Raw genomic sequence first — 72,089 nt, forward strand, 5'->3', positions numbered from 1 at the left:
GAATAAGGATAATATCCTTTCTATAATAGGGTGACCAACGCCGGCATCTCCACATCTTGAATAAGGATGACACATTTGTCACTCTCCAATCCTCTGACACCTCCTTTAAGACCATAAAACATAAGAGCAGAAGTAGATCGATCAGCCCGTTGGGTCTTCCCTGTCATTCAATGAGATCATGACTGATCTGATATGATAACCCTCGACTCCACTTTCCCACCTTATCCCCATTACCCTTATTTATTTGCTGATTAAAATATGTCCATCTCAGCCTTCACAGCCCTCTGCAGTAAAGAATTCCACAGATTCACTCCCCTCTGAGAGAAGAAATTCCTCCTCATCTCTGTCTGAGATGGGCGACCCCTTACTCTTAGTACCCTTACTGTGCCCTCCGGTCTCGGACTCTCCCACAAGGGGAAACAACCTTTCAGCATCTACTCTGTCAAGCCCCCTGAGAATCTGATATGTCTCAATAAGGTCACCTCTCATTCTTCTAAATTCCATTGAGTACAAACCCAACCTACTCAACCTCTCCTCATAAGAAAATTTCTCCATATCCGGGATCAACCTAGTGAATCTTCTCTGGACTCCCTCCGATGCCTGTATATCTTTCCTTAGATAAGGGGACCAAAACTCTTCACAGTATTCCAGGTGTGGTCTGACTAGTGCCTTTAATAGCTTTAGCAAAACTTCCTATTTTTATACTCCATTCCCTTTGAAGTAAAGGCCAACTGAAGTTGTATGCTAGCTTTTTGTGATTGATGCACGAGGGTCCCCCAGAGCTGCAGCTTTCTGCAGTCTTTCTCCATTGAAATAATATTCAGCTCCTTTGTTCTTCCTACCAAAGTGCATAACTTCACATTTCCTGCATTATATTTCAAGTTTTTGCCCACCTGTCTGTATCCCTCTGTAGACTGTCATCCTCACCACTTGCCTTCCTACCTATTTTCCTCCATTCACTTCCTTAGTCCAAGTCATGAATGTATATTGTAAATAATTGTGGCCCCAACACTGATCCCTGGAGCACTCCACTAGTTACAGGTTGGCCATCCTGAAAATACTCCTCTTACCCCAACTGTCTGTCTTCCATTAGTTCGCCCATCCTCTATCTATGCTGACATACTACCCTCAACACCAGTGGCTCTAACTTATGAAGTAATATACTTGGAAATCCAAGTATATTACATCTACCGGTTCCCCTTTATCTATCCTGGTCGAAGAATTCTAATAAACTTGCTGGGCATGATTTCCCCTTCATGAATCAATGCTGATTCTGCTTGGTCATGTTATGTATCTCTAAATGCTATGCCATTACATCCTTTATTGTAGACGCTAACATTTTCCCAGTGACAGATGTTAAGCCTATATTTACATGTTTTCTTGTCATCCTTTTTTTGAATAAGGATATTGGCAGTTTTCCAATTCGCTGGGACTTTTCCAAAATTTAAGCATTCTTGGAGGATTATGACAAGTGCATCCACTATCTCTGTGACTATTTCCTTTAATATCCTGGGATACAACCCATCAGGTCCAGGAAACTTATCAGCCTTTAGCCCCATTAGTTTTCGAGTACCTTATTGTATTTATTTCCTGCCCCCCCCCCCCCCCTTCTGCCCCTTAATTATTTAGTATTTTTTAGAATGTTATTAGTATCGTCCACCATAAATACTGACACAAACTATTAATTTAACTCTGCCATTTCCTGGTTCCCCATCTAGAAGATGGGAACACCACCAGCTGCAAGTTCCCCTCCAAGCCACTCACTATTCTGATTGGAAATATATCGCCGTTCCTTCGCAGTCGCTGGGTCAAAATCCTAGAATTCCCTCCCTAACGGCAGTGTGCATCAACCCACGCAGCGTTTCAAGGAGGCAGCTCGCCACCATCTTTTCATGGGCAATAAATGCTGGCCAGCCAGTGACGCTCATGTCCCATGAATAATGAAAAGAAAATGCCACACCCTTCTATCATTAGAATCTACAGTGGAGAAGGAGGCCACTTGGCCCATCAAGCCTGCACTGACCATAATCCCACCCAGACCCTATCCCCGTAGCCCCATATATTCACCCTCCTAATTCCCCTGACACGAAGGGGCAATTTAGCATGGCCAATCCACCTAACCTGGAGGAAACTGGAGCACCCGGAGGAAACCCACGCAGACACAGGGAGAACATGCAGACTCCGCACAGACAGTGACCCAAGCCGGGAATCGAACCCAGGTCCCTGGCGCTGTGAGGCAGCAGTGCTAACCACTGTGCCACCATGCCGTGGCTATCTTCATTTAGGCACTTGGTTTCAAGCTATCTGGACCAGGTGACTTATCCATTGAGAGTATATGCAGATTTTCCAGTACGTTCTCTGCTGATGGATTCTGCAACCCACTCATTAGCGCTATCATTGTGACTGCTACCGAACTTCTGTCAGCATCCCTTAGAAGGTATAAGGTATAAGTGCTGGTGAGGCCACACTTGGAGTACTGTGTACAGTTTTGGTCTCCTTACTTGAGAAAGGATATACTGGCACTGGAGGGGGTGCAGAGGAGCTTCACTAGGTTGATTCCGGAGTTGAGAGGGTTGGCTTATGAGGAGAGACTGAGTAGACTGGGACTATACTCATTGGAATTCAGAAGAATGAGGGGAAATCTTATAGAAACATATAAGATTATGAAGGGAATAGATAAGATAGAAGCAGGGAAGTTGTTTTCCACTGGCAGGTGAAACTAGAACTCGGGGGCATAGCCTCAAAATAAGGGGGAGCAGATTTAGGACTGAGTTGAGGAGGAACTTCTTCACACAAAGGGTTGTGAATCTGTGGAATTCCCTGCCCAGTTGAGGCTACCTCATTGAATGTTTTTAAGGCAAGGATAGAGAAATTTTTGAACAGTAGAGGAATTAAGGGTTATGGTGAGCGGGCGGGCAAGTGGAGCTGAGTCCACGAAAAGATCAGCCATGATCTTATTGAATGGCGGAGCAGGCTCGAGGGGCCAGATGGCCAACTCCTGCTCCTAGTTCTTATGTTCTTTATTAGCAAAATACTCTAACGATTCCAGCCTTGCCTTGTGCATCTAAACATATATTTCCCTCTTTGTCCTTAATAAATCCCAACGGACCTGTTGCCTTTTATCTGCCACACAGTCCGTTTTAACCCTTATACGGTGGACTAATAACCACGAGTAGACGCCTTATTAGTACAACCAATATTTATTTAAACCCACACAATCAATAATCACCCACCCAACCAACGATAAGTTATCTACAGGAAAATACTAAAGTTCAAGTCCAATATAAGACCTTAACTTAACTTTGCGTGACTGGCAAGTACCCAAGCAGATATTGGCCTTTATCTGTGCGCTGGTCTCGGTCGTCCTCTGCGTAGTCTGGTCCTTTGGTCTGGTCTGGCACTCTGGCTCTGGTCTCCCTTCATTCCTTCTCGGGTGTGGTGGCTGTCCTCATGCTGGTCGTCGTTGGCGATGGTCACCGTTGTTGTAGCCCATTCATGGGGTGAGAGAGAGAGATTCCTGGTTGCGCAGCACCCTTTGTACCCCATTGGGTTTCACGCCCCTTTTGGCCATTGCCAATCAATCGATCTGGAGTGGGCAGGGAGGGTGATTGGCTGGCTGGAACCAATGATAGGGCCGATTGATTGTGACCGGCAGGGAGATTGGTTGGTGGGGTGGGTGGAGGCTGGGTGGGGTGGGTGGAGGCTGGGTGGGGTGGGGAGGCTGGGTGGGGTGGGGAGGCTGGATGGGGTACATTATAGGGTGGGTCGTTGGATGGGGTGAGGTGAATGGTGGTAGAGGAGTGAGATAAATAGTAGTTGGATAGGGTGGGGTGGGTGGGGTGGGGGTGCTGGGTGGGGGTGCTGGGTGGGGTGGGGGTGGGGGGGGTGCTGGGTGGGGTGATTGGGGTGGGGTGGGGGTGGGGAGGGTGCTGGGTGGGGTGGGGGCTGGGTGGGGGGGATGGGGTGGGGTGATTGGGGTGGGGGCTGGGTGGGGTGGGGGCTGGGTGGGGTGATTGGGGTGGGGGCTGGGTGGGGTGGGGGGAGCTGGGTGGGGTGGGGGGGTGCTGGGTGGGGTGATTGGGGCGGGTGCTGGGTGGGGCGGGTGCTGGGTGGGGCGGGTGCTGGGTGGGGTGGGGGCTGGGTGGGGTGGGGGGAGCTGGGTGGGGTGGGGGGGTACTGGGTGGGGTGATTGGGGTGGGGGCTGGGTGGAGTGGGGGTGGGGCGGGTGCTGGGTGGGGTGGGTTGGGGGTGCTGGGTGGGGGGGGGGCTGCTGGGTGGGGTGCGTGGTTGGGAGGTGATGCTACATGCTGATTTTGCTGAACTTTGACTTTTTGGTTACTCCACAGCTGGTTGGAATGGACAGATGTTTGGAAGTCATCAATGATATGGTGCAGGAAGCTAAGAAAGCAGCCAAGGCTGATCCTAACATCCCACTCAAATCATTGGTAGGTAAAGCATGATTCTGCATAGAGTTCCAGGCCATCGAACATTAACCCAGCAATACTTCAATCACAAGGAAAATAGCTATTTTCTGTCAGTTGAACTCTCTCCACACTCTGCCCCTCCCCCCCTCCCCCCTCCCCCCCATGTGACGTTTTAATACCGCACCGTCAAAAATTCAAAGCTGCAAAGTTCATTCCTTTTCCTCTCTCCGTTCTTGTTGTGTGGTCCGGCCCACATGTAACTCCAGACCTACAGCAACGTGATTGACTCGAAGTTGCCCTCGGGGGTGGGCAGTAAGTTCTGGCTCCGCCAGCGACGCCCATACCTCAAGAATGATTAAAAATTAATTGTACTTGGATTTGATCTCGACTTGTAATTGTGCCGTTTGATTGTGTAATTACTGGGCTTCACTGATAAGCCATGCAGTGTCTGAGCTTGAGGGTACAAAGAGCACTGAGATCAGAGTAAATAAAATCTATCGGGAGAGATTAGCAGCAGATTCAATGGGAGAGGCTCAGACCATATGCTCTGGTCATGATTTTCTCTGAACCATAACTTCCTGACAATAATGGAAGCCATCCTCCAGAAAGTCGTCCTTGGGGCAGGGGGAGGCGGGGGGGGGGGGTGCGGCACGGTGGGACAGTGGTTGGCACTGCTGCCTCACAAGGTCAGGGACCCGCGTTCAATTCCAGCCTTGGGTGACTGTTTGTGTGGAGTTTGCACTTTCTCCCTGTGTCTGGGTGGATTTAATCCAATTTCATCCCACAGTCCAAAGATGTGCAGGTTAGGTGAATTGGCCGTGCTAAATAGTCCCTTAGTGTCCCAAGATGTGTAGGTTGGGGGGTTTGTGAGGTAAATATGTGGGGCTACGGGGGATAGGGCCTGGGTGGGATGCTCTGTTGGAGAGTCGGTGATGACTCGATGGGCTGAATGGCCTCCTTCTGCACTGTAGGGGTTCAATGAAAGCGGATAAACCTGTATAAAACACTGGTTCCACCTCAACTGGAGTATTGCATCAGTTCTGGGCACCATGGTTTATGAAGGCTGTGGAAACATCAGAGAGGGTGCAGAAGAGATTCACAAGAATGGATGAGGAATTTCAGTTTCTCAGATTGGAGAAGTTGGGATTGATTTCCTTGGAGATGAGAAGGTGGAGAGGCGCTGTTCAAGATGGGCTGGACAGGGCAGATGGGAGAAGCTGTTCCCAGTGATTGAAGGATTGAACATAGAACATAGAAAGCCACAGCACAAACAGGCCCTTCGGCCCACAAGTTGCGCCGATCACATCCCCACCTCTAGGCCTATCTATAGCCCTCAATCCCATTAAATCCCATGTACTCATCCAGAAGTCTCTTAAAAGACCCCAACGAGTTTGCCTCCACCACCACCGACGTCAGCCGATTCCACTCACCCACCACCCTCTGAGTGAAAAACTTACCCCTGACATCTCCTCTGTACCTACCCCCCAGCACCTTAAACCTGTGTCCTCTCGTAGCAACCATTTCAGCCCTTGGAAATAGCCTCTGAGAGTCTACCCTATCCAGACCTCTCAACATCTTGTAAACCTCTATCAGGTCACCTCTCATCCTTCGTCTCTCCAGGGAGAAGAGACCAAGCTCCCTCAACCTATCCTCATAAGGCATGCCCCCCAATCCAGGCAACATCCTTGTAAATCTCCTCTGCACCCTTTCAATGGCTTCAACATCTTTCCTGTAATGAGGTGACCAGAACTGCGCGCAGTACTCCAAGTGGGGTCTAACCAGGGTCCTATAAAGCTGCAGCATTATCTCCCGACTCCTAAACTCAATCCCTCGATTAATGAAGGCCAGTACGCCGTACGCCTTCTTGACCGCATCCTCCACCTGCGAGGCCGATTTAAGAGTCCTATGGACCCGGACCCCAAGGTCCTTCTGATCCTCTACACTGCTAAGAATGGTACCCTTCATATTATACTGCTGCTTCATCCCATTGGATCTGCCAAAATGGATCACCACACACTTATCTGGGTTGAAGTCCATCTGCCACTTCTCCGCCCAGTCTTGCATTCTATCTATGTCTCGCTGCAACTTCTGACATCCCTCCAAACTATCCACAACACCACCTACCTTGGTGTCGTCAGCAAACTTACCAACCCATCCCTCCACTTCCTCATCCAGGTCATTTATGAAAATGACAAACAGCAAGGGTCCCAGAACAGATCCCTGGGGCACTCCACTGGTCACTGACCTCCATGCAGAGAAAGACCCCTCCACAGCCACTCTCTGCCTTCTGCAGGCAAGCCAGTTCTGGATCCACAAGGCAACAGCCCCTTGGATCCCATGCCCTCTCACTTTCTCAAGAAGTCTTGCATGGGGGACCTTATCGAACGCCTTGCTGAAGTCCATATAGACCACATCCACCGCTCTTCCTTCGTCAATGTGTTTGGTCACATTTTCAAAGAACTCAACCAGGCTCGTAAGGCACGACCTGCCCTTGACAAAGCCGTGCTGACTACTTTTGATCATACTAAACTTCTCTAGATGATCATAAATCCTGTCTCTCAGGATCCTCTCCATCAACTTACCAACCACTGAGGTTAGACTCACCGGTCGGTAATTTCCCGGGCTGTCCCTGTTCCCTTTCTTGAATATAGGGACCACATCTGCAATCCTCCAATCCTCCGGAACCTCTCCCGTCTCCATCGACGATGCAAAGATCATCGCCAAAGGCTCCGCAATCTCCTCCCTCGCCTCCCACAGTAACCTGGGGTACATCCCATCCGGTCCCGGCGACTTACCAACCTTGATGCCATTCAATAGTTCCAACACATCCTCTTTCTTTATGTCCACATGCTCGATCCTTTCTGTCCACCGCAAACCAGCAGTACAACCACCCAGATCCCTTTCCACCGTGAATACCGAGGTAAAGTATTCATTAAGCAGCTCCGCCATTTCTAACGGTTCCGCACAAACTTTTCTCCCTTCACCTTTTAAGGGTCCTATGCCTTCACATCTCATCCTTTTACTCTTGACATATTTGTAGAAAGCCTTAGGATTCTCCTTAATCTTACCCGCCAAGGCCTTCTCATGACCCCTTCTCGCTCTCCTAATTTCCTTCTTAAGATCCTTCCTACATCCCGTATACTCCTCTAAATCCTTAACACCTCCTAGCTCTCTGAACCTTCTGTACGCCTCTCTTTTCTTATTCACCAGGTTCATCACAACCTTCGTGCACCACGGTTCCCGTACCCTACCAACACCCCCCTGTCTCATCGGAACGTTGTCATGCAGAGCTCCAGACAAACATTCCTTGAAAATCCTCCACTTTCCTTCGGTACTTTTCCCCAAGAATGCCTCCTTCCAATTTACCCGTCTAATTTCCTCCCTGATGACACTGTATTTCCCTTTACTCCAGAGAAACACTTTCCTAGCCTGCCTGATCCTATCTCTTTCCAATGCTATCGTGAAGGAGATAGAATTATGATCGCTATCCCCAAGATGCTCACCCACCGAGAGATCCTCCACCTGTCCAGGTTCATTAGCCAGCACCAGATCAAGTACAGCCTCTCCTCTAGTAGGCTAATCCACATACTGTGTCAGGAAACTCTCCTGGACACACCTAACAAACTCCTCTCCATCCAAACCCCTAGCCCTAGGGATATTCCAATCTATGTTTGCGAAATTAAAATCTCCCATCATGACAACTCTGTTATTCCTACATCTGCTCCTCAACATCTCTGTTACTATTGGGCGGCCTATAGAAAACACCCAGCAACGTTACCGACCCCTTCCTGTTCCTAACCTCCACCCACAGAGACTCCGTAGTCAATCCCTCCACGGCGTCCACCTTCTCTACAGCCGTGACACTATCCCTGATCAACAGTGCCACTCCCCCCCCTCTCTTGCCTCCCTCCCTGTCCTTCCTGAAACATCTAAAACCCGGCACCTGAAGCACCCAGTCCTGTCCCTGAGACATCCAAGTCTCCGTAATGGCCACCACATCACAATTCGAAGCAGCAATCCACGCTCTAAGCTCATCCACTTTATTCACTACACTCCTGGCATTAAAATAGACACATCTCAGACCTTCAGCCTGAGCACTTCCCTTCTCCATCACTCGTCTAACCTCCCTCTTACCCTGTTTACATACCTTATCTATTTGCGAGCTAACCTCCTCGCTCTCAGTCCCCTCATTTCGATTCCCTCCCCCCAACCTTTCTAGTTTAAAGTCTCTCCAGTAGCCTTAGCCAACCTTCCCGCCAGGATATTGGTCCCCCTGGGATTCAAGTGCCCCCCGTCTTTTTTAAACAGGTCACACCTGCCCCTAAAGAGGTCCCAATGATCCAAGTACCCAAATCCTTGTCCCTTGCTCCAGTCCCTCAGCCACGCATTCATTCTGCTGTTTGTAATATTTATTAATGATCTGGATGAGGGTATAGTTGGGTGGATTAGCAAATTTGCTGATGACACCAAAGTCGGTGGTGTGGTAGACAGTGAGGAAGGGTGTCGTAGTTTGCAGGAAGACTTAGACAGGTTGCAAAGTTGGGCCGAGAGGTGGCGGATGGAGTTTAATGCGGCGAAGTGTGAGGTAATTCACTTTGGTAGGAATAACAGATGTGTTGAGTATAGGGCTAACGGGAGGACTTTGAATAGTGTGGAGGAGCAGAGGGATCTAGGTGTATGTGTGCATAGATCCCTGAAAGTTGGGAATCAAGTAGATAAGGTTGTTAAGAAGGCATATGGTGTCTTGGCGTTTATTGGTAGGGGGATTGAATTTAGGAGTCGTAGCGTTATGTTGCAACTGTACACAACTCTGGTGCGGCCGCACTTGGAGTACTGTGTGCAGTTCTGGTCCCCACATTACAGGAAGGATGTGGAGGCTTTGGAGAGGGTGCAGAGGAGGTTTACCAGGATGTTGCCTGGTATGGAGGGGAGATCCTATGAGGAGAGGCTGAGGGATTTGGGATTGTTTTCGCTGGAAAGGCGGCGGCTAAGAGGGGATCTTATTGAAACATATAAGATGATTAGAGGTTTAGATAGGGTGGATAGTGATAGCCTTTTTCCTCTGATGGAGAAATCCAGCACGAGGGGGCATGGCTTTAAATTGAGGGGGGGTAGTTATAGAACCGATGTCAGGGGTAGGTTCTTTACCCAGAGGGTGGTGAGGGATTGGAATGCCCTGCCAGCATCAGTAGTAAATGCGCCTAGTTTGGGGGCGTTTAAGAGATCCGTAGATAGGTTCATGGACGAAAAGAAATTGGTTTAGGTTGGAGGGTCACAGTTTTTTTTTAACTGGTCGGTGCAACATCGTGGGCCGAAGGGCCTGTTCTGCGCTGTAATGTTCTATGTTCTATGTTCTCCACCGATTCCTGTTCTCACTCTCCCGCGGCACAGGCAGCAATCCCGAGATTATTACCTTTGCATTCCTCTTTCTCAGCTGTCTACCTAACTCCCTATATTCTCTTTTCATGACCCCTTCCCTCTTCCTACCTATGTCAGCAGTACCTATATGCATCACGACCTTCGGCTCCTCTCCCTCCCCCTTCAGGATTTCTGGGACTCGACCAGAGACATCCCGGACCCCTGCACCAGGGAGACAAACCACCATCCGAGAGTCCCGTCTGTGTCCGCAAAAACGCCTATCTGACCCCCTCACCGTAGAGTCCCCAATTAGCACTACCCTCCTTTCCTTACCCTTTTGCACTACTGGGCCAGGCTCAGCTCCAGAGACACTGCCACCGCTGCTTCCCCCAGGTGGGCTGTCCACCCCAGTAGTACTCAGACAGGAGTACTTATTATTAAGGGGCACATCCACCGGGGTGCTCACCATCAACTGAGCTTTCTCCTTCCTCACTGTTACCCAGTTACCCTCCTCCCGTGGTCCCGGTGTGACCACCTGCTGATAGCTCCTGTCAATGACCTCCTCACTATCCCTAACCCGGCGAAGGTCCTCGAGCTGCAATTCCAGTTCCCTAACATGGTCCCTTAGGAACCGCAGCTCAACACACCCAGCACAGATATGGTCGTCCGGGAGGCTAGGAGCCTCCAGGACCTCCCACATCCTACATTGGGAACAACATACTGGCCTCACACTCATAATTGCCCCTTTAAACACACAGGGAAAAAAAAAGTGAATGAAAATTTTAAACTTACCTTTCCTCCTCCTGTTTTCTCCAAAGCCCTGCTCTCACTGGGTCTTTTTTTTTAGGTTAGAGGAGGAGGGAGGGTGGGATACTCTACAAGTGTAGAGTATCGGGATTCCTCTCTGTTCCAATTTATTGGGGAAAAAAAAAAATCTCTCTCTCCCAGACCTCCCTGCGCGACCACTTCCGGGTTTAGATATTTTTAAAGAAAAAACCCGCGAAAAAGTAAGTTAAAAATAACAGCGCTTACCCGCAGCACTCCTCTCGCGAATCTCTCCCTCTCTGCTGCACTTCCAAGACGCAATGAGGAGAACCAGACAGCACAGATTTAAGGTCATTGACAAAACAAAAGTGACATGAATAAAATTGTTTTCACTCAGCGAGTGGTTAGGATCAGGACTGTGCTGTCTGGTGGAGGAGCATTCAGTTGAGGTTTTCAAGAGGAAATTTGATAGTTATCTGAAAATCAGAGGTGGTGGCATAGTGGTATTATCACTTGATTAGCAATCCAGAGACCCCGGGCAAGATCTGGGGACTAGGGTTCGAATCTCACCAAGGCAGATGGTGGTATTTGAATGTAATAAAAATCTGGAATTATGAATCTACTGATGACCGTGAAACCATTGTTGTTTGTTGGAAAGACCCGTCTGGTTCACTAATGGGCGGATCTTTAAAAGAGGACTCCATCCTCAGCACCTCGCCCAGAATGTCAGCCGCCATTTAGTGCTCAACTCTATGGGATGTAGACACACAACATTCTGAATCAGAGGCAAGAATGCGACCCACTTCTTTTACCCCACCATTGGTGGTGTGCTTCGGCCTTCACCACTAGAACTCCCTCCCGAAACCCTCTACTTTCTCAGAAGACGAAGGAAATTTGGCATGCCAGCCAAGATTCTCACCAACTTCTACAGATGCACCATAGAAAGCATTCTTTCTGGTTGTATCACAGCTTGGTATGGTTCCTGCTCTGCCCAAGACTGCAAGGAACTACACAAGGTCATAAATGAAGCCCAGTCCATCATGCAAACCAGCCTCCCATCCATTGACTCTGTCTACACTTCCCACTGCCTCGGTGAAGCAGCCAGCATTATCCAGACCCCATGCACCCCGGACATATTCTCTACATCTTCTTCTGTCGGGGTAAAAATACAAAAGTCTGAGGACACGTACCAATCGACTCAAGAACAGCTTCTTCCCTGCTGCCATCGGACCTTTGAATGGACTTGCCTTGCATTAAGTTGATCTTTCTCTACACCCTAGCTATGACTGTAACGCTACGTTCTGCACTCTCTCCTTTCCTTCTCTCTGAATGGTATGCTTCGTCTGTATAGCGCGCAAGAAACAATACTTTTCATTGTATGCTAATACATGTGATAAATCAAATCAAGCTCCTTTGCCTCTCTATCCATAAAACTCCCTACTTGACAACGCCTTTGGCCTACTGTCTCTTCCTTGGGCCCGGTGTCAGATGATACTCCTTGGAACTGCCTGGGGGATGTTTCCTCCACCTTTAGAAGGTGCTAGAATGATCTCTGCGTTTTCTGCTTTCTCAGGGACTGACTCTGAGCGGAGGGGAGCAGAAGGAAGCTATCAATAAAATGATTCAACAGCTGACGGCGAGGTTCCCGAAACTGAGTGAGAATTACTGCATCACGACAGATGCGATTGGGGGAATATTGACCGCCACAGATACTGGTGAGTTTCAATACAGACAAGTTTACTTTTATTTTTAAGATTGAACTTGTATGTTGGGGTGCTTTTTGTCTCACCCAGTGGTTGCATTTTGAAGCGCTCTTTCTCTCTCTCTCTCTATACTCTGTGTTGTCAATTTACCTCAGTTGGAGCAAGCCAGCATTTATTGACCAGGCTCCATTTTTGTGGAGACACTGGCGTAAGTGGCAGCATCACTGTTCTAGCAATCCAGAGGCCCGGGCTAATACTCTGGAGACATGGGTTCAAATCCCACCAGGACAATGAATCAAATCTGAAATTGAAAGCTACCCTCCGTAATGGTGACCATGAAACTATCATCGATTGTCGTAAAAACCCATCTGGTTCACTAATGTCCTATTAGGGAAGGAAATCTGCCATCCTTACCTGGTCTGGCCTACATGTGACTCCAGAGCCACAACAATGTGGTTGACTCTTAACAGGCCTCTGAAATGGCCGAGCGAGACACTCCACTCAGTGCAAGAGCGATTTCGGGCTGGGCAGCAACTGCTGGCCCGGGCGGCGATGCCCACATCCCATGAAAGAATTTTTAAAAAATCCCTAGTTGTCCTGAGGAGTGGGTGGAGGCCACTTCTTGAGCCGCTGCTAATGGTTTGATACAGCGAGGTGTCTTGTCAGGCCACTTCAGAGGGTCTTGGGACATCAATGAGGGATTGGATCCACATGAAGGCCCCGTCTGAGTAAGGACAGCGGAGTTCCTGCCAAAAGGGACGACTATGAATTTGAGTTTTTAGGCAGTCTGCCAGCTTCACGGTCACTTTTACTGACACCAGCTTTTTATTTTCCAGAATTTTAAGAAGTGAATCCAAGTTCACGAGCTGCCTCGGGATTTGAACTCGGGATTATTAAGTCCCATGTCACTATTTGTCTAGATAGTTGGGAAGGTGCCTCTTTCCAAGGAGAGGCCAGAGCTGCTTGAGATGATGAATAATGTTCAAGCCACACTATTGTGGGGGGAGGCGATGGCCTAGTGGTATTATCGCCTGCCTATTAATCCAGAAACTCAGCTAATGTCCTGGGGACCTGGGTTCGAATCCCACCACAGCAGATGGTGGAATATGAATTCAATTTTAAAAAATCTGGAATTAAGAATCTACTGATGACCATGAACCTGTCAGGCTCCAGAATCCCAGACCTCGTGGTCGGGTACAAGTGTACGAGTTTATGAGGAGTTCCTTCTCTGTCTTACATGATGTTGCCAGTTTCCTCCTATTGTTCGCTCTTACAGTCATTATTATACATTAGTTTAGTTTATTTATTCGTAGGCTTGCATTAACACTGCAATGAAGTTACTGTGAAAGTCCCCTAGTCACCACACTCCGGCGGCGCCTGTTCGGGTACACTGAAGGAGAATTTAGCATGGCCAATGCACCTAACCAGCACGTCATTTGAACCGTCGGAGGAAACCCACGCAGACATGGGGAGAACGTGCAAACTCCACACAGACAGTGACCCAGGCCGGGAATCGAATCCGGGTCCTTGGCGCTGTGTGTCAGCGGTACTAGCCACTGTACCACCGTGTCACCCATTTCTCCAGAGAACGCCAATTTATATTCATTGGTCAATTAAACATATTTGCGGACGCGGCCGACACTAATTGGTTCTGACCTCTGATCATGCACTGTCCACGAGTTAGTGGTCTCTGCCAAGGTTAGATTACGAGCTGTGAATGTACGCAGCACGTCTCAGCATGTTGTAATATGGACCTCAGCATGATTTATCCGGTGAGAAAATGTTGCTACAAATACATTGTGGAAAACGTTATAAAAATTACAAAAAGAAAACGGTTAACTGCCCATAAAACCATTGTGGGAAAAACCCATCTGGTTCACTAATGTCCTTTCGGGAAGGAAGTCTGGCCTACATGTGACTCCAGAGCCACATGTGGTTGACTCTCAACTGTCCTCAAGGGCAACTAGAGATGAGCGATAAATACTGGCTCGCCAGCGATGCCCCATGACCCACGAATAAAAAAAAGTCAAGCAGCCACCTAATTGTACTCCTCCATGCCCCTCTCCACAGCTGAATGCAAGTGTGTTCCTGGCTGTTGATGGTGAATATTGGGTATCTATATCCATCTATGAAATTGCACCAGTTGTTTGGGTGAGGTGAGACTTGCTTCGTGGCTAATCCATACTTTTCCACCTGACCTGCTGCTGGAGCCCCTCGAAACTGACTAGTTCTGGATCAGAAACAAATGCAAGTTTTGTAACCTCTTTACCCTTTAACCCCCCCCCCCTCACCCCCTCCACCCAAACACACGCCAGGTGGAATTGTGTTGATCTCGGGAACTGGTTCCAACTGCAAGCTCGTGAATCCGGACGGATTGGAGATCGGCTGTGGAGGTTGGGGTCACCTGATGGGAGACGAGGGATCAGGTGAGTGAAGAGGAATCCTGTTTTCAGGAAGTGTGGGCTTTGGAGTACATGATGTGGAGATGCCGGCGTTGGACTGGGGTAAACACAGTAAGAAGTTTAACAACACCAGGTTAAAGTCCAACAGGTTTATTTGGTAGCAAAAGCCACACAAGCTTTCGGAGCTGCAAGCCCCTTCTTCAGGTGAGTGGGAATTCTGTTCACAAACAGAGCATATAAAGACAGAGACTCAATTTACATGAATAATGGTTGGAATGCGAATACTTACAACTAATCAAGTCTTTAAGAAACAAAACAATGTGAGTGGAGAGAGCATCAAGACAGGCTAGAAAGATGTGTATTGTCTCCAGACAAGACAGCCAGTGAAACTCTGTGGGAGTTACAAATAGTGTGACATGAACCCAATATCCCGGTTGAGGCCTTCCTCGTGTGTGCGGAACTTGGCTATCAGTTTCTGCTCAGCGACTCTGCGCCGTCGTGTGTCGCGAAGGCCGCCTTGGAGAACGCTTACCCGAATGGGCGGCACGGTAGCACAGTGGTTAGCACTGCTGCTTCACAGCTCCAGGGACCTGGGTTCGATTCCCGGCTTGGGTCACTGTCTGTGTGGAGTTTGCACATTCTCCTCGTGTCTGCGTGGGTTTCCTCCGGGTGCTCCGGTTTCCTCCCACAGTCCAAAGATGTGCGGGTTAGGTTGATTGGCCAGGTTAGAAATTGCCCCTTAGAATCCTGAGATGCGTAGGTTAGAGGGATTAGCGGGGGTAAATATGTGGAGGTAGGGCCTGGGTGGGATTGTGGTCGGTGCAGACTCGATGGGCCGAATGGCCTCCTTCTGCACTGTAGGGTTTCTATGATTCTATGATTTCTATGATATCAGAGGCCGAATGCCCGTGACCGCTGAAGTGCTCCCCAACAGGAAGAGAACAGTCTTGCCTGGTGATTGTCGAGCGGTGTTCATAAAACTGCACCGACCTCCTCAGAAGACAAACACGGGACACGGTGGACAGAGTACCCTTCGTCGTCCAGTTCTTCCCCGGAGCGGAGAAGCTACGGCATCTCCTCCGGAGCCTTCAACATGTCATTGATGAAGACGAACATCTCGCCAAGGCCATCCCCACACCCCCACTTCTTGCCTTCAAACAACCGCACAACCTCAAACAGACCATTGTCCGCAGCAAACTACCCAGCCTTCAGGAGAACAGTGACCATGACACCACACAACCCTGCCACAGCAACCTCTGCAAGACGTGCCGGATCATCGACACAGATGCCATCATCTCACGTGAGAACACCATCCACCAGGTACACGGTACATACTCTTGCAACTCGGCCAACGTTGTCTACCTGATACGCTGCAAGAAAGGATGTCCCGAGGCATGGTACATTGGGGAAACTATGCAGACGCTGCGACAACGGATGAATGAACACCGCTCGACAATCACCAGGCAAGACTGTTTTCTTCCTGTTGGGGAGCACTTCAGCGGTCACGGGCATTCGGCCTCTGATATTCGGGTAAGGGTTCTCCAAGGCGGCCTTCACGACACACGACGGCGCAGAGTCGCTGAGCAGAAACTGATAGCCAAGTTCCGCACACACGTGGACGGCCTCAACCGGGATATTGGGTTCATGTCACACTATTTGTAACTCCCACAGTTGCGTGGACCTGCAGAGTTTCACTGGCTGTCTTGTCTGGAGACAATACACATCTTTTTAGCCTGTCTTGATGCTCTCACCACTCACATTGTTTTGTTTCTTAAAGACTTGATTAGTTGTAAGTATTCGCATTCCAACCATTATTCATGTAAATTGAGTCTCTGTCTTTATAGGCTCTGTTTGTGAACAGAATTCCCACTCACCTGAAGAAGGGGCTTGCAGCTCCGAAAGCTTGTGTGGCTTTTGCTACCAAATAAACCTGTTGGACTTTAACCTGGTGTTGTTAAACTTCTTACTTTGGAGTACAGGCAGTGTGTATGGACAAGACACTGGCCCATCTTTCAGCATGTTGCAAGAGTTCGGGTGCTTTCTGTTTGTTCCGGAGAGTTTGGATTTCACACCATTCTTGCACAACAACATTTCCGCTGGAGACAAGTGCAGGATGGAGTTAAGAGGATACCAGACCTGACGGAACTGATTGAACAGGCTGGGCCTATTTTCTCTCTACCAGGGAAGACTGATCTGACTTAAAAAGTATGAAGGTGATTGATAGGGTAGAGATAGAGAACATGTTTCCACTTGCAGGGAGTCCAAAATTGGCAATTATCAATACACATTAGTCCCAAATATATCCAATAAGGGAATTGGGAGGAACTTCTTTACCGAGGAAGCAGTTAGAATGTGGGCCTGGGTACCATAAGTAGTTGTATAGCAACCTTGGAGAGTCCCAGATTCAATGAAGGATGCCCATTGTATCCACTCTGCAAGGAATCCACTGCGTGCAAGGATGGACTGTGTTCATAGAATCATAGAACCCCTACAGTGCAGAAGGAGGCCATTCAGCCCATCTCGATTCTGCACCGCCACAATCCCACCCAGGCCCTATTCCTGGAACCCCACATATTTATCCTGCTAATCCCCTGAGACTAGGGCCAATTTAGCATGGCCAATCCACCTAACCCGCACGTCTTTGGACTGTGGGAGGAAACTGGAGGAAACCCACGCAGACACGGGGAGAACGTGCAAACTCCACACAGACAGTGACCCAAGTCGGGAATCGAACCCGGGTCCCTAGTGCTGTGAGGCAGCAGTGCTAACCACTCTGCCACCGGGCCACCCGTCGTGTTGATGCAAAGTTTTCCAAACCTAAAATCCAGACTTGATCTGAGCCGCTAGGTCCTTGTCATTCAGCCTCCCAACACTTGCTAGAAGGGCTGTGGGCACCACTAATACTGCTGCCGCCACCCCCTAACCCCCCCCTTCCTCCAGCAATAGATAGTGTCTTTGGTGGGGGCAGTGAAGAAGAGATAATCGCAATGAATATAGCTAAAATACTTTTTATTTGCAGCTTATTGGATATCTCACTTGGCTATGAAGACGGTGTTTGATGCTATTGACAACTACAAGCCCACGTCATTCAGCATCCGCCTGACAGAGGAAGCCATGTACGATTACTTCCAGGTTAGAAGCTGTTACCATAGTGATCTGACAGTGCGAGAGTTATTTGACAAGGGCCTTTTGAGTCTAGAACTAGGGGCATAGTTTGAGGATAAACATTTTAGGACTGGGGTGAGGAGAAATTTCTTCACCAGAGGGTGGTAAATGTGTGGAATTCACTACCACAGAAAGTACTTGAGGCCAAAACGTTGTCTGATTTCAAGAAGAAATTGGATATGGTTCCTGGGTCTAAAGGAGTCAACGGATATACAGTCCAAAGATGTGCGGGTTAGGTGGATTGGCCATGCTAAATTGCCCCTTCGTGTCAGCGGGACTAGCAGGGTAAATACATGGGGTTATGGAGATAGGGCCTGGGTGGGATTGTGGTCGGTGAAGACTTAGGCTGAATGGCCTCCTTCTGCTCTGTAGGATTTTATATGGGGGGAAGGGGGGAAATCAGGATATTGAATTTGATGATCAGCCATGATCAAAAAGTTAAAGTTTATTTACGAGTCACAAGGAGGCTTAAATTGGCACTGCAATGAAGTTGCTGTGAAAATCCCCGAGAAGTGAATGGCAGAGCAGGTTTGAAGGGCCGAACAGCCTACCTCTGCTTCTAGCTTCTCTGTTATCATAGAAACCCTACAGTGCAGGAAGAGGCCATTCGGCCCATCGAGTCTGCACCGACCACAATCCCACCCAGGCCCTACTCCCATACCCCTACATATTCTACCCACTAATCCCTCTAACCTACACATCTCAGGACACTAAGGGGCAATTTTAGTATGGCCAGTCAACCTAACCCGCACATCTTTGGACTGTGGGAAGAAACCGGAGCACCCGGAGGAAACCCACGCAGACACGAGGAGAATGTGCAAACTCCACACAGACAGTGACCCAAGCCGGGAATCGAACCCAGGTCCCGGGAACTGTGAAGCAGCAGTGCTAACCACTGTGCTACCGTGCCTCCGTGTTTGATGACCCCTTAACTTGCTGCTGAAAGGAAGTAAAGTGATGGGATGGTAATTGGCCGGATTGGATTTGTCCTGCCTTTTGTGGACAGGACGCACCTGGGCATCAAAACAGGATTGATAACGTAGTGGTAATTATGGACGAGTGATTCCAGAGGCGTGGAATAATGCCGCAGAGATATTAGTTCAGATCTCACCACAGCAGCTGGGAAATATAAATTCAACTAAAATAAATGTGGAGGAAAATCCAAGTCTCAGTAATGTTGACCGTGAAAAGCTACCAGATTGGAGCAAAGGCTCGACTTGTTCACTTGTGTTCTTTTGGGAAGAAATTCTTTACCTGGTCTGGTCGTGGTAAATTGCCCCTTAGTGTTAGGGGGGATTAGCAGGGTAAATGCATGGGGTTACTGGGATAGGGCCTGGGTGGGATTGATGTTGGTGCAGGCTCGATGGGCCGAATGGCCTCCTTCGGCACTGTAGTGATTCTATGGTACATTTGACTTCAGATCCATAGCAATGCGGTTGACTTCTTAACTGAAATGGCCTGGAAAGCCATTCATTGGGATCAAGCTGCTACCAAAAGACAGTAAAGGAGAGGGAATTCCTGGAATTTGAGGGGGGAAAGCTAGGGAGTCAGTGTAACTGGATTGCTCTTCCAGCGACTGCTGTAAATTCCGCCTGTTCTGTGATTCTATGAACTGACTCTCGGACATTTTCACTCCCTCTCTATGCTACACAGGTATCTCAGCGAATGGGCATTCTCACTCACCTGTATCGTACCTTTGAGAAATCCAAAATAGCTGGATTTTGTCGAGCGTTAGCGGAAGGTAAGCCTAACTTTTCTACCTTTTTTTTTGGGGTGTGATAGTTTTGCGCAGGCTCATAGGTTTCGGCCGTCCTTGGCCTGTTGCAATGTTCCAGTGATGCCCAACGCAAACTGGAGGAACAACACCTCATCTTCCGATTGGGCACTTTACAGCCTACTGGACCGAACATTGTGCTCAATAAATTCGGAGTATGGAAACGTTGAAACAGGAAGCAGGAGGAGGCCATTTGGCCCATCGAGCCTGCACCAACAAAAAATCCACCCAGGTCCTATCCCCATAACCCCACATATGTCCTTTAGGGAAGGAAATCTGCCGTCCTTACCTGGTCTGGCCTACATGTGACTCCAGAGCCACAGCAATGTGGTTGACCTTCAACTGCCTTTGGGCAATTGGGGATGGCAATAAATGCTGGCCCAGCCATGTCCCACGAATGAATAAAAAACATATTTACCCTGCTGATCCCCAGAGACGGTATCTCCGGCCGTGCAGCCTTCCCTCAGTGCTGCACCAGAGGGTCAGCCGAGAGTTTTGTGCTCAGTTCTCTAGGGTTGAATATGAACTCTCAGCCCCTTGACCGAGTCGCGGCAAACACGGCAATTTATGCTAAATTACTGCAGATGCTGGAATCTGAAACCAAAACAGAGAATGCTGGAAAATCTCAGCAGGTCTGACAGTATCTGTGGAGAGAGAATAGAGCCAACGTCTCGAGTCTAGATGACCGTTTGTCAGAGCTGAAGACATTAGAAAATAGGGTGAGATTTATACTATTGGGGGAAGGGGTGGGGGGGAGGAATTGACAAATATATCATACGCAAAAAGACAAAGGGGCGATTTAGCATGGCTAATCCACCTAACCCACACATCTTTGGACTGTGGGAGGAAACCGGAGCACCCGGAGGAAGCCCACGCAGACACGGGGAGAATGTGCAAACTCCACACACGGAGTCACCCAAGCTGGGAATCGAACCCGGGTCTTTGGCGCTGTGAGGCAGCAGTGCTAACCACTGTGCCACGTGCTGGCCTTGTCAGCTGAAACATGATATAAATACATTTCGTAAAGGCACAGTATTGACATATATATTTTTTTCTTTTCTTCCACTTTTTAAAATCTTGCTTTCATCGCCCCACCCCCCTCAACTAGGGACATCTGTGACGTGTCTCAGGCTGTCCTTCGGAAATCTGCTGACCTTAGCCCAGCTATTTGCGCATTCTGATCCTTTAATGTGCCGCTATTAGCACCCTTCTTAGCCATGATTGCGACCATTTGCATTCTCTCTGTCTTTTTTCTGTGACATATTTGTCAATCTCCCCCCGCCCCCCCCCCCCACTCTAACAATATAAATCTCACCCTATTTTCTAATGTCCTCAGCTGTGACAAAGAGTCATCCAGACTCGAGACGTTGGCTCTATTCTCTCTCCATAGATACTGTCAGACCTGCTGAGATTTTCCAGCATTTTCTGATTTTGTGTCAGATTCCAGCATCTGCAGCAATTTAGCATAAATTGCCGTGTTTGCCGCGACTCGATCAACGGGCTGAGAGTTCATATTCAACCCGAGAGAACTGAGCACAAATCTCTGGGCTGACCCTCTGGTGCAGCACTGAGGGAAGGCTGCACGGCTGGATATACCGTCTCTGGGGTGAGACATGAAAAGAAGGCGTCGTGTTGCCCCTTGCAGGAGACATAAGACCCCCATGGCAGTATTTCGAAAACCAGAAATCTGCTGCCCTCTCTGCAGGCCAACATCACTGAGGTACATTGCCTGCTCATTCATCCCAGTACGGCTTGTGGGAGCTTGCTACACACGTAGGGGAGGCGATAGCCTAGTGGTATTATCGCTAGACTATTAATCCAGAAACTCAGCTAATGTTCTGGGGACACAGGTTCGAATCCCGCCACGGCAGATGGTGGGATTTGAATTCAATAAAAAAAAAATCTGGAATTAAGATTACCAGAATGATGGGGAGTGGGATAGCTTGATCTTGGTTTCGGACCAAACTCGGCACAACATCGAGGGCCGAAGGGCCTGTACTGTACTGTTCTAAGAATCTACCATGAAACCATTGTCGATTGTCAGAAAAAACGACCTGGTTCACTAATGTTCTTTAGGGAAGGAAATCTGCCGTCCTTACCCGGTCTGGCCTACATGTGACTCCAGAGCCACAGCAATGTGGTTGAATCTTAACTGCCCTCCAAGGGCAACTAGGGATGGGCAATAAACGCTGGCCAGCCAGTGACGCCCATGTCCCACAAGTGAATTTTTAAAAAGTGCAAATCTGCACGATTTCCTACATTGCGATGGTGACTGCGTCATGTACAGTGTCATTGTAACAGAAAGTTGTTCCATTTGCCTTATTGAGTTCAATCTCACTTCTTGTGATGGAGGATTGACACTTAAACACATTAAAAAAATATCTTTGAACGCTTATTTGCAGTGGCAGTTGCTGGAGACCATTTATCTCGTCACATCTTCACGAGAGCAGGACAGGAGCTAGCCTGGCATGTGGCCGCTGTGCTGCCACAGGCGGACAAGGTAACAACATGAAACGCTGTCTGGAGAAGGTTGGTTCAGAAGTCGAGCTTTCGAGCTCTTAACGGCTTCAGTCTCGATTCTTCCTGCTTCAGGACAAGCTTCTTCACCCAGGGAATGTTGTCACAAGCAGTGATTGAGGGGAATAATGTAGATGCAGTTGAAGGGAGGCACGGTGGGCACAGTGGTTAGCACTGCTGCCTCACAGCGCCAGGGACCTGAGTTCGATTCCCGGCTTGGGTCACTGTCGGTGCGGAGTTTGCACGTTCTCCCCGTGTCTGCGTGGGTTTCCTCCGGGTGCTCCGGTTTCCTCCCACAGTCCAAAGTCGTGCTAGTTAGGTGCATTGACCATGCTAAATTCTCCCTCAGTGTACCCGAACAGGCGCCGGAGTGTGGCAACTAAAGTAAAGTTTGTTTATTAGTGTCACAAGTCGGCTTACATTAACACTGCAATGAAGTTACTGTGAAATTCCCCTAGTCGCCACACTCCGGCACTGTTCAGGTCAATGTACCTAACCAGCACATCTTTCAGACTTGGGGATTTGCACAGTAACTTCATTGCAGTGTTAATGTAAGCCTACTTGTGAGACTAATAAATAAACTTTAAACTTAAACTGAATCTTGGTTCTGCTGCAGCACGGCATTACATGGGGCCGTTCTCATCTCAAAGGTTGCTTTACGCATCGAGTATAAAAGCTGGCAAATTATGTTAACGTTATTTAAACGTTGGTTAGGCCACATTTGGAACGCTGTCCAATTCCGGTCACCACTCTACCAGAAGAACATGGAGGCTTTGGAGGGAGAACAGAAAAGGTTTACCAGGATGTTATGGAGGGTATTAGCTATGAGGAGCGATTGAATAAACTGGGATTGTTCTCCCTGGAAAGACGGAGGCTGAGGGGCGACCTGATAGAAGTTTATAAAATTATGAGAGGTATAGATGGGGTGAACAGTTGGAAGCTTTTTCCCAGGGCAGAAATGACAATTACAAGGGGGGCACAAGTTCAAGATGAGAGGGGAAAGGTTCAGTAGAGATGTGCGGGGGAAGGTTTTTACACAGAGGGTGCCTGGAATGCACTGCCAAGTGAGGTGGCTGAGGTAGACACGTTAGCGACATTTAAGACTTATCTGGATAGACACATGAACGGACAGGGAATAGTGGGATACAGGCGGTTGGTCTAGATAGGACGATGTGATCAGCGCAGGCTTGGAGGGCTGAAGGGCCTGTTCCTGGGCTGTACTGTTCTTTGTTCTTGCTCTTTGTACCCACAAGAAGAAACATGAAGGCAGTCAATAGGGTGGGTGGAAAGAACATCATCTCGTGGTGGAAATCCAGAGTAAAGGGGGATCTACAGCGAAATCATCTAGTTCTAGCTCTGTCAACTGAAATTCTGACGACTCGGATAAATAGATTTTATTGAGTAAGGGAATCGCAGGACCATGACTTAATCAGATTTCTTTTTATTCGTTTGTGGGATGTGGGCGCCAGTGGCTGGCCAATATATATTGTCCATCCCTAGTTCCCCTTGAGAAGGTGGTGGTGAGCTGCCTTCTTGAATCGTGCTGTGGGTTGACCCACAAGGGAATTCCAGGATTTTGACCCAGCGACTGCGAAGGAACGGCGATATATTTCCAAGTCAGGATGGTGAGTGGCTTGGAGGGATGGTGGTGTTCCCATGTATCTACTGCCCTTGTGCTTCTAGATGGAAGTGGTCATGACGGAGCAGGTCTGAGGGGCTGAATGGCCATAACTTCTTATGTAGCAGTGACTCGCCCTCAGATATCTGGACTCTGTTGTAATTGTGGGAGAGAAGGAAAAGCATTATGGGGCTAATCGCAACAACAACTGGCGTTTTGTTTAGCACCTTCAACATAGTAAAATGTCCCATGGCACGGAGCATTATCTAGAAAAATCTACCCCGTGAGATATCGGACAGATGGAAAAGGAATCTTTAAAAGGAGAGGAGAGTTGGAGAGCTTGGGGCCTCGGCAGCTGAAGGCACGGAAACCGTTGACTCAAAAGGCCAGAATTAGTGGGGCGGGGGGTGGGAGGCAGAGATATCTGATGGCTGTGGGGATGAGGAAAACTAGAAAAGATCGATGGAGTCAGCGAGCACAAGGGGTGGGAAGCAAGAGTTTTGAATGAGCACGAGGTTTACAAACTGTGCAGGGTGGGAGCATTGGGAAAGTGTAGGACTAATAACATAATGAGATGAGCTGAGGCAGGGGAGCAGACAGGGGGGATGTTGCAGAGGTGGGTGTAAGCAGTATGAGTGATGGAGTTAATAGGTCAGAATCTCTCAATAGTTATGGTGCAGAAGGAGGCCATTTGGCCCATCGTGTCTGCACCAGCTCCCCGAATAAACATCATGACTTAGTGTCATTCCCCAGTCTTTTCCCCGTGCCCCTGCGCCTTGTCTCTATTCAAATAATCGTCTAATGCCCTCTTGAATACCCTGATTGAACCTGCCTCCCCCACACTTCCAGCCAGTGCACTCCAGACCCCAACCATTCGCTGTGTGGAAAAGCTTTTTTCTCTCATCACAATTGCTTCTTTTGCAAATCACTTCAACTCTGTGCCCTCTCATTCCTGATCCTTTTACGAGTAGGAAAAGTTTCTACCTATCTACTCTGTGCAGCTCCCTCATGATTTTGAACATCTCTATCAAATAAGAACATAAGAACTAGGAGCAGGAGTAGGCCATCTGGCCCCTCGAGCCTGCTCCGCCATTCAATAAGATCATGGCTGATCTTTTCGTGGACTCAGCTCCGCTTACCCGCCCGCTCACCATAACCCTTCATTCCTTTACTGTTCAAAAATTTATCTATCCTTGCCTTAAAAACATTCAATGAGGTAGCCTCAACTGCTTCACTGGGCAGGGAATTCCACAGATTCACAACCCTTTGGGTGAAGAAGTTCTTCCTCAACTCAGTCCTAAATCTGCTGCTCCTTATTTTGAGGCCATGCTCCCTAGTTCTAGTTTCACCTGCCAGTGGAAACAACTTCCCTGCTTCTTTCTTATCTATTCCCCTCATAATCTTATATGTTTCTATAAGATCTCCCGTCATTCTTCTGAATTCCAATGAGTATAGTCCCAGTCTACTCAGTCTCTTCTCATAAGCCAACCCTCTCAACTCCGGAATCAACCTAGTGAATCTCCTCTGCACCCCCTCCAGTGCCAGTATATCCTTTCTCAAGTAAGAAGACCAAAACTGTACACAGTACTCCAGGTGTGGCCTCACCAGCACCTTACACAGCTGCAACATAACCTCGCTGCTTTTAAACTCCATCCCCCAGCAATAAAGGACAAAATTCCATTTGCCTTAATTACCTGCTGCACCTGCAAACCAACTCCTTGAGATTCCTGCACAAGGACACCCAGGTCCCTCTGCACAGCAGCATGCTGCAATTTTTTACCATTTAAATAATAGTCTATTTTGCTGTTATTCCTTCCAAAATGGATGACCTCACATTTACCAACATTGTACTCCATCTGCCAGACCCTCGCCCACTCACTTAGACTATATCCCTTTGCAGACTTTCAGCTGCTTCTGCACGCTTTGCTCTGCCACTCATCTTAGTGTCATCTGCGAATTTTAACACGCCACACTTGGTCCCCAATTCCAAATCATCTATGTAAATCATAAACAATTGCGGTCCCAACACTGATCTCTGAGGCACATCACTAGACACTGATCGCCAACCAAAAAAACATCAATTTACCCCCCACTCTCCACTTTCTGTTAGTTAACCAATTCTCTATCCATGCTAATTCATTACCCGTAACACCGTGCACCTTTATCTTATGTAGCAGTCTTTGGTGCGGCACCTTGTCAAATCTCCCCTCCGCCGCCTTCACTCCAAGGAGAACAGTTCCAACGTCTCCAATCTACCCTCATAACTGAAGTTTCTCATCTCCGGAACAATTCTTGTAAACCTCTTCTGCACTCTCTCCAATATGTTCACATCTTTCCTATAGTCTGACAGCCAGAACTGTACACAATATTCCAGCTGAGGTCTAACTGGTGTCTTGTATTTTTTGTATTAATTCGACATGGGTGTCACTGGCTGGCCAGCATTTATTGCCCATTCCTAGTTGCCCTTGAGAAAGTGGTGGTGAGCTGCCTTCTTGAAACACTGCAGTTAGTCAATGATACAACTGAGTGGCTACTGGGACATTTCAGAGGGCAGTTGAGAGTCAACCCCATTGCTGTGGCCCTGGAGTCACATGTAGGCCAGACCGGGAAGGACAGCAGATTTCCTTCCCTAAAGGGCATTAGTGTTTTTCTGACAATCGACAATGGTTTTATGGTCATCAGTAGATTCTTAATTCCAGATATTTTTATTGAATTGTGTTAGGGGCTGTTACGACAGTTTTTAAATACAACAAGGAAACCATCATTCCCCTCAAGTAGCCAAAGTAACAGAGTGGTTTCAAGATGATTTATTAACCTATAGCTACAAGACCCCAAAGGAAGCCATTCAAGAGTGAAAAATTCAGAAATGCAAAGGCAATTAAAGTCTCGGCTTCGATTACAAGTAATTGGCATATACCAATAAAGGGGTTATCTCTATCCAATCATAGTTAAGGTTGCATCATGCATATGGGTATAATGTCCAATTAAAACTTGTGCATGTTATATTGTCAAGAAATGATAACTATATCTCTGACCAAATGGTATCTCAATCTCCCTTTCCATTGTTCCTTGTTTTAATGGGCAGATATGAACTGCAGCTGGACATCATTCAGTTAGATAGTCCTTGACCCTTATCGGACCTTCCTTTAGTCAAAACCTGCCATTTGCACATCGCTTTCCCTGTGTGACTGAGGTTCAGCTTGCAGCTTGTGTGATTTTTGAACTTGTGTGACTTTTAATCCTTCCAAATTCCACCATCTGCCGTGGCGGGATTTGAACCCAGGTCCCCAGAACATTAGCTGAGTTTCTGGATTAATAGCCTAGCGATAATACCACTAGGCCATCACCTCCCTCCTCCGTGGTGGATGTTAGTTGGAGCTGACTCTGTTTCCCGTGCAAGATTTGGGTGCAGGTTTAACTGCGCTTTCCGTTCCAGAAGCTGCATGAGGGGGAGCTGGGTCTGACTATCGTCTGCGTGGGATCCGTGTGGAACAGCTGGAACCTGTTGAGGGACGGTAAGTTGCAATGTGGGTCCGCAGGAGAGGACCTGGAGTGATTTATATGTAGCTTAAGAGCGCAGTTACTGAGACTGACAGGAATCCCCAGTGCAGTCCACATAGTCTGCCTCATCAGCTGATATCATAGATTAACAATCCCACCCAGGCCAACCCCCCCCCCCCCCCCCCCCCCCCGCCCATCTTTATCCTGCTAATCCCCCTGACACTAAGGGGTAATTTACCATGGAGGAAACTGGAGCACCCAGAGGAAACCCAATCAGACACAGGGAGAAAGACGTGCAAACTCCACACAGACAGTGACCCAAGTGGGAATCGAACCCTGGTCCCTGGCGCTGTGAGGCAGCAGTGCTAACCACCGTGTCACCTTTTGATCATAGAAAAATCTTGTCGCTCAGAAGAATGCCATTCTGCCTGTGCTGGCTCTGGGCCCTGTCTGTGAAAGAGCTACTAGATTTGAAACATAGATGTAGAGAACAGAAGGAAGCCATCCAGCCCATTAGCTCTGTGCTGGATTAGTTCCACTCTCCTGATCTTACCCCAAAGCGCTGCGAATTTTCTCTTGTCAAGTTTTTATCCAATTCCATTTTGAAAGTTGAATCTGCGTCTGCCATCCTTTTTGGGGAGCACATTCCAATTCATCGCTCCTTAAAGAAAAAAAATCTTAAAAGGTTAGCACGCCTTTAGTGGTAGATTTTGTTGGAGCAAACTCGATGGGCCGAAGGGCCTTCACTGCACTGTATGACTCTGACTGTCTTTTGCCAATTACCTTAAATCTGTGGCCTCACAGGTGCCACTGGGAACAGTTTCTCCTTGTTTCCAGCACCAAAACCCCTCATTTTATTTTGATGTTTCTGTTATTTCGAACACCTCCTGGACAAAGTTATTTTTTTTTAAAAAGCTAACAGCATTTGCAGTTTATAAATAGAGATATAAGTACAGCACGATAGGGTGGCACAGTGGTTAGCGCTGCTGTCTCACAGCGTCAGGGACCCGGGTTCGATTCCCGGCTTGGGTCACTGTCTGTGTGGAGTCTGTACATTCTCCCCGTGTCTGCGTGGGTTTCCTCCGGGTGCTCCGGTTTCCTCCCACAGTCTGAAAGACGTGCTGGTTAGGGTGCATTGGCCGTGCTAAATTCTCCCTCAGGAGAACCCGAACTGGCGACGAGGGGATTTTCACAGTAAGTTCATTGCAATGTTAATGTAAGCCTACTTGTGACACTAATAAACTTTAAAAATCTCGCCTTGAGCTTTCCTGCTGGAAAGTGACCAATTCCACTCCCCTCAGTCACCACACAATTGAAATTCCTCATCCCTGGTACTATGTTAATAAATCTCTCCCTCTCCAAAGCAAATGGTATTGTTTTTGGGAGTTTCTCAGACGTGATATTAAACCCAGGACCTATCAGATGGACCTACAAAGGAAAGATAGCACCCATGCAGTGTCATGGCCAACTAATGTCACCAGATCGTCATTGCATCTCTATTTGTGGAATGCCCCATTGATGGGGGTACAGCAAAGGTTCACTAAATTGGTCATAGTTATAGAGCTTTGCAGTATGGAAACAGGCCCTTTGGCCCAACTTGTCCGTGCTGCCCTTTTTTAAACCACTAAGCTAGTCCCAATTGCCTGCATTTGGCCCATATCCCTCTAGACCCATCTTATCCGTATAACCGTCGAAACGCTTTTAAAAAGACAAAATTGTACCCGCCTTTACTACTGCCTCTGGCAGCTCATTCCAGACACTCACCACCCTCCGTGTGAAAAAAATGCTCCTCTGGACCCTTTTGTGTATCTCCCCTCTCACCTTAAGTCTATGCCCTCTAACTGATCTATGCCCCTCCTTATTTTATAGACCTCTGTCGCAGGTAAAGATACCTCTGAGTCTATTCGTAGGTCAAAATACTTTGGTTTATTTGCACAATTGTGGGAGACCGTCCGATGCCTAACATGGCCTCCGAAGTCTCTGCAAATACAGGCTAAACACATACATTTATACCCCACCTTGCACGTACGCAGGCTCTCACAGGTTCCCAGGCTCACACAGGTTCCCAGGCTCACACAGGTTCCCAGGCGATTGCACATCCTCCTGTGTGAACCTTGCTGCCTGGGCGTTTTCTTCACGGTTATCCCAAGGCCGTGAGTGTTGCTCTTCTCTGTGAGCACAGGTGGGGTATCTCACCAACATACAAAGTTACAGTCTTTGCACAAACAAGTTAATTGGCATACAACAATTTATATACGTTCGTAGGTACTTGTATAATGTATATCGGTACAGGTAATATATATGAAGGTACCATTATACGTCACAAAAAGCCTAGATATAGGCACCCATTGTTACACAGCAATACATAATTAAAGAATACAAAATGGCGGATTAGCCACATTCTTGAACAGAAAAACAAAGGACAGCTGTGTTCTTATCTGTTCTGGAAACATCAGCATGAAAACACCCTAACGTAAACATGAGTTCTACAATATTTCTCACACAAGCTCTAAATATCACAGAGGTCACTGTGACACTTCGAGTATTGAAGTTCATTAACCCATTCCCGACTTCACTCCCCCCTGTTGGTCAGGTGCCAGGTGGTCCACACGTGGCCCCATGACCAATTCAGAACCACATGTTATCGGCGAATGGGCCTAGCTCGAGCTCCTTTGTCGGGGGGCCTGCCCCCTCCGCCTGTACACTTGCACCCGGCATAATCCGCGCTGTTACTGTTTTGCAACAGGCGTTCAATAATGCCATACAAACACAGCAAGTAATTACAATTAATACAATCAATCCATGCACCAGGTACGCACCCCACGACCCGAACCATTGCCCCAGCTATCCAAGAAGGTTATAATTGTGATATTGGTTCCCCTCATCCTGTATTGTTTTTGCCACGTGTTTAATATGATCTGCTAAGCGAGTTATATTCTCCGAAGCATCGGGAATATACGTACAGCATTCCGAGCCAACTATGGCACATGTTCCTCCGTGGGAGGCTAGCACATAATTGAGTGCTAATCGGTTCAGTAACGCCACAGTCCGAATAGCTACGACCTCTGCTGACATTTCAGAGACGGCCGTGCTCACCTCCTCGAACCCGTCCTTAGTCTCATTCGCAATTCTCTCTCGGGTCGAGGCCATCCATATAAGTTCCTGTGCTGCCTTTGCCGTCCCATAAAGTGGGTAGGCTATCATGAAGAACCATTCTGTCTCACTAATGGCTCGCTTAGCCCTAAGCAGGTGTATCTCGGGGTGGTCCCATAAGTCAGTGTAATGGTGAATATAAGGCACCACATATGCCAAATAACACGATCCTGCCCAATTCCAGGGAAGCCACAGATAGGCATTGTTTCCACAGACAAAATAGGCACCATTATATGCAGTCATCTCGCTGACGTAAGCGGAGGAGAGGCTAACCGGGACGGTGGCTTTGGGGCACTGGATTGTGACCTATATCATGGCCTCAGCGTCATCAGTGATATCAATCAGCTGTATACAGTAGCTACGGCCAACAGGTATGGTTCCATTTCTTATCAGGCAGATAACTCCCCTTTGTTCATTTTTCACAATGAAGTCGGGTGGGGATCCTGATCTGTTGTAGCTGGGCTGGTAATTCTTCTTAAAGGACGATAAAGTGCACCCTCCGCCCCCTAGCTTTAACACAACGTCACTGTTGCTAATATTAAACGTACCCTGCATAGCGGTACCCAATGGGGTTTTGAGTGTCAGTTGCCTTGACCCTTTCTGGGTTCCATTCTGATTTAAAACCCATTCAATTACATCCGGAGCTGATAAAGGGATAGGGAATAAAGGAATCCCTCCCTTTCCTCCATGCATGGGAATGTGTGAACAGACCCAGCACTTGCTCAGATTCGATTGTGATGCATGCAGATAAGACATATACACAAAGGTGTTCATACAATAGACAGAGTCATCATTACAGAGATGTTCACTGTGTCCCATCCCTAAATTCTCATAACTCCATCTATATTTGCCCGCTATAGCTAACGGGGCCAGGGTTGTGAGAAGCAGCATGAAAAGCATTTTATCACTTACTAATAACCCGCGTGACCGTTGTACAATGGTCCAAAGGCTATACTGCCCACGCGCGACACCGCGAACCCGTTCAGCTTGCTTGGAGGTCAGTCATTGTCTGTATATTCCTGCAATGGGAGTATATCACATAATTTCCCAATTAGTTTCAGCATCTTCTTTCAACTGAGTTCAATGACCTTTCCCCCTTGTGTCTATACAGGCGCAGGTATCTTCACTAATTATAACTTCATACGGCCCATCCCATTTTAGTACAATCCCTGATTTGTCAGGTAGTGTTAACAAAAGGACGTCCCGCTGTTGGGATGTCAGGGAGCCTTTCAAGCTCTCTCTCTGCGTCTCTTATCTACAAATCGTCTTTTACCAATTTTCGCATCCCTTTTAGTCGGGTGTTTAGTTCCAAAACATATCTCCTGATTTTATCTTTCTGCGGACCTACATCGGTCCCACCTGTTATGATGCTTTCTAGTAATTGCATCGCCCGTCCTGTCATTAGCTCATAAGGGGTTAATGGTGCAACCCTTAATCTCATTAGCATGGTGGGCAATACCTTTGGCCACAAAAGCCAGTGCATTATACATTTAACTACATACCCCCCCCTTTCATAGAAAGCTTAGTGTAAATCAAATAACACTTTGCATATCCATTCATTTGGATATAATCTTATCAAAAGCCATCGCTTTCCTTATTTGAATCACATACCACACAGCTCCGATCTTTGTATGATGTATTCTTACATTATATCTAATTTGATCATTTGTTTGAGCAGAAATGATCCCTCTAGAGACAGATTGTCTCATAAGGCAAACAACAATGCTACGTGGTCACAGAGCCAGGCACGAGAGCTCTTTAAAAACACAGATAACCGAATGAACTATCTGTTTTGTTCAGTCGAATGCTGCAAGATTTTTGAGCCTGGTTGTAAGGCCAGTCACCCACTCTTTCTCTCTCTCTCTCTTTCTCAAGTAATCCGGTTTCACTTCCTGTCATGTTAATGTTAATTGTGCAAGTTATTGCAAATTATGGCAAAGAATGGTTAAATGTCTGGAATAAATAGCCTTTTCTCCCAAAAATTATGTTTTATCAAGACACAATATATATCAATATATAAAATTGGTTAAGGCTCTCCAGGATTCGATTCTCTCGGGTATATCCAAACCCTCTTAATTTAAGTCGTTTTTATCTTTAAACTGCTCCAGAGCAGAATCCCTGCATTTTAGAACAATAACAAGCACAATACATACAACAATAACAATTGTTACTTGATTAGGAATGTTTTGGTTTGATTCCTAGCTGGCTAGGTTTTAAGCTTTGCAGTGTTTTTACATCTGGAAAACCTTGAACAATAGATGGCACATACAATTCCAATGGCAGTATATAATTTTACACAACTATCATCAATGTGAGATGATTTAAATGATGTAATTTGTTGCATATGATCAGAACATCACACAAGTCTTGAATTCCATATTATTATCATTTTATTGAAAAATAACTAACTGGTAACACAAATTCCAACAATTCGTGGTGTTTAAAAATACTCAAGGACAACATCTTTATTTGTATTAACAACTGAGGTTAATCTCCTGCTGTAACTTCATTAACCCATTCCCGACTTCACCTCTATAAGATCGCCCCTCAACCTCCTGCGCTCCAGGGGAAAAAGTCCCAGTCTATCCAGCCTTGCCTTATAACTCAATAGTCCCTGGAATGAAGGGGTTATCCCAATATGAGGGGTTGAGTGAATTGTGTTTATATGCTCTGGAGTTCAGAAGAAATAGAGGTGATCTCATTGAAACCTACTAAATCCTGAAGGAGTTTAATTGGGCGGAGATTGTTTCCGCTGGTCGGGGAATCTAAAACACACAGGCACGGTCTCGGGGTGAGGGGCTGATCATTTAGGATTGAGATGTGGAGAAATTACTTCATTCAAAGGGTTGTGGAATTCCCTACCCCCGAGGGTTGTGGATGCTCCATCGTTGAACATGTTTAAGGCTGGGATAGATTCCAGGTGTCTCAGGGAATTGTGAGGAGCAAGTGGAAAGATGGAGTTGGAGCCCAAGATCAACCATCATCCTATTGGATGTTGGAGCAGCCTCGATGGGTTGTGTGGTCTGCTCCTCCCATTTTTTAATGTTCTTATGGAATCTTGCTCTGCACAAATTGGTAAAATGTAAACCTAATTTACAGAAACAAGAGGAGGAGGAGGCCATTCTGCCCATCAAACCTGCTCTGCCATTCATTGATCTTGGCTGATCATTCAACTCAATAGCCTGACCCTGCCTCCCCCCGCCCCCCCCTCCATATCCTTCGATCCCCTTCGCCCCAAGTGCTATATTTAACTCTGCCTTGAAAACATGATGTGGAGATGCTGGCGTTGGACTGGGGTGAACACAGTAAGAAGTCTCACAACACCAGGTTAAAGTCCAACAGGTTTATTTAGCAGCATGAGCTTTCGGAGCACTGCCCCTCCTCCTTCATCCTGATGAAGTGGCAGCGCTCTGAAAGCTCGTGACTCCAAACGAACCTGTTGGACTTTAACCTGGTGTTGTGAGACTTCTTACTTCTTGGGAACATACAATTTTTTGACTTCAACTATTTTGTGTGGTAGCGAATGCCACAGGCGCACCACTCTCTGGGTGAAGAAATTTCCCCTCATCTCTGCCCTAAAGGTCTACCCTGTATCCTCAGACTGTGACCCCCCCCCCCCCCCCCCCCCGATCCTGGACACTCCTGCCATCGGGAACATCCTTCCTGCATCTCCCCTGTCTAGTCCTGTTAGAATTTTATTGGGCCCAATGAGATTCCCCCCTCGTTGTTCTTGCTGTGGATGCTCTGACGTTGTTACAAATGCAAGTTTTTTCTTTTCTCTTAGGATTTGTGGAGGTCTTGCAGGAAGCCACACAAAAGCCAATGGGAAGGGATCTGAAGAAAGTGACGATGATGAAACTGAAACACTCTTCAGCGCTGGGTGCGGCCAAACTTGGCGCCAGACATGTCGGTTACGAGTTACCAATGAACTATGCAGACAATGTAGACATCTTCTTCGAGCACTGCTTCAGTCCCTAGAGGCACTTAGATTGTTTTGATAACAGTATTGATTGATTGTGGCCAATGAGGTCGAGGTCTTTTAAATCAGAGAGGATTCAAAATGCTTTTTTTTTAATTGAACGGTTTTGTATTTTTTCCATGAAAAAGATAATCAGTTAATTCAAGTTGCATTACACTTGCTTCCTAATCAGAGACGCTTTGTATTCAATGATATTACTGAACAATCTCACTGAGGATGGTATCTGTTCGCTGACTGGTGCATCTCGAGTCTTTCTCTCCCTCTTGGATAGACAGTCGCTCTTGCTTTCCCTAAGGGAGATAGTGGGTGGAATTCTCCCAAAAAAGTTCTAAGTGTCGAATTCTCAGGAAAGCTGGAGTAATTCATGTGTTTTTTTTTCAGTGGGAGTTCACACTAGGATCTCCCACACTCAGTGCAATGCAGAGGCCACAAGTTTGAATATCATTAGACAGAACATAGAACATTACAGCGGCAGTACAGGCCCTTCGGCCCTCGATGTTGCGCCGACCAGTGGAACCAATCTAAAGCCCCTCTAATCTACACTATTCCAATATCATCCATATGTTTATCCAATAACCATTTGAATGCTCTTAATGTTGACGAGTCCACTACTGCTGCAGGCAGGGCATTCCACGCCCTTACCACTCTAGAAACTACCTCTAACATCTGTCCTATATCTCTCACCCCTCAATTTAAAGCCATGTCCCCTCGTGCTAGCCAACACCATCCGAGGAAAAAGGCTCTCACTATCCACCCTCTCTAATCCTCTGATCATCTTTTATGCCTCTATTAAGTCACCTCTTAACCACCTCTCTAACGAAAACGACCTCAAGCCCCTCAGCCTTTCCTCATACGATTTTCCCACCATACCAGGCAACATCCTGGTAAATCTCCTCTGCACCCTTTCCAATACTTCCACATCTTTCCGATAATGCAGCGACCAGAACTGTACGCAATACTCCAAATGCGGCCGCACCAGAGTTTTGTACAGTTGCAGCATGACCTCCTGGCTCCGAAACTCAATCCCTCTACCAATAAAAGCTAACACACTGTACACCTTCTTAACAACCTATCAACCTGGGTGCCAACTTTCAGGGATCTATGCACATGGACACCCAGATCCCTCTGTTCATCCACACTACCAAGTATCTTACCATTAGCCCAGTACTCTGTATTCCTGTTACTCCTTCCAAAGTGAATCACCTCACACTTTTCCACATTAAACTCCATTTGCCACCTCTCAGCCCAGCACTGCAGCTTATCTATGTCCCTCTGTAACCTGCCACTTCCCTCCGCACTGTCTACAACTCCACCGACTTTAGTGTCATCCGCAAATTTACTAATCCATCCTTCCACGCCCTCATCCAGGTCATTAATAAAAATGACAAACAGCAGTGGCCCCAAAACAGATCCTTGTGGTACACCACTAGTAACTGAACTCCAGGATGAACATTTCCCATCAACCACCACCCTCAGGGGACCTGGAGATTCACACCCAGGAGGCTGAAAGCAGCGGAACTCTGCGCGTGCACAGTGGCCTCGAACTGTCAGCCTCCCATTTGCTGGCCAGCCCGGGATCCCCGCAGTGCTCCCCCAACCTCCCCCCCCACCCCCCCAATGGCCCAATCGCAGCCCTCCCCTGACCATTCCCGGCCCCTCCCCACCCCCGTCCTGCCCCGATCTCTGGCGCTAGGAGATGTTAGCAGGGCGCAAACGCTCATAGGAATCCTGCGAATCATTCACCTGCGGAGAATCACTCCCGGTATCTCGCTCCTCGATTGTTTCTTGATGCTTGCCTTGGGAAAGAGGAGGTTAGAGGGTTGGGGGTTGGCAGAAAGGGGCCGACCTGTGTATAATTCTCTCAGATGCCAAGCGGCCAAAGCACAAGTTGCAGGCTCTCCTCACTGTTCCAACACTGCATCTAATCAAAAAGAAGTGTTGGGGAGTTAAACAGGAGTTGAGGGAAACATTAACTGATGACCCAAGTTTATAGTTAATGTGGACGGTTTGGTCTGATTGGTATGTTTCCCTGTAACTATTAGCAACTGAGTTCACTGCTCACAATGCAATCTCCTTTACATTGAGACAAATGCAAATTGGGGCGCCTGCTTTGCATAACACCTCCACTCAGTCACTGCACGTAACCCTGACCTTCCAGTTGCTGGCCATTTTCATTCACTACCTCGCTCTCATACTCACATTTCTGACAACCTGTTGCAGTGTTGCATACAGGTTTTTCCCCCCTGTTTTTTGGGCGAGCTAAGTTGAATGAATTTACAGCGCTCTGCACCACAGAGTCTCTCAGGGGATTTATGCAGGCGGGGCCTAATCCCGAGAGACTCGCATTGGGCTGCAGAGGGTGCTACTGCACGTGCGCCACTCTGTGTATTGGTTGACAAGGGCTCCCCCCCCCCCCCCCTTGTCAATCAAGAATCTCATCAAATTCAACCTTAAAGATATTCAATGGCACAGCCGCCACCACTCTGGGGAAGAGTTCCAGAGACTCGGAACCCTTTGAGAGAAAAATAATCTCTCCATTTTAAATGGACCTCCGAGTCTTAACCACGCCACCATTGTACTGCACTGCCAGGGTGCCAGGCTGGCAATGCCCAAGGGGCAACTCTACCTCCCGGGAGGCCTGAATGGCCTTTGGTCCCACCAGCGATTGCAGCAAGCCTGGTACCCTTTGAAGGGCACCATACCTGATACCCACTTTGTGTGGACCTCCATCGGCTGGGGCAGAAACTTTAGCAAGCCTGGGCAATTGAGTCTGCATACGGTAATTAGCCTTACACTGCTCTCCGGTGCGAGGCTGATTACGCTGTAAAAAATGGACCAGAATATCACGACCGGCCGGTTGCGAATCCTGTTTTTTCCCTCCTGCTGACATTTCCTGGCCCGCTGCCAGGTGGCACGGTGGCACAGTGGTTAGCACTGCTGCCTCACAGCACCAGGGACCCGGGTTCGATTCCCGGCTTGGGTCACTGTGTGGAGTCTGCGCGTTCTCCCCGTGTCTGCGTGGGTTTCCTCCGGGTGCTCCGGTTTCCTCCCACAGTGCGAAAGATGTGCTGGTTAGGCTGCATTGACCCGAACAGGCACCGGAGTGTGGCGACTAGAGGAATTTCACAGTAACTTCATTGCAGTGTTAATATAAGCCTTACTTGTGACTAATGAATAAACTTTAAGAAAAAGCTACGCGAGCAGCACAGCGAGCTGGGAAAATTGCACCCTGGATTTTTAAACTGTACCCCCTAGTTCCAGTTCTAGCCCCTTCTATACTGGATTATACAATGTGCCCAACTGTCCAACCTTTCCTCATAGGATAACCCCTTTGTTCCGGGAATCTGTCAGAGCTCAAGGTGAGTTTGAAGAACAGCTCCTTACCTTCCGATTGGGCACTTTACAGCCTTAACATTGAGTTCAAAACATGAACTCTGTCCTCCATTTTGATGTTTTTGCGAAGTGCCAGTCTATCTTGTTTGTATTTTTCGCTTTCATACCGAGCTGTCCTTCATTCCCCCATTGGCACTCACTCTGGACAATGCTTTACTACAACAACTACCACTCCCTTTGCCTTTTGTTTCAGGACATCTTTGCTATTTAATCTCTCCCACCCTTTACCCATATCTCAGACCTCCCCTTTTGTTTGTCTCTCTTTCCAGCCTTTCACCAACATCAAACCCATCTTATTTCTCCCTCCCTTCCATTCTTGAAACATTGGACTTGAAACATTAACTCTGCTTCTCTCCACAGATGCTGCCAGACCTGCTGAGTATTTCCAATACTAGTTCTTTACTCTGGGATGGAGATTAATAGGCCCTGGGGATTTTTCAGCCCTCATTCAATCACCCCAATACCCTCAGCATCATTTCTCTGCAACACTGGGTATCATTCTAGCGAATCTACACCACTCTTCTTCAAGCTTTAGCCCTCAAAGTGAGAGGATTTGAGTACAGGAGCAGGGATGGTTTGCTGCAATTACAGTAAGAAGTCTCACAACACCAGGTTAAAGTCCAACAGGTTTATTTGGTAGCACAAACCACTAGCTTTCGGAGCGCTGCCCCTTCATCAGGGGCAGAAACCTGTTGGAATTTAACCTGGTGTTGTGAGACTTCTTACTGTGTTTACCCCAGTCCAATGCCGGCATCTCCACATCATCTGCTGCAATTATACAGGGCCTTGGTGAGGCCACACCTGGAATATTGTGTGCAGTTTTGGTCTCGTTATCTGAGGAAAGATGTTCTTGCTACAGAGGGAATGCAGTGAAGGTTTATCAGATGGTGGTACTGATGTATGAGGAGAGATTGAGTTGGTTAGGATTATATTCACTGGAGTTTAGAAGAATGAGGAGGTATCTCATAGAAACCTATAAAATTCTAACATGACTCGACAGGGTAGATGCAGGGATGATGTTCCTGATGGTCGGAGTGTCCAGAACCAGAGGTCACAGGCAGATTTCTTCACCAGAGATTGGTAAACCTCCAACACTTCCCACTGCCTCGGCAAAGCAGCCAGCATAATTAAGGACCCCACGCACCCCGGACATTCTCTCTTCCATTTTCTTCCATCAGGAAAAAGATACAAAAGTTTGAGTTCACGTACCAACCGACTCGAGAACAGCTTCTTCCCTGCTGCTGTCAGACTTTTGAATGGACCTACCTCGCATTAAGTTGATCTTTCTCTACGCTCTAGCTATGACTGTAACACTACATTCTGCACTCTCTCCTTTCCTTCTTTATGAATGGTATGCTTTGTATAGAGTGCAAGAAACAATACTTTTCACTGTATACTAATACATGTGACAATAATAAATCAAATCAAATCAAAAATAGCATTTGCAGACGAAAGGGGAGTTAATGGATGGGGGGGTGGGGAGGAAGGTGGGGCGATCAAAATGAATGGTGGACCAGATGTGAAGGGCCAAATGGCCTGCTCCTATTTTCTGTATGACAATTAATTTAGTCCATTCCGGGTCCTTAAAACAATGCCAAACCACTACAATTACCCGTCAACTGACAACATCCCACACAATTCCTCACTTTTTCTCCTGACAAATGCCCTTCAACAAGTGTCCTGTGATAACTGCGTTCCTGTGGCATGTGTGCAGTTATAGAAACCATAGAAAATTACAGCTCAGAAACAGGCCTTTTGGCCCTTCTTGTCTGTGCCGAACCATTTTATGCCTAGTCCCACTGACCTGCACTTGGACCATATCCCTCCACACCCCTCTCATCCATGAACCCGTCCAAGTTTTTCTTAAATGTTAAAAGTGACCCCGCATTTACCACTTTATCCGGCAGCTCATTCCACACTCCCACCACTCTCTGCGTGAAGAAGCCCCCCCTAATATTCCCTTTAAACTTTTCTCCTTTCACCCTTAACCCATGCCCTCTGGTTTTTTTCTCCCCTAGCCTCAGCGGAAAAAGCCTGCTTGCATTCACTCTATCTATACCCATCAAAATCTTATACACCTCTATCAAATCTCCCCTCAATCTTCTACGCTCCAGGGAATAAAGTCCCAACCTGTTCAATCTCTCTCTGTAACTCAGCTTCTCAAGTCCCGGCAACATCCTTGTGAACCTTCTCTGCACTCTTTCAATCTTATTTACATCCTTCCTGTAACTAGGTGACCAAAACTGTATACAATACTCCAAATTCAGCCTCACCAATGCCTTATATAACCTTACCATAACACTCCAACTTTTATACTCGATACTCCGATTTATAAAGGCCAATGTACCAAAGGCACTCTTTACGACCCTATCCACCTGTGACGTCACTTTTAGGGAACTCTGTACCTGTATTCCCAGATCCCTCTGTTCAACTGCACTCTTCAGAGTCCTACCATTTACCCTGTACGTTCTTCTTTGGTTTGTCCTTCCAAAGTGCAATATCTTACACTTGTCTGCGTTAAATTCCATTTGCCATTTTTCAGCCCATTTTTCTAGTTGGTCCAAATCCCTCTGCAAGCTTTGAAAACCTTCCTCACTGTCCACTACACCTCCAATCTTTGTATCATCAGCAAACTTGCTGATCCAATTGGCCACATTATCATCCAGATCATTGATATAGTTCTCAGTAATGCATTCCTATTTTATACCCTTTAACGAGATGAGGATGAATTTCTATTTGATTTGATTTATTATTGTCACAAGAATCATAGAATCCCTACAGTGCAGAAGGAGGCCATTCAGCCCATTGAGTCTGCACCTACCACAATCCCACCCAGGCCCTATCTCTGTCACCCAACAAAGAACAAAGAACAGTACAGCACAGGAAACAGGCCCTTCGGCCCTCCAGGCCTGTGCCTCTCCTTGGTCCAACTGGACCAATCGTTTGTAGCCCTCCATTCCCAGGCTGCTCATGTGACTATCCAGGTTAGTCTTAAATGATGTCAGTGTGCCTGCCTCCACCACCCTACTTGGCAGCGCATTCCAGGCCCCCACCACCCTCTGTGTAAAAAACATCCCTCTAATATCTGAGTTATACTTCGCCCCTCTCACCTTGAGCCCGTTACCCCTCGTGAACGTCACTTCTGCTCTGGGAAAAAGCTTCCCACCGTTCACCCTATCTATCCCCTTCATAATCTTGTACACCTCTATTAGACCTTCACTCATTCTCCGTCTTTCCAGGGAGAACAACCCCAGTTTACCCATCTCTCCTCATAGCTAAGACTCTCCATACCAGGCAACATCCTGGTAAACCTTCTCTGCACTCTAACGCCTCCACGTCCTTCTGGTAGTGCGGCGACCAGAACTGGACGCAGTACTCCAAATGTGGCCTAACCAGCATTCTATACAGCTGCATCATCAGACTCCAGCTTTTATACTCTATACCCCGTCCTATAAAGGCAAGCATACCATATGCCTTCTTCACCACCTTCTCCACCTGTGTTGCCACCTTCAAGGATTTGTGGACTTGCACACCTAGGTCCCTCTGTGTTTCTATACTCCTGATGACTCTGCCATTTATTGTATAACTCCTCCCTACATTATTTCTTCCAAAATGCATCACTTCGCATTTATCCGGATTAAACTCCATCTGCCACCTCTCCGCCCAATTTTCCAGCCTATCTATATCCTGCTGTATTGCCCGACAATGCTCTTCGCTATCCGCAAGTCCAGCCATCTTCGTGTCATCCGCAAACTTGCTGATTACACCAGTTACACCTTCTTCCAAATCATTTATATATATCACAAATAGCAGAGGTCCCAGTACAGAGCCCTGCGGAACACCACTGGTCACAGACCTCCAGCCGGAAAAAGACCCTTCGATCACTACCCTCTGTCTCCTATGGCCAAGCCAGTTCTCCACCCATCTAGCCACTTCTCCTTGTATCCCATGAGCCTTAACCTTCTTAACCAACCTGCCATGTGGGACTTTGTCAAATGCCTTACTGAAATCCATATAGACGACATCCACGGCCCTTCCTTCATCAACCGTTTTTGTCACTTCCTCAAAAAACTCCACCAAATTTGTAAGGCACGACCTCCCTCTTACAAAACTATGCTGTCTGTCACTGATGAGATTGTTCCGTTCTAAATGCACATACATCCTGTCTCTAAGAATCCTCTCCAACAACTTCCCTACCACGGACGTCAAGCTCACCGGCCTATAATTTCCTGGGTTATCCCTGCTACCCTTCTTAAACAAGGGGACCACATTCGCTATCCTCCAATCCTCCGGGACCTCACCCATGTCCAAAGAAGCGACAAAGATTTCCGTCAGAGGCCCAGCAATTTCATCTCTCGTCTCCCTGAGCAGCCGAGGATAGATGCCATCAGGCCCTGGGGCTTTGTCAGTTTTAATGTTCCCTAAAAAACCTAACACTTCCTCTCTTGTAATGGAGATTTTCTCTAACAGGTCAACACCTCCCTCCGAGACACTCCCGGTTAACACGCCCCTCTCCTTCGTGAATAGCGATGCAAAGTATTCATTTAGGATCTCCCCTATTCCCTTGGGTTCTAAGCATAATTCCCCTCCTTTGTCCCTGAGAGGTCCGATTTTCTCCCTGACAACTCTTTTGTTCCTAACGTATGAATAGAATGCCTTAGGATTCTCCTTAATCCTGCCTGCCAAGAACATCTCGTGACCTCTTTTTGCCCTTCTAACTCCCTGTTTGAGTTCTTTCCTACTCTCTCTCTATTCCTCCAGAGCTCCATCTGTTTTCTGTTGCCTGGACTTAACGTACGCCTCCCTTTTCATTTTAATCAGATCCTCAATTTCTCTGGTTATCCACGGCTCTCGAATCCTACCTTTCCTATCTTTCCTTTTTACAGGCGCACCCTTCCTGTTTCTGAGTTCCACCCACAGCGACTCAGTACATGACCCCTCTAAGTTGTCTACCCTCTGCACCGCGGTAATATGCTCCTTAACTAATATCGCTACTCCCCCACCTTTTTTAGTCCCTCCTCTGTCTCGCCTAAAACACTTATACCCCGGAATATTCAGCTGCCAGTCCTGTCCTTCTTTTAACCAAGTTTCCGTCACCGCAACCACATCCAAATTCCGCATAAGCATTAAGGCCCTAAGTTCGTCTGTTTTACCCGTTACGCTCCTCACATTGAAGCAGATGCACTCCAGACCTCCAGGCCCACTCAGGTCATCCTCCTCCAGAGTGCTCCTCTTCTTAGCTAGCCTTGCCCTGGCCTCCAGCTCAACCCCAGCCTCAGTATTTACTGACCTACTGTTTTGTTCCCCACCCCCCTGCCACACTAGTTTAAATCCTGCCGAAACACTCTAGCAAAACTCCCAGCCAGGATATTTGCTCCCTTCCAGTTAAGGTGTAACCCATCCTTTCTGTACAGTTGCCATCCTGACTTGAAGATTTCCCAGTTATCTATGAATTTAAAACCTTCCCTCTTGCACCAGTCCTTTAGTCACGCGTTCAACTGTAGAATCTCCCTGTTCCGAGCCTCACTTGCACTAGACACCGGGAGCAGTCCAGAGATTGCTACCCTGGAGGCCTTACTTTTTAGCCTAGCACCCAACTCCCTGAATTTCTCTCATATGACCCCCCTGCTCTTCCTACCTACATCATTTTCACCAATGTGTATAATCACATCCGTTTGAATACCTTCCTTTTTAAATATGCTTCCTACCCTCTCGGAGACATCCAGTACCCCGGCACCAGGGAGGCAGACTACCATCCTGGATTCTCATTCACTCCCACAGAACCGCCTGTCCGTGCCTCTAACCATTGCATCCCCCACAACTATCGCTCTCCCCACATATTTACCCTGCTAATCCCTCTACACTACACATTGTGGGACACTAAGGGGCAATCAACCAAACCTGCACATATTTGGATGTTGGAAGAGAGTATGTCCAGCGTGTGTGGGGTCCTTGATTATGTTTTTCTAACGCAGCGGGAAATGTAGACAGAGTTCATGGATGGGAGGTTGGTTTGCATAATGGACTGGGCTACGTTCACAATCCTTTGTAGTTTCTTGCGGGCTTGGACAGAGCAGGAGCCATACCAAGCTGTGATGCAACCAGAAAGAATGCTTTCTATGGTATATCTGTAAAAGTTGCTGAGAGTTGTAGCTGACATGCCAAATTTCCTTGGCCTTCATACATAATGAATGCCCATCTAGTCATGGAACAGGCGGTGTCTGGAGTTCAGCCCCAGCCAGAAATGGCAGCCCCCAGAGTGGTGAAAATTGGTCAGACAAGTTGCTGTGGGGAACGATGTCACAGGAGTTGGCGTTGACATCATAATGAGTTAACCAAATTTCTTCTTGTAAAATAAAATGTAACAGCACAGTTCATCTCCAAACGCACCCTCAAATGCACATAAATACTCATAGACTCATGATACCATTTGGAAGAAAGCATATTGTAAATCCTTGAAGAAGGAGGACCGAGAGAATCGCGAAGTTGCGAGGACAATTTAAAAGGAGGTAATTAATGAACTCCGGAGAGATGCCTGAGACTAACTTTGACCCATAGCTCTGACGAAGGGTCATCCAGACTCAAAACGTTGGCTCTATTCTCTCTCCACACTTGCTGAATTAAACCTATGCCCTCCAGTTTTAGACTCCCCTACCTTTGGGAAAAGATATTGACGATCAAGCTGATCTATGCCCCTCATTATTTTATAGACCTCTAAAAGATCATCCCTCAGCCTCCTATGCTCCAGGGAAAAGAGTCCCAGTCTATTCAGCCTCTCCTTATAACTCAATCCATCAAGTCCCGGTATCATCTTAGTAAATATTTTCTTCACTCATTCTAGTTTAATAATATCCTTTCTATAATAGGGTGACCAGAACTGTACAATTATAATAGGGTGACCAGAACTGTACAATTATAATAGGGTGACCAGAACTGTACAATTATAATAGGGTGACCAGAACTGTACACAGAATTAGGGCACATTAGTGTAAGTGAGTATTAGTGTAGTGGGGAGATGGTGGTAATGTGATTGGACCCCAGGCTGATGCTCTGGTCAAATTTGACTTTAGTAAATAAATCTGGCACTGAAAAAAATCAGTCTCAGTAATAGGGACCATGAAATTATCATCAATTGTCGTAAACCCATCTGGTTCACTAGTGTCCTTTAGGGAAGGAAATCTGCCGTCCTTACCCGGTTTGGCCTACATGTGACTCCAGAGCCACAGCAATGTGGTTGACTCTCAACTGCCCTCTGAAATGGCCGAGCAAGCCGTTGCATTCAAGGACATAGAATCATAGAATCCCTACAATGCAGAAGGAGGCCATTCGGCCCATCGAGTCTGCACCGACCACAATCCCACCCAGGCCCTACCCCAGTTAGGGATGGGCAACAAATGCTGGCCTAGCCAGCGAAGCTTACATCCCATGAAAGAATAAAGAACAAAAAATGTGGTTGCGTTACTGTAGTATCCAATCAGAACAAGTTCAACTTCCACCAGGGCAATTTAAATACAAACCCCGTGTTAGTAAAAGTGACTCTGAAGCTGGCACAATGCCATGAAAGTCCAACCACTGATGCTCTTAAGGGAAATAAACCCATCATCGTTAGCGAGTGTGATCTATATGTGACTCCAGTTCCAGGCCAGATTGATGGCCCTCGCAAGCATCAAACCAGAGCACAGTGGTTAGCACTGCTGCCTCACAGTGCCAGGGACCCGGCTTCGATTCTGGCCTCGGGTAACTCTATGTGGAGTCTGCACATTCTCCCCGTGTCCGCGTGGGTCTCCTCCAGTGCTTCAGTTTCCTCCCACAGTCTGAAGATGTGCAGGTCAGGGGTCCTACAGTACAGAAGGAGGCCATTTGGCCCATCGCATCTGCACTGACCACAATCAGACCCAGGCCCTATCCCCATATCCCCATGCATGTAACTCTAGCTAGTCCCCCTGACACTGAGGGACAAGTTAGCATGGCCAATCCACCTAAAACCCGCATATCTTTAGACTGTGGGAGAAAACCAGACCACCCGGAGGAAACCCACGCAGACACGAGGAGAACGTGCAGACTCCGCACTGGCAGTGACCCAAGCCGGTTAGGTGGATTGGCCATACTAAATTGCCCCTTAGTGTCTGAAGATGTGTAGGTTAGGTGGATTAGTCATGGTAAATGTGAGGGGTTCTGGGGATAGGTTGTGAGGTGGGCCTGGCTAAGATGCTCTTTCGGAGAGTTGGTGCAGACTTGATGGGCCGAATGGCCTCCTGCTGCACTGGAGGGAATCTATTCTATTCTCTGATCCTAAACTAGGGATGGGCAATAAATGCCAAACTTGCCAGTGGTGCCCGCCTCCTGGAAAGGAGTGAAATTTACCATCACTGACAATCTATTGTTTTGAATTTTAAATTCACTTTTGCACCTTGAGATGATATGATTTTAATTATGTTTTTCTTTTTTTCTCCTTCTGTGGCTGGCCTCTGAATCTCTCCAACAAGTTGAGACTTCCTAGTCGGCAGCATGGTAAGATCCAAAAACTCATCTGGGATTTCTTTCTCACTCAGTCTAATTTTCTCCCAAAAGTGGGGTTCAGGCTTTGGGGGAAAGCTTTGGTTTACCTGATACTGACAGCAGTCTGCTTATAGGTTCACCGCCGAGTCCTGCAGCACAGGAAGAGGCCCTTTGACCCACATGTCTCTGCCAATCATCTATTCTCATCCCATTTTCCAGCACTTGGTCTACAGCCTTGTATGCCTTATATGTTTCAAACCTCATATGTTTCAAGTGTTCATCTAAATGCTTCTTAAATGTTGCAAGGATTCCCGCCTCTACCACCTTTCAGGCAGTGAGTTCCAGATTCCCACAACCCTCTGGGTGAAAAAGGTTTTCCTCAAATCCTCTAAATTTCCTGCCCCTTATCTTAAATCTCTGCCCCCTGGTTATTGACCCCTCTGCTAAGGGGAAACATTCCTTCCTATCTACCCTACTATCTACATCCTTCATAATTTTGTACACCTCATCAGGTTCCCCTCAGCCCTCTCTGCTCTAAGGAAAACAGCCCCAGCCTCACCATCCTCTCTCCATAGCTGATCTCACCTCAAGGTAAGCAAGGTAGGTCCATTCAAAAGTCTGATGGCAGCAGGGAAGAAGCTGTTCTTGAGTCGGTTAGTACATGACCTCAGACATTTGTATCTTTTTCCTGACAGAAGGTGGATGAGAGTATGTCTGGGGTGCGTGGGGTCCTTAATTACGCTAGCGGCTTATCCGAGGTAGTGGGAAGAGGAGACAAAGTCAATGGATGGGAGGCTGGTTTGCATCTTGGAATAGTCTACATCCACAACCTTTTGTATTTCCTTGAGGTCTTGGGCAGAGCAGAAAACATACCAAGCGATGATAAAACCAGAAAGAATGCTTTCTTTCTGCTTAGGTGGAAGGGATAAAATTCCTTGCCGTTTCTCCCGCTGTCCTTTGTGCTGGTGGATCAGTGGGAAATTCCCTGGCTCTATGAGAACCTTAGGGAGATAGCTGGCTTTGGAGGGAGTTTGGTGTAGATTTATTAGATTTACCAAAGGCAAGGACAGATTACACAAACTGCAGTTAGATTCTCCAGAACCGAGAATGTTAAGGAGTAACCTGAGGAGAGATGATGGTGTTGTGGTAATGTCATTGGACTAATAATCCAGAGGTCCAGGTTAATGCTCTGAGGCCATGGGTTCAAATCCCACCACAGCAGCTGGTAGGAATTTAAATTCAATTAATAAATCTGGAATATAAAGCTAGACTCAGAAATGGTGACCATGAAATTATCATTGATTGTGGCTAAAAACCCATCTCACAAATGTCCTTATCTGTTCTGACTTCAGACCCACAGCAATGTGATTGACTTTTAATGTCCCCTGAAATGGGCATTACGGGGAGGTGATGGCCTAGTGGTATTATCGCTAGACTATTAATCCAGAAACTCAGCTAATGTTCTGGGGACCCGGGTTCGAATCCTGCCACGGCAGGTGGTGGAATTTGAATTCCAAAAAAAATCTGGAATTAAGAATCTACTGATGACCATGAAACCATTGTCGATTGTCAGAAAAACCGTTCTGGTTCACTAATGTCCTTTAAGGAAGGAAATCTGCCGTCCTTACCCGGTCTGGCCTACATGTGACTCCAGAGCCACAGCAATGTGGTTGATTCTCAACTGCCCTCGGGCAACTAGGGATGGGCAATAAATGGTGGCCAGCCAGCGACGCCCATGTCCCACGAATGAGTAATAAAAAAAAGAAGTAGCCTAGCAAGTCATTCAGGTAAGGGCAATTAGGGCTGGGCAACAAAAGCTGACCTTGCCAGTGACACTCACATCCAATCATAGAAATCATAGAAACCCTACAGTGCAGAAGGAGGCCATTCGGCCCATCGAGTCTGCACCGACCACAATCCCACCCAGGCCCTACCCCCACATATTTACCCGCTAATCCCTCTAACCTATGCATCTCAGGGGCAATTTTAACTTGGCCAATCAACCTAACCCGCACATCTTTGGACGGTGGGAGGAAACCGGAGCACCCGGAGGAAACCCACGCAAATATGAGGAGAATGTGCAAACTCCACACAGACAGTGACCCAAGCCGGGAATTGAACCCGGGACCCTGGAGCTGTGAAGCAGCAGTGCTAACCACTGTGCTACCGTGCCACCCTGAAAGAATACATTTTAAAAGTATTTGATTGAAGGTTTTCAAGATATTTCGGAATTCAGAAGAATGAGGGGAGATCCTATAGAAACATATAAGATTATGAAGGGAATAGATAAGATAGAAGCAGGGAAGTTGTTTCCACTGGCGGGTGAAACTAGAACTAGGGGGGCATAGCCTCAAAATAAGGGGGAGCAGATTTAGGACTGAGTTGAGGAGGAACTTCCTCACCCAAAGGATTGTGAATCTGTGGAATTCCCTGCCCAGTGAAGCAGTTGAGGCTACCTCATTAAATGTTTTTAAGGCAAGGATAGAGAAATTTTTGAACAGTAAAGGAATTAAGGATTATGGTGAGCGGGGCGGGTAAGTGGAGCTGAGTCCACAAAAAGATCAGCCATGGTCTTATTGAATGGCGGAGCAGGCTCGAGGGGCCAGATGGCCTACTCCTGCTCCTAGTTCTTGTGTTTTTATATTGAGGGGAACTGACAGGGTAGGTGGAGCAAAAGTAGTTTGAGAATCTAAAAATTGAGACACAGCCTAAAGACTGGAGCCAGAGCCTTCAGGAGTGAAGCCTGCATGCAAAGGGAGGAAGACGCTTCAATTCTGTTCTGCAAATGGTAATCGATACTGGGTCAATAGTGTATGAAACAAGGATGGTGGCTTCATGGAATTGGTATCCAGATCAGAGGAATGGAAAAGGTTTGAAGGGTTGAATGGCCTTCTAGTATCCCTGTGTTCCTTGGGGATTAAGCGGGTTGAATCTCACATATGATATTAAGGACAATGAGTTGCCTACTCTACGATTCTGCTTTAGATATTTTGGCTGGGATTTTCTGTGCAGAGCCAAGAAGTGGCAGCCAGGAGCCCAAGGTGATGGTGTTGGCGCCCCCTAGTGATCCTCTATTGCAACACCATCCCATTATTCTGGCCAATAAACTGCCGTCAGAAGTTTAACAACACCAGGTTAAAGTCCAACAGGTTTATTTGGTAGCAAAAGCCACAAGCTTTCAGAGAGCCTTAAGCTCCTTCTTCAGGTGAGTGGGAATTCTGTTCACAAACAGGGCATATAAAGACACAAACTCAATTTACAGAATAATGGTTGGAATGCGAATACTTACAGCTCATCAAGTCTTAAATCAAGTCTTACCTTAGATCAAGTCTTACCTTTAAGACTTGATTAGCTGTAAGTATTCGCATTCCAACCATTATTCTGTAAATTGAGTTTGTGTCTTTATATACCCTGTTTGTGAACAGAATTCCCACTCACCTGAAGAAGGGGCTTGGGGCTCCGAAAGCTTGTGGCTTTTGCTACCAAATAAACCTGTTGGACTTTAACCTGGTGTTGTTAGACTTCTTACTGTGTTTACCCCAGTCCAATGCCGGCATCTCCACATCAATAAACTGCCAACAGGGGAGGTGATGGCCTAGTGGTATTATCACTAGACTATTAATCAGAAACTCAGCTAATGTTCTGGGAACCTGGGTTCGAATCCCGCCACGGCAGATTGTGGGGTTTGAATTTAATAAAAGAAATCTGGAATTAAGAATCTACTGATGACCATGAAACCATTGCCGATTGTCGGAAACACCCTAATGCCCTTTAACGAAGGAAATCTGCCGTCCTTAACCGGTCTGGCCTACATGTGACTCCAGAGCCACAGCAATATGGTTGACTCTCAACTGCCCTCAGGCAACTAGGGATGGGCAATAAATGCTGGGCAACAACGCCCATGTCCCATGAATGACTAAAAAACCAGCTGGAGGGGAGGGGAGGGCAAACATTCTGGGTTCCGGGGATGGAGGCTGGCATTGAGCTGACTGATGTGGAGATGCCGGCGTTGGACTGGGGTGAACACAGTAAGAAGTCTCACAACGCCAGGTTAAAGTCCAACAGGTTTATTTGGTAGCAAATACCATAAGCTTTTGGAGCACTGCTCCTTCATCAATGAGCTGACTGCCAGATATTTATCTGATGCCAATGGATGTGTCAGCACCACCTTTAAAGGGTTGCCAAGCACCCAGAATTCAGCTGAAGACATCCTTCACCGAAAGCTTCCCTGAACAGCAGTTCCTGCCAGTGGGAGAAGGCCAAGAGTTCAGCGAAGCAGCATTCTGAAGCCTGAGGACTAAGGCCCTGTCAGCATAGCGGAGGAGGATCAGTCACCACTCCTGGCAGGTTCTGCTCCAGGTGACTTGGGAAAGGTGGGTGGTCTTCTTCCCAGGGCCAGAAAGAGGGGACCTCCCCGTCCAACCGAGCAAGACCAGGTGGAGATTACCAAGGGGGTCAGCAGCCATGGAGTTACGGTGAACCTAGTGCAGTGAACCTGAAGCACCACAAGCGGATCAAGAACGTTCTTCATTCTGCCAAAGCGAATACCACACCTCGTTCCTTTTGGGGGGTTGACAAACAATATGTTAGTGTGATTTACATAGAAAGATAGAAAATAGGTGCAGGAGTAGGCCATTCGGCCCTTCGAGCCTGCACCACCATTCAATATGATCATGGCTGATCATGCGCTTTCAGTATCCCACTCCCGCTTTCTCTCCATTCTCCTTGGTTTCTTTAGCCACAAGGCCACGTCCAACTCCCTCTTGAACATATCTAATGAACTGGCCCCGAGACAGCTTTCTGTGGTAGCGAATTCCACAGGTTCACAACTCTCTGACTGGAGAAGTTCCTCCTCATCTCAGTCCCGAATGACTTACCCCTTATTCTTAGACTGTGACCCCTAGTTCTGCACTTCCCCAACATCGGGAACATTCTTCCAACATCTAGTCTGTCCAGTCCCATCAGGATTTTATATGTTTCTATGAGATCCCCTCTCATTCTTCCAAATTCCAGTAAGTACAAGCCCAGTCGATCCAGTCTCTCTTCATATGTCAGTCCTGCCATTCCAGGAATCAGTCTGGTGAACCTTCGCTGGACTCCCTTGATCACGAGAATGTCCTTCCTCAGACTAGGAGATCAAAACTGCACACAATCCTCAAGGTGTGGCCTCACCAAGGCCCTGTATAGCTGCAGCAAGGCTTGCTGGGGAGGGACAGCTCAGCTAGTTGATGGCAATGGGGTCAGGGCACATCTGCTGTTATAATTGGAATGGAAGTAGCTCGGTCACTTGTCTGTCAGTAACGACCCTCACAAGATTACTCCAGGATGACTGAATGTCAAACGCATTCAAGTGCCCCCCCCTCGCCCACCCCAGCCAAGCTGCCCTCTGTCTAGGCATTATTGCAGAGCAACTAACATTCCTTAGCTTTCTTTCTGAAGGGAAAGAGGGCCCTCATGCCAAAGGAAGGAGGCCAGACCAGCAACGGACTCCCATTCCTTTGCTTAAGAAAGCATCTAATTGCATTAGAGGCAGTTCAGAGCAAATTCACGCGACTGATTCTTGTGTTGGAGGGGTGTTATAAGGAAGATTGTGGAGAGGTTGGGCCTGTCTCCATTGGAGTTTAGAAGAATGAGAGGTGATCTTATTAAAACATATAATAAATATCCTGAGGGGAGTTGACAGGGTGAATGTTGAAAGGATGTTTTCCTGTATTGGGAGAGGGGAGAGGGGAAGTCTAGAACAAAGTGACAGTTTAAATAATAGGGTTTTCCCATTCAAGATGGGCCTGAGGAGAGTTTGTTACTGTCAGAGGATAGTTGGTCTGTGGAATCCTCCCCCTCAGAGAGCAGTGGAGGCTGGGTCGTTGAATATATCAAGACTGAGTTAGACAGATTCTTGATTGACGAGGGTTAAGGGGGGGGGGGGGGGGGGGGGGGGCAGGGGTCAGGCAGGAAAGTAGAGTTGAGACCACAATCAGATCAGCCATGGCGGGCAGGCCAGTCATGAGGGGCCAAATGGCCTCCCCCTGCTCCTAATTCTTGGGTTCTTGGAATTCTTGCTATTCTAACAGCCATGGAAGAGGCGGCTCAGGAGCTGCCAAAGTTCCCATCCTGGAGTGCAGGAGCAGCCTTGCAACTGGGCATCAGGGAGCCTTAGACAAGCATGAGGGATGGTGTTCCCGAGCCCTCCACTGCACATACCCCACACTGAACACCAACCAACTCCAGAGGCCTGTGTTTGGAAGGGAAAAATCCTTTGATCTTTCTCTTCCCTCGTTCAGGTCATGTACAAAAACAGAAAGCTGCTGTTGTCAGGGAGACGGTCATCCACCCTCTGAGTGAGAGGAGGGAGTTTCAGAATGTGCAACGTCACATCATTCCCCCACACTCCACCCCAGCGCAGATTCTCTCTCATCACTGGGCATTCATGCTTAGATTTGAGAGTCACAAACTGGTGAGAGCACAACACACACACATGTACACGCACTCATGCACACAAACACATACACACGCACACGTGACAGTCAGAGAGAGGACTATGGAATATCAAGCCAATACTGAACTGTAGGTTGAGACTTTGGAGTCTTCAGTAGGCCGAAGCTAGAAGTACAACACGAGGTTCCTCAAGACCTGTCCGAGATTGCTGAGCGTCAGAGAAGGAGTAAATCCTTGCCGCCATTTTCCTCTTATCTGTGTGGTTGGCCTCCTCCATCAAGAGATTGGCAATTCTCACGGAGATCCAGGTCCAGCAAAGCAATCAGTAGATGGTGAGGTGCGTGCAGACCTGCAAGCCGTCTCCGTATAGCTCAATGGAGAAGTGGCAGGAGGGCAAGGCTACTGAAGACTCCACCAGCTCCTCGTCCATCTCGGATCAGCAGGGATTAGCAAGGGGGGTGGGGGGGGGGGGCGAGGGGGAGAGTGGCTGCCTTCCATATCAGGGGCCACCTCTCAGGATGCTCTGTACTGGACAGCCCCTTGCCAACAAGACCAGCCCCTCAGGTGCTGCAATGGTAGAAGAGGCTCCTGTTCAGGACCAGGCCTCCATGGGAAGGGAGGTCCGCAGTGGGCATTTAACAGCCTTCTGGATGGATGATTGAGTTCAACAACTTCAGAGCGAGAAGTGTCCCCACCACCTTCACCCCATTCCCATCCATTTTCATTTCATTGTCACTTCCATTTTTCCACTTCTCCTTTCTTGCTCTCTTTCTTGTCTCCAACCACCACCACCATTCCACCCCCCCCCCCCACCCCCACCCCCCTTTTCAGAGCAGCAGCCACATTCCTCAGGCAATCCCTTAACAATCTGTACCTCTATTCTGCCATTCACACATTCTGATCACTTAATGGACACTTGTTAGCACCTTTCTCAGCCTTCTTCATCCTCATTTACATTCCCTTTGTCCAATTACAGCCCCCCCCCCTCCTCTCCCCATGGTATAAATCTCTTCTGATTCTCTTTGCTCTTAGCTCTGATGAAGTGTCATCCAGACTCGAAACGTTGGATCTATTCTCTCTCCTGAGATGCTGTCAGACCTGCTGAGATTTTCCAGCATTTGCTGTTTTTGCCTCCAGAATACGGCCACAAAGGTCATCCCAGGGCACGGGACATTAAGGTCAAGAGCTTTCTTCCACTGCAGCCGGTAGCAAAGAGGGAGCATCACCTCGATGCACTCATAAAGGAATGAAGAAATTTGCCATTCAATTGCGAGGCAGTTACTGCTGGCGACTTCTTATGGTTTTGATAAAGTTGTGCATCATGTTGACATTCATCTATTACTGGTTGGAAGTGCGTGGCTCTCTGAAAGGCCTTTGAGAGAGTCAATCGTGCCGGTGGCCATACAGAAGGACCAGGTGACACTGCGTGCAGGAGCCTGGGCTTGAGGTAAATGGCAACAGTGCAGGGTGAGAACATAGAACATAGAACATAGAACATAGAACATAGAACATTACAGCGCAGAACAGGCCCTTCGGCCCACGATGTTGCACCGACCAGTTAAAAAAAAACTGTGACCCTCCAACCTAAACCAATTTCTTTTCGTCCATGAACCTATCTACGGATCTCTTAAACGCCCCCAAACTAGGCGCATTTACTACTGATGCTGGCAGGGCATTCCAATCCCTCACCACCCTCTGGGTAAAGAACCTACCCCTGACATCGGTTCTATAACTACCCCCCCTCAATTTAAAGCCATGCCCCCTCGTGCTGGATTTCTCCATCAGAGGAAAAAGGCTATCACTATCCACCCTATCTAAACCTCTAATCATCTTATATGTTTCAATAAGATCCCCTCTTAGCCGCCGCCTTTCCAGCGAAAACAATCCCAAATCCCTCAGCCTCTCCTCATAGGATCTCCCCTCCATACCAGGCAACATCCTGGTAAACCTCCTCTGCACCCTCTCCAAAGCCTCCACATCCTTCCTGTAATGTGGGGACCAGAACTGCACACAGTACTCCAAGTGCGGCCGCACCAGAGTTGTGTACAGTTGCAACATAACGCTACGACTCCTAAATTCAATCCCCCTACCAATAAACGCCAAGACACCATATGCCTTCTTAACAACCTTATCTACTTGATTCCCAACTTTCAGGGATCTATGCACACATACACCTAGATCCCTCTGCTCCTCCACACTATTCAAAGTCCTCCCGTTAGCCCTATACTCAACACATCTGTTATTCCTACCAAAGTGAATTACCTCACACTTCTCCGCATTAAACTCCATCCGCCACCTCTCGGCCCAACTTTGCAACCTGTCTAAGTCTTCCTGCAAACTACGACACCCTTCCTCACTGTCTACCACACCACCGACTTTGGTGTCATCAGCAAATTTGCTAATCCACCCAACTATACCCTCATCCAGATCATTAATAAATATTACAAACAGCAGTGGCCCCAAAACAGATCCCTGAGGTACACCACTTGTAACCGCACTCCATGATGAATATTTACTATCAACCACCACCCTCTGTTTCCTATCCGCTAGCCAATTCCTGATCCAATTTCCTAGATCACCCCCAATCCCATACATCTGCATTTTCTGCAGAAGCCTACCATGGTGAACCTTATCAAACGCCTTACTAAAATCCATATATACCACGTCCACTGCCTTGCCCCCATCCACCTCCTTGGTCACTTTCTCAAAAAACTCAATAAGGTTAGTAAGGCACGACCTACCTGCCACAAAACCATGCTGACTATCACCTATCAATTCATTACTCTCCAAATAACTATAAATCCTATCCCTTATAATTTTTTCCAACATCTTGCCGACAACAGAAGTGAGACTCACCGGTCTATAATTCCCGGGGAAGTCTCTGTTCCCCTTCTTAAACAATGGGACAACATTCGCTAACCTCCAATCTTCTGGTACTATACCAGAGGCCAACGACGACCTGAAGATCAGAGCCAGAGGCTCTGCAATCACTTCTCTTGCCTCCCAGAGAATCCTTGGATAAATCCCATCCGGACCAGGGGATTTATCTATTTTCAGACCCTCCAGAATATCCTGCACATCCTCCTTATCAACTGTAATACTGTCTATTCTACTCCCCTGCAACCCAGTGTCCTCCTCAGCTATATTCATGTCCCCTTGCGTGAACACCGAAGAGAAATATTGGTTCAATGCTTCACCAATCTCCTCCGGTTCCACACATAACTTCCCTCTGCCATCTATAACTGGCCCTAAACTTGCCCTAACCAACCTTCTGTTCTTGACATACCTATAGAACGCCTTAGGATTCTCTTTAACCCTATCCGCCAAAGTCTTCTCATGTCCCCTTTTAGCCCTTCTAAGCTCGCTCTTCAACTCCCTCTTAGCCAATCTAAAGCTTTCTAGTGCACTACCCGAGTGCTCACGTCTCATCCGAACATAAGCCTCCTTTTTCTTTTTAACCAACAAAGAAACTTTTTTGGTGCACCACGGTTCCCTAGCCCTACTAATTCCTCCTTGCCTGACAGGGACATACCTATCACAGACTCGCAGTAGCTGCTCCTTGAAAAAACTCCACATGTCGGACGTTCCCAGTCCCTGTAATCTCCTAGTCCAACCTATGTTTCCTAATTCTCTCCTAATAGCCTCATAATTACCCTTCCCCCAGCTTATGAACTTATTTATAAGTTCATAAGTTCATAAGGTACAGGAGCAGAATTAGGCCATTTGGCCCATCGAGTCTGCCCCGCCATTCGATCATGGCTGATATGCTGCCTTCTCTCCATAACCCTTCAACCCATTACCAATTAAAAATCTGTCTAACTCCTCCTTAAATTTACTCACTGTCCCAGCATCCACCGTACTTTGGGGCAGCGAATTCCACAGATTCACAACCCTTTGGGAGAAGTAGTTTCTCCTCAACTCTTTTAAATTTGCGACCCCTTATCCTCAGACTATGACCTCTCGTTCCAGAATGCCCCACAAGAGGAAGCATCCGCTCCGCGTCTACTTTATCCATACCTTTTATCATCTTGTATACCTCAATTTGATCTCCCCTCATTCTTCTAAATTCCAGAGAGTATCGGTCTAAACTGTTCAATCTCTCTTCATACAACAAACCCCTCATCTCTAGAATCAATCTAGTGAACCTCCTCTGAACTGCCTCCAATGCCATTACATTTTTCCTCAAATAAGGGGACCAGAACTGTGATCTGTGATTGGAGTTGATGTAAGAAGTGTCACCTGAACTGTGTATGTATGAGCATCTCCTGAGACACCCTTGCCCCTAGGTCACTGCACCATCCATGTGGCCCCTTCATGTCTTTCAGGGTGCTGTGGCTAGTCACCAGCTTTCTTTTCATCATCTGCCTCATCTGAGGATGCCTCATTCCACCATATCCTCTGCTATTGTGTTCCTCCTCTGCTTCTGTCCCAGGCCTCCTCACTGAAGTCAGCAGTCACCTCTTTCATGGATATCCCACCTTGAAGGTGCTTGGCAGGAATGCGAAGCTCTGGGAGTGCCAGGGTATGTCAGCGTTATGGTTCCTCCCAGGGTTGTTGATGCTGGTCACAGACCAGATGCAGATTGGCGGAATGGAACCTCTTCCCGCGAGCGAAGACAGCGGGCAGGCCTGTGGGAGCCTTGATGACAATTCAATCACATCCTACACCTGGGGGAATCCAGTGATGGCATCAAATCCTCCGGCTCACTCAGACCAACTGTCCCGACCAGTGCAATAATGGGTGCATTTCCTGGCCCTTCTGAAGAGGGCATGGCCACCATCTTGATATGCCACCAATTGCCAGGTGTTGCAAATATCTTGACTGGTCCCCTGGATTGAACCAGAGGTGTAGAAGTTAAGGGCCATGGTGATCTTTGCCCGCATTCAGATGACCATAGAATCATAGAATCAAAGAATCAAAGAATCTTACAGTACAGAAGGAGGCCATTCGGCCCATCAGGTATGCACTGACCTTAATCCACCCAGCCCCTATCCCCATAACCCCATGCATTTACCCTGCTAATCCTCCTGACACTAGGGTCAATTTAGCATGGACAATCCGCCTAACCCACACATCTTCAGACTGTGGGAGGAAACCGGAGCAGTCGGAGGAAACCCACGCAGACACGGGGAGAACGTGCAAACTCCACGCAGACAGTGACCCAAGCCAGGAATCGAACTCGGGCCCCTGGCGTCGTGAGGCAGCAGTGCTAACCACCGTGCCACCATCAAGTCTGCACAGACGCATGAAAGGCCCTGACCTGCCCACCTAATCCCACTTGCCAGCACTTGGCCCATAGCCTTGAATGTTATGGCGTGCCAAGTACTCATCCAGGTACTGTTTAAAGGATGTGAGGCATCCCTCCTCCACCACCCTCCCAGGCAGCGCATTCCAGACCATCACCACCCTCTGGGTAAAAACATTTTTCCTCAAATCCCCCCTGAGCCTCCCACCCCTCACTTTTAACTTGTGTCCCCTCATAACTGACCCTTTAACGAAGGGAACAGGTGCTCCCTATCCACCCTGTCCATGTCTCTCATAATCTTGAACACCTCAATCAGGTTGCCCCTCAGTCTTCTCTGCTCCAGAGAAAACAACCCTATGGAAACTCCACTCCAATGCCCTAGCACTGGAAGTCCCCCCTCCCCACTGCAATGTGATATGGCCACCTGGTGAAGGCACGTCACCTTACCCAATGACTGCCAAATTCATCACTGATATGACTGCCTCCTGCTGGCCTCTGTATTATACCCACCAGGGTTCTGACGCCCACAGCCCCTGTGTACTTTGTATGAGGTTGGAACTCATAAAATCCAGGTCAGTTGGCACTTTAATTGCCCTCAGTACCTCGCTTTCAGATCCATGCATTATTTCCACGAGACATGACATTCTCCCGTGTGACTGCGCTAGCTGGTGTGGTGGTGTCGTTGGAATAGGACCGAGACGATTCTACGCTCCTCCCAACCCCGCCATTTACAAAGGGGGCCAGAAACAATCCCTTCTTTCATTGGTTTTGTTATTTATTTGTTTATTTAATTAATCAATGACGTTTGTGTTTTTTAAATAAAGGAGGCGGAGCCAGAATCAACGTACATGCACGATTATAAGAAATATTCCGTATCTGCTGCCAAACTGGCCAAAGATGAACCTGCCAGACCCAAGGCTGACAACTTGATGATTCCGACGGTAATGGAGAGTAAATAGTGGACAGGGACTGCGGCAAAGGCCCATGTGGAGTATAAACACCCAGGCATAGACTGGTTAGAATCCTACAGTGCAGAAGGAGGCCATTCGGCCCATCGAGTCTGCACTGACCACAATCCCACCCAGGCCCTATCCCCATCACCCTGTGTATTTACTCTAGCTAGCCCCCCTGACACTAAGGGGCAATTTAGCATGGCCAATCTACCTAACCCGCACATCTTTGGACTGTGGGAGGAAACCGGAGCACCCGGAGGAAACCCACGCAGACATGGGGAGAATGTGCAGAGTCCGCACAGTGACCTGAGACCGGAATTAAACCCAGGGCCCTGGCGCTGTGAGGCAGCAGCGCTAACCACTCTGCCACCCCTGCGCTGCAGGTTATTGTATTGTTATCAGGGAATTGTAGCACAGAAGAAGGATATAACTGCACTTTACATTCATTGAAGAACATTATGCTCAAACCACAGAATACTACAGTGCGGAAGAGGCCCTTTGGCCCATCGAGTCTGCACCGATGCGTGAAAGACCCTGACCTGCCCCCCTAATCCTACTTGCCAGCATTTGGCCCATAGCCTTGAATGTTATGGGGCGCCAAGTACTCATCCAGGTACTTTTTAAAGGATGTGGGTCATCCCGCCTCCACCACCCCCTCCCAGGCAGCGCATTCCAGACTGTCACCACCCTCTGGGTTAAAAAGTTTTTCCTCAAATCCCCCCTAAACCTCCCACCCCTCACTTTTAACTTGTGTCCCGTCGTAACCGACCCTTCAACTAAGGGGAACAGCTGCTCCCTATCCACCCTGTCCATGCCCCTCATAACCTTGAACACCTCGATCAGGTCGCCTTTGCTTCTGTCATTCGCCTGGAATCTGTGCTCTCTGGTAATTAACCCGTCAGCCACTGGAACCAGATTCTCTCTCCCGACTCTCTCTAAACCCTCACGATATGGAACGTTGCTGTCAAATCTCCTTTTCCCCTTCTGTGCCGGTGAGGAGTGCTGTTTAGCTGAACCCTTATAATCCCTTTCCTATGAATCTAATTGTTTGTGTGTTTCTGGGATTCTGCTCAGGATGACTACAGGGAACCCTATCCCACAACTTACTTGGATGATTACAAACCTTTGAACGAACGCAGGAGGCAGCAACTATACAAACTTCCAGTCGGAAAAATCAAGGAGCACCTCAATCCTGAGGTAATTAGGAACAAACTCTAGCCGGCCAACAAATCCTCATTGTTAGCGCACGGCTTAATTTGTGCAATTGAGCCGGACAAGGCCATAGGTTTTGATTTGATTTGATTTATTATTGTCACGTGTATTAACATACAGTGAAAAGTATTGTTTCTTGCGCGCTATACAGACAAAACATACCGCTCATAGAGAAGAAAATGAGAGAGTGCAGAATGTAGTGTTACAGCCATAGCTAGGGTGTAGAGAAAGATCAACTTAATGCAAGGTAGGTTCATTCAAGTTTATTTATTAGCCACAAGTAAGGCTTACATTAACACTGCAATGAAGTTACTGTGAAATTACTCTAGCTGCCACAGTCCGGCGCCTGTTCGGGTCAATCCACCTAACCAGCACGTCTTTCAGCTAGGGTGTAGAGAAAGATCAACTTAAATAAGGTAGGTCTATTCAAAAGTCTGACAGCAGCAGGGAAGAAGCTGTTCTTGAGTCGGTTGGTATGTGTCCTCAGACTTTTGTATCTTTTTCCCGACGGAAGAAGATGGAAGAGAGAATGTCCGGGGTGCGTGGGGTCCTTAATTATGCTGGCTGCTTTGCCGAGGCAGCAGGAAGTGTAGACAGAGTCAAAGGATAGGAGGTTGGTTTGAGTGATAGACCCCCCAGTTCTGTGCAACAAATGTAATATAAGTGTAAATGTAATATTTATAAACAAATCTAATATCTCAAAATTTGCAGATGACACAAAACTGGGTGGGAGGGTGAGCTGTGAGGAGGGTGCAGAGATGCTTCAGTGTGATTCGGACAAGTTGAGTGAGTGGGCAAATGAATGGCAGATGGGGCATAATGTGGATAAATGTGAGGTTATCCACTTTGGTAACAAAAACGGGAAGGCAGATTACTGTGTGAATGGCCATAAATTAGGAGAGGGGAATGTGCAACGAGACTGGAAGGTCCTTGAACACCAGTCGCTGAAGATAAGCATGCAGGTGGGGGGAAGGAGGGATCAGGTTATTGAGTTGGACGATCAGCCATGATCATAATGAATGGTGGAGTTGGCTTGAAAAGCTGAATAGCCGACACCTGATCCTATTTTCTACGCTATGATGGGTGTGTGTTGGTGAGTGTGTGGGTTGGCGAGTCTGGGTTGGTGAGTGTGCATTGGTGAGTGTGCGTTGGTGAGTGTGCATTGGTGAGTGTGCGTTGGTGAGTGTGTGGGTTGGTGAGTGTGTGGGTCGGTGAGTGTGTGGGTCGGTGAGTGTGTGGGTCGGTGAGTGTGTGGGTCGGTGAGTGTGTGGGTTGGTGAGTGTGCATTGGTGAGTGTGCGTTGGCGAGTCTGGGTTGGTGAGTGTGCGTTGGTGAGTGTGTGGGGTGGTGAGTGTGTGGGTTGGTGAGTGTGTGGGTTGGTGAGTGTGCGTTGGTGAGTGTGTGGGTTGGTGAGTGTGTGGGTCGGTGAGTGTGTGGGTTGGTGAGTGTGTGGGTTGGTGAGTGTGCGTTGGTGAGTGTGTGGGTTGGTGAGTGTGTGGGTCGGTGAGTGTGTGGGTCGGTGAGTGTGTGGGTCGGTGAGTGTGTGGGTCGGTGAGTGTGTGGGTCGGTGAGTGTGTGGGTCGGTGAGTGTGTGGGTTGGTGAGTGTGCGTTGGTGAGTGTGTGGGTTGGTGAGTGTGTGGGTCGGTGAGTGTGTGGGTCGGTGAGTGTGTGGGTCGGTGAGTGTGTGGGTCGGTGAGTGTGTGGGTCGGTGAGTGTGTGGGTCGGTGAGTGTGTGGGTCGGTGAGTGTGTGGGTCGGTGAGTGTGTGGGTCGGTGAGTGTGTGGGTCGGTGAGTGTGTGGGTCGGTGAGTGTGTGGGTCGGTGAGTGTGTGGGTCGGTGAGTGTGTGGGTCGGTGAGTGTGTGGGTCGGTGAGTGTGTGGGTCGGTGAGTGTGTGGGTCGGTGAGTGTGTGGGTCGGTGAGTGTGTGGGTCGGTGAGTGTGTGGGTCGGTGAGTGTGTGGGTCGGTGAGTGTGTGGGTCGGTGAGTGTGTGGGTCGGTGAGTGTGTGGGTCGGTGAGTGTGTGGGTCGGTGAGTGTGTGGGTCGGTGAGTGTGTGGGTCGGTGAGTGTGTGGGTCGGTGAGTGTGTGGGTCGGTGAGTGTGTGGGTCGGTGAGTGTGTGGGTCGGTGAGTGTGTGGGTTGGTGAGTGTGTGGGTCGGTGAGTGTGTGGGTCGGTGAGTGTGTGGGTCGGTGAGTGTGTGGGTCGGTGAGTGTGTGGGTTGGTGAGTGTGAGTTGTAAAGTGATAGCAGTGGTGGTGGTGGGTGTTTATACTTTTTTAATTGGCTAAACGCTTTCTATCTATTCTCTCTAACTTCCTCTGGCCCCTACAACCGTTCCACCTCTTCACTGCACTAATCCTGTGAATAGAAACATAGAAAATAGAAGCAGGAGTAGGCACTATGGCAAATGGAATTAAAAATCTACTGATGACCACGAAACCATTGTCGATTGTCGGAAAAACCCATCTGGTTCACTAATGTCCTTTAGGGAAGGAAATCTGCCGTCCTTACCTGGTCTGGCCTACATGTGACTCCAGAGCCACAGCAATGTGGTTGACTCTCAACTGCCCTCCAAGTGCAACTAGGGATGGGCAATAAATGCTGGCCCAGCCAGTGATGCCCATGTCCCACGAATGAATAAAAAAAAGCTATGATCATGGCTGATCATTGAATTCAATATCCTCATGTTCACTTTCTCTTCATTCGTCATTGACAGCCATGCATTTAGCCATCCAGGACCCAAATTCTAGAATAGTCTGCCTGCCTCTGTCTTCACCTGGAATCTGAGAGCACAGGAGGCCTTCCACCCATCGCTCCTGGCGCTAGCTCCTCGGAAGAAAGAAGAGGAAATTACGGCCATGATTCACCCAGCCCACTGCGCAGCAGGCCAGGAGACAACAGCGGGGATCCTTTCACGAGATTCATGACCGGCATCCGGCTGATCGAAGTTTCTGAGGTGCTTTTTTATAAACGCAATCAGCTCTGAACCGGAACTCGGCCCCTTTTGGGCAGTGCCAGCCTGGCAAGGTGGGGGTCAGAATGGGTGGGGACATACAGGGGGCAAGGCCTATTGGGGGCACGATTGGTGGTGGGGGGAACCCGCTGCCACTCTCTAAGTGGGATTGGTGAGGGATGGAGTGATCGGGGCTGGTCATTGAGGGAGGATGTACATTGGGGCTGGCTTGAGGGGAGATCAAGGCTGGCCCAGCGGAGATCGGGGCTGGTCGGGGTGGGGGGAGGGGGGCGGGAGGAGGGTTGCGGGGTTGAGGGGGGAGTATGGCAGGGGGGTCCAATAAGTTAGCATCAATGGGTGGGGGGGGGAGGTCGGGGAGGTCAGCAATTGGGAGGCCAGCAATGGTGGGGGGTGGGGGAGGGGGGGGGGGTGGGGCAGTGCGCATATGCCAATCTTGGCGTGACAGATCGGCGCATGCGCAGTGGCCCGCTCAGCGCTCTGCTGCCGGCCTCTCCAGTGGGAATGGGCCACGTCCCCTGATTTTCAGCGTGAATCCTCCAAGGCACTCTGCACTGCTCAGAGTGTTGGAGAATCATTCAGGTTGGAAATTCTCCCGGTTTCCCGCCCGTTAGGCATTGAGTTTTGTTTTGGGAGAATCATGGCCTATGTTTATGAAATCGCAGGGTGCCCAATGTGCTTCGTAACCGATGAAAGATTTTTGAACTGAGAGTCATTGTTACGTAAATACAGGAGCAACCCATTTTCACACAGCCAGATCCAGCATTGAGATAATTGCTGGAATTTTACCGGCACGCTCGCCCGGGGCTCGTAAAATCGCGCCCGAGGCCAACGGAGAATTCTATTCTGCGAGCCGCGTCCGGGCGTGGCAGTAAAATTACGGCCAATGTCTTGATAATCTGGTAATAGTCTGGTAAGTGAGAGGCTTTCAAAAGTGTGTCAACCAGGGTTCAGGGTAAGTACATTTTTTTTAGAGTGAAGGGCAAGGCTGGTAGAAGTAGGGAACCCTCGATGACTCGGGATACTGAGGCCCTGGTCAAAAAGAAGAAGGAGGCACATGACATGCATAGGCAGCTGGGATCAAGTGGATCCCTTGAAGAGTATAGGGGGTGTAGGAGTAGAGTTAAGGGAGCAATCAGGAGGGCAAAAAAGGGGACATGAGATTGCATTGGCAGATAAGACAAAGAAGAATTCAAAGAGCTTCTACAAACACATAAAGGACAAAAGAGTAACCAGGGAGAGAGTAGGGCCTGTTAAGGATGAACAAGGTCATTTATGTGTGAATCCACAAGAGATGGGTCAGATCCTAAATGAATATTTCTCATCAGTATTTACTGTTGAGAAAAGCATGGATGTTAGGGAACTTGGGGAAATAAATAGTGATGTCTTGAGGAGTGTACATATTACAGAGAAGGAGGTGCTGGAAGTGGAAAAGCGCATCAAGTAGATAAATCCCGGGACCTGATGAAGTGTATCCCAGAATGTTGTGGGAGGCTAGGGAGGAAATTGAGAGTCCCCTTGCAGAGATACATGTCTACATGGATTTTAGCAAGGCCTTTGACAAGGTACCGCATGGTAGGTTGTTGCATAAGGTTAAATCTCACGGGATCCAGGGTGAAGTAGCCAATTGGATACAAAATTGGCTTGATGACAGAAGCCATAGGGTGGTTGCAGAGGGTTGTTTTTCAAACTGGAGGCCTGTGACCAGCGGTATGCCTCAGGGATCAGTGCTGGGTCCATGTTTATTTGTCATTTATATTAATGATTTGGATGAGAATTTAGGAGGCATGGTTAGTAAGTTTGCAGATGACACCAAGATTGGTGGTATAGTGGGCAGTGTAGAAGATTAACTAGGATTGCAACAGGATCTTGATCAATTGGGCCAGTGGGCTGATGAATGGCAGATGGAGTTTAATTTACATAAATGCGAGGTGATGCATTTTGGTAGATCGAACCAGGGCAGGACTTACTCAATTAATGGTAGGGCGTTGGGGAGAGTTATAGAAAAAAGAGATCTAGGGGTACAAGTTCATAGCTCCTTGAAAGTGGAGTCACAGGTGGACAGAGTGGTGAAGAAGGCATTTGGCATGTTTGGTTTCATCGGTCAAAACATTGAATCAGGAGTTGGGACGTCTTGTTGAAGTTGCACAAGACATTGGTAAGGACACACTTGGAATACTGTGTGCAATTCTGGTCACCCTATTATAGAAAGGATATTATTAAACTAGAAAGAGTGAACAAAAAGATTTACTAGGATGCTACCGGGACTTGATGGTTTGAGTTGTAAGGAGAGGCTGGATAGACTGGGACTTTTTTCTCTGGAGCGTAGGAGGCTGAGGGGTGATCTTATAGAGGTCTATAAAATGAGGGCCATAGATCAGCTAGTCAACATCTTTTCCCAAAGGTAGGGGAGTTTAAAGCTCGAGAGCATACGTTTGAGGTGAGAGGGGAGAATGTCTGGAACAAGCTGCCTGAGGCAGTAATAGAGGCAGGTGCAATTTTGTCTTTGGAAAAACATTTAGACAGTTACACGGGTGAGATTTCTATAGAAGGATATGGGCCAAACGCGGGGATTGGGAATAGCTTAGAGATTTAAAAAAAGGGCGGCAAGGACAAGTTGGGCCAAAGGGCCTGGTTTCATGCTGTGAACCTCTATGGGCCTGATTTAACCATCGCGTTGTGCCCGTTTTCGGGCGCGAAAACTTGGTAAAGTCAGGTATGAGGCAAGTTGCCCGTTCCATGCCCGCCTCCACGCCGGTTTCCCCTTTACGAAGGCCCGAAAATGGCCGCGATCGGGACCACGCCTGAAACGGGCGCGACGGCCATTTAAATGCATTTGCATGCATTTAAATTGACTTATTGGGCTGCACACCCAACTTTACCAGCACTTCCCCCTTTACCACCGCGTTCGCCCATCCAGAATCGGCGTGAAAAAGACATGCTCCATAAAAGTCCGATTCAGGCGCTCCAGTAACTGAGGAGGTAAGTGTCTAGAGTCCAATGGCTCTCTGCTTGAGATCGGTGGGGGCGGGGTAAAGGTGGGTCCGCTGCCACTCTTCCTGAGATCAGTGGGGGGGGGGAGGGGGGTCCGCTGCCACTCTGCCTGAGATCAGTGGGGGGGGGGAGGGGGGTCCGCTGCCACTCTGCCTGAGATCAGTGGAGGGGGAAGGGGCAGGGGCCCTCGATCGGTCTGTGTGGCGAGGGGATGGGGGGGATAAGGGGGTCAGTAATGTTGTGGGATTGGGGCAATATCTGTGGGGGCCAGGGGGAGGCATTATCCGGGAGGGATGTGGCAGGGGAGCAGCATTTTATCATTTTTTTCTGCGCATGCGCAGTTGGAGGCGCCGATCGGAGCTGCAGGGTTTCGGGTGGGTTAAGCCCCACCCACTGGCTTGTGCAGCGCGATTCGGAATTGCTGATATTTTTTCAGGCAGAGTGTGTATGGGGGCGCCTGAGAACGGGTCTGAAAGTCGGATCTGAAACACTCCCAGTTTCAAGTCCGCTCAGCACTTAGAATCAAAATGGTAAAATAGGGCCCAGTGACTCTATTATAGTGATGTTGGTACAAGAATAATTATCAGCCGGAGCTAAGCTCTGCTGACATTTGTATTCCAATTGTAGACAATGGGAAAGGAAGAACTTGCATTTATATAGCACCTTTCTGGACCTCAGGATGTCTCAAAGTGCTTTGCAGTGAACAGAAAGCTTTTCAAGAGTTGGAGGAAACATTGGCAGCTAATTTTGCACATTAACACTTCAGTTGGTTTGGGAGCTGTAATTCTTCACATTTTCACTACCCACCACTCATACATCAAGATTTGTGAAAAGGTCTCCCATATTATTAAACTAGAAAGAGTGCAGAAGAGATTTACGAGGATGTTACCGGGACTTGATGGTTTGAATTATAAGGAGAGGCTGGATGGACTGGGACTTCTTTCTCTGGAGCGTAGGAGGCTGAGGGATGATCTTATCGAGGTCTATAAAATAATGAGGGGCACAGATCAGCTGGATAGTTAATATCTTTTCCCAAAGGTAGGGGGGTCTAAAACTAGAGGGCATAGGTTTAAGGTGAGAGGGACACAAGGGTTCAGAGGGGCAACTTTTTCACACAGAGGGTGGTGAGTGTCTGGAACAAGCTGCCAGGGGTAGTCGTAGAGGCGGGTACAATTTTGTCTTTTAAAAAGCGTTTAGACAGTTACATGGGTAAGATGGGTATAGAGGGATATGGGTCAAACGCGGGCAATTGGGACTAGCTTAGGGGTTTTTAAAAAAAAGGCGGCATGGACAAGTTGGGCCGAAGGGCCTGTTTCCATGCTGTAAACCTCTATGACTCTATGAGTCCGAAAGATGTGCTGGTTAGGTGCATTGGCCATGCTAAATTCTCCCTCAGTGTATCTGATCAGGCGCCAGAGTGTGGTGACTAGGGGATTTTCACCGTAACTTCATTGCAATGTTAATGTAAGCCTACTTGTGACACTAATAAATAAACTTTAAAAACTTCATTTGAAAGTCCACAGATGCCAACATAAACATTGTGCCAAAGTCTCTGGAGAAGCACTTGGACCCACAGCCCACTGGTTCTGCCACTGAGCCATAGTTGACACATGGTCCCTCATGGTAAAAATCTCCTGGATAACCGCATGGCCCGGTACTCTTTATGGGGCTGACTAATATTTCAGCTGAGGGGAGGGAGGGGGTGGGGACGGGGGAAGTGATGTCACAATTGGCTGTAGGCTGCACAGCTGATGTGATGGGGAAACAACAGATCAGCGTTCGCCAAGGCTGAGAAAGAGCAAAGATCGTCTGAGGCATGATCGAGTCACACAAGATCTAAAAGTACAACCCAAAAGACCTGCCTTCCCAGGGTAATGTACAGCAAACCTATAGATACTGTGACCGGACACTCATAGACAAGTGGGACAATATGTCAAAGGTTTGGGAAGCAAGCATAGAAGCGTAAAATTTGACTAGGTGCTCCACGCAGAGAAGGTCAGGCTTAATGGAGCTAATGGAGAATCCATGGTTAGTGCGCTGAGTTAGACCCACTGACCTTTCATCTCTTGGCTGCAACAGTCCAAAGTTTGTTGCACTCTCTACAAAAGTGCTCAGGGCACAAAATAATTTCCCCAACTTGAGCAACATGTCCCTCAGCTCACTGGATGGTTTGTGTGAGAAGCAGAAATTCTGGTGATGTTGGGTAGTGAAGGAGTGCTGCATTGTCGGAGGTGCTGTCTTACAGGTGACCAAAGCCCCATTTGTCCTCTCTGATGGATGTATGAGATCCCATCGCACTATTCAAATGAAGGGTGGGGTGGGATGGTGGTAGGGGTTAGGGTGTGGTTGTGGTGGGGGAAGGGCGCTCTTTCCAGTGTCCTGGTCAATATTTCTCCCTCAAGCAATAGCAATAATTTTGATTTGATTTATTATTGTCACATGTATTAGCATACAGTGAAAAGTAATGTTTTTTGCGCGCTATACAGACAAAGCATACCATTCATAGAGAAGAAAAGGAGAGGGTGCAGAATGTAGTGTTACAGTCATAGCTAGGGTGAATAAAACAGATGATCCGATCATTACTTCATTGTGGCACCTTGCTGTGCGCAAATTCCCTCCAATATTACAGGAACTAAATTCCGAAAGTACCTCATTGGCTGTGAAGCATCCTGAAATTGTAAAAGATGCCGCCTAGGCACAGGCTCCATCCCTCAGTTAGTGGGAGGTTCGGGAAGATAGTTGGAGAAAGCAGCAGAGACTACAGTGCGCCTTAGCTTGTGCCCCGGTCAAATTTAGAAATACTTTTGCTGGTACTGGAATCAAGCAGTGGACAAGTATCCCCTTTCCTGGGAATGATGTCTCTCTTCCAAAAATGCCCCTAAAACAATGGTTACGAGAAGGTTACGGAGACCTTACTCCCAAGAGAATTACTATCTGATTATTCACCGTATTTTAATGTCGCTGTATACTTTTCCAGAGAAGGGGATAAGAATATGACTTCAGTTTTCAGTTGGCCCATATCACAAAAGGGCAAAGGTCACTAGGTGACCCTAGTGAGGTCACTGGACATCCACATGCATCATGAGAGTAACACTGCAACAATATTATGAGATTGAGATGATGATGTATGCAAGTTATGCCAAGTGATAAAATAGCCTGGTCAAGAATAAGAGATAGAAATGAAATTTATTCTGTTATCACCTTGTGTTTTATTAGAAATGGGAAATTCAGAACTGCTGACAGGAACAATGTCTTCAAACAAAGGGTGGTTTAAATCTGGAACTTGCTCCCTCCAAGAAATGTGTTGAGGTTGGGGATTGGGGAGTGAATAAAAAATGTAAAAATCTAAGATCAACAGGATTTAATTTGGCAAAGATATTAAGATGTATGTAACCAAGATGGGTAGATGGAGTTTTTTTTATATTCATTCATGGGACATGAGCATCGCTGGCGAGGCCAGCATTTATTGCCCATCTCTAACGTCCTTCAGAAAGTGGTGGTGAGCTGCCTTCTTGAATTGTTGTAGTCTCTATGCTGTAGGTATACCCACAGTGCTATTAGGAGGGGAATTTCAGGATTTTGACCCAGTGACAGTGAAGGAACGGTGATGTATTTCCAAGTTAGGATGCTGTGGGACTTGGAGGGGAACCTGGCGGTGTCCCAATGCATCTGCTGCTCTTGTCCTGCCAGATGGTAGAGGTCACTGGTTTGGAAGGTGCTGTCGAAGGGGCCTTGTCGAGTTGTTGCGCTGCATGTTGTCGATGGTACAAACTGCTGCCACTGTGTGTCGCTGGTGGAGAGAGAGAGAGAATGTTTAAGGTAGTGGATGGGTGCCAATCTAGCAGGCTGCTTTTTCCTTGATGGTTCTTGAGTGTTGTTGGAGGTGCACTCATCTAGGCAGGTGTAAAGTATTGCATCACACTCCTGACCTATACCATGGGAGGCTTTGGGGAGTTAGGAGACAAGCTCATCTCCACAGATGAAGATGATCTATGAAATAATTTATAGGATAGACCTGTTCCCATTCCCAAAAGCTCAACTGGTTCATTCATTCAAGGGGCTGTTCTTGTTTGTTCTTTAAATTTGAGAGGCACAAGGCAGCATTTACAGCTCACCCCCAGCTGCCCTGAATGCAGTGAGGTAGGCTCAACCCAACAGAGCTAGCCAGTGCAGAGTCACAAAAAGGCCAGGCAGAGTAAAGGCAACAAGTTCCTTTTCCTGAAGGACTTTTGTGAACTAATTTGGTTTTTAACGAATGTTTGTTATGGATTTCATGGTCATTCTCTGGGGTAAGCCCACACATTACCAGATTCTTATATTCTCATCTTGAAGTATGCAGAATTTGAACATACAAACTCTGGGTTGACTGGCCGACAAGACGACTCCTATTTCTATTGCCTACAATCTGAAGATTGGTTCCCATATCAGTATTGAATCAGTGGAGTTAATATGTTCGAGTGCAGGCGGGTACACAGGTTTACTTAATCAGAGTCAGGTGTGCAAACCGATCTCAAGCTGAGAATTTAAGAAATTGAGCTTCTTGTTGGCAAATAATTCATTTATTTGTTGCTGGGATGTGAGCATTGCTGACAAGGTCAGTGTATATTGTCCACCCCTAATTGTCCTGGAGAAGGTGCTGGTGAAACACCTTCTTCACCTTAGGGCCATGGATTTCTACAGTGCAGAAAGAGGCCCTTTGGCCCATCGTGTCTGCCCCAAGCATCCTGGTGAATCTCTTCTGAGCCTTCTCTAATGCAATCCCATCCTTCCTACAGTGTGACGACCAGAATTACACACAGTACTCTAGCTGTGGCAATTTACACAGCTCCATCATAACCTCCCTGCTCTGAAATTCTATGCCTCGGCTAATAAAGTAAGAAGTTTAACAACACCAGGTTAAAGTCCAACAGGTTTATTTGGTAGCAAAAGCCACACAAGCTTTCGGAGCTCCAAGCTTGGAGCTCCGAAAGCTTGTGTGGCTTTTGCTACCAAATAAACCTGTTGGACTTTAATCTGGTGTTGTTAAACTTCTTACTGTGTTTACCCCAGTCCAACGTCGGCTAATAAAGGCAGTTATACTTTCTGAACCACCTCATCTACCTGTCCTGCTACCTTCAGGGATCTATGGACATGCACCCCAACATTCATCTGGTCCTTTGTACTTCCTAGCGTCCAACCATTCATTGTTTATTCCCTTGCCTTATTATTCCTCCCAAAATGCATCACCTCACACTTTTCCAAGTTAAATTCCATTTTCCACCGTTCTGCGTATCTGATCAGCCTGTCTATATCATCCTGTCATCTTGGGCTTCCCACTTTGCTGTTTACCACACCACCAATTTTCATGACATCTTAAAACTTACTGATCATAGTCTGCCCCCCATCCCTCCCACAACCCTTCCCCCCCCCTCCAACCCCCCCCCCCCCCCCCCCCCCCCCCGCACCACCACCACCACCGCTTTCACATCTAGCTCATTAATCAGAAGGGAGCCTGTGGTGAACCATCGTTGGTTCCCACTGGATAGTACTGAGCCAGGGGCTGGCCAGTACTACAAGGATGTACATATGTTACTGTTGGATTGTGCTATTGTTGCTGTTGGGGTTAGGGTGGGGTTGTTACACCTTCGTACTGTAGTGTTGTGGCACATCCCAGTCGGGCTCCGCCTCCTGGGAGAGGTATAAGAGTCCCTGCTCTGGCCGGGACCCCTTCAGTCTGGGATAGTGTATATAAGTTCTGGTAGCTTCGTTAACAGTAAATAAAAGCCTTTCATTTACTGAGCTTCAAGCCTCGTATCTGAATGGCGCATCAGAGCCAGCAGCGATCCTTGCCGTACACCACTGGCACAAGGTTCCAGTCACAAAAACAACCTTTGATCATCACCCTGTCTGCTGCCACTAAGCCGATTTTGGATTAAATTTGCTAAATTGCTCTGGCTCCCACGTGCTCTTACCTGTTTCATCAGCCTCCCATGTGGGACCTTGTCAGAAACCTCATCTTAGGGCGGCACGGTGGCACAGTGGTTAGCACT

At 47.8% G+C, this 72,089-nt stretch overlaps 1 protein-coding gene across 1 annotated transcript; it reads left to right on the plus strand.

Annotated features, from left to right (window-relative positions):
• The first annotated feature begins 4,351 nt into the window (after window positions 1–4,351).
• Window positions 4,352–34,532, plus strand: nagk (N-acetylglucosamine kinase). The gene is made up of 8 exons (XM_078224519.1): window positions 4,352–4,445; window positions 12,121–12,262; window positions 14,566–14,676; window positions 17,672–17,784; window positions 19,471–19,558; window positions 21,994–22,091; window positions 27,163–27,241; window positions 34,165–34,532. The coding sequence occupies exons 1-8, from the start codon at window positions 4,356–4,358 to the stop codon at window positions 34,356–34,358; spliced, it is 915 nt and encodes a 304-aa protein (XP_078080645.1). The 5' UTR covers window positions 4,352–4,355; the 3' UTR covers window positions 34,359–34,532.
• Window positions 34,533–72,089: the final 37,557 nt, after the last annotated feature.

The sequence above is a fragment of the Mustelus asterias genome, chromosome 1 (genome assembly GCF_964213995.1).
Source record: "Mustelus asterias chromosome 1, sMusAst1.hap1.1, whole genome shotgun sequence".
Taxonomy (NCBI): Eukaryota; Metazoa; Chordata; class Chondrichthyes; order Carcharhiniformes; family Triakidae; genus Mustelus; species Mustelus asterias.

Excerpts from the sequence above, each read along its gene's own strand:
- nagk (XM_078224519.1), top strand. The coding sequence starts at position 4,356 with ATGGACAGATGTTTGGAAGTCATCAATGATATGGTGCAGGAAGCTAAG. Across the intron at positions 4,446-12,120 it reads ACATCCCACTCAAATCATTG|GGACTGACTCTGAGCGGAGG; the intron begins GTAGGTAAAGCA and ends CTGCTTTCTCAG. Across the intron at positions 12,263-14,565 it reads ATTGACCGCCACAGATACTG|GTGGAATTGTGTTGATCTCG; the intron begins GTGAGTTTCAAT and ends AACACACGCCAG.